The sequence below is a fragment of the Clarias gariepinus genome, chromosome 17 (genome assembly GCF_024256425.1).
Source record: "Clarias gariepinus isolate MV-2021 ecotype Netherlands chromosome 17, CGAR_prim_01v2, whole genome shotgun sequence".
Lineage (NCBI taxonomy): Eukaryota > Metazoa > Chordata > Actinopteri > Siluriformes > Clariidae > Clarias > Clarias gariepinus.
In genome coordinates, this window is record NC_071116.1 from 14,208,654 (window position 1) to 14,280,742 (window position 72,089).

Below are 72,089 nucleotides of genomic sequence, written 5' to 3' on the forward strand. Positions count from 1 at the left end.
AGGGAGCTGTTATATAAATCTAAGGTGTACAACAGCTTCCTTGTAACATTAGTTTTATAATTTTGAAACCAAGCTCAGCATTTAAACAATACAAAATAACTTAAAATACAAGAGTTTAACATTTAACATAAATTAAATGAAACAAAAAGCTACATTTTTACTGATCAGCACGTATCTCTCTTAGCCACCATAATTACTATTTCTGAACAAATTTAGGTAATAATTCATTCCTACCACATGGGATGGAGCGTGTGTGTGAATATAGCGTGCAATATGTAGGGTTATAAAGAAAAAGCAACATTTTACTGTCTTCGATGTCTCCAGAGTTTCCAGCATGCGCTTAATGAACACGGTGTTGTACGTGGTGTTTTGAGCATTTTGTTTGGCGTAAGCATGTTTAATAAGTGGGATTTAGGTCTATGTTGCTATTTCTATAGGACAAACCGAGACAACGAAGGTAAGGAAAAGAATAAAACTTTCTTGTAACGCTAGTGTGATGGAATTCTTAAAATATTCTGTTCATACTCCAGTTCATTTTTTCTTAACGTACAGGAGATTTCTAAATGCAGCCTGTGATAAAGTTGGACTTGATATATGGATAAGTTTGAGTTAGACTCGGTTAGAGTTAATTTGCAGTAAAGTTTTTTTTGATTGTTTGTTTTAAAGTTTGCGTTCAGTTATACCTAAGATCTATGTGGACAACTGTATATAAAAGTTTAAGGAGGATTGAACTCTAAAGATTGAATTGGTCTGTAATATAGTTTGAGCTGATGTGCAACGACAAAGTTTTGAGTGAGTCAGTCTGTGTTAAACTGTGAGTCGATTTTGGCTCACATTAGTTATTCTGTGTTAAAGTTTGAATTGATTTGTTCTGCAGTTTGATTCGATCTCTGGTAATAAATGGAGATTCGAGTTTATGTTATATTAGTCTGCTTTAAAGTTTAAGATGGTTTTGTTTCAAGTTTAAGTCAAACTTTGCAATTTATTTTGCTCTACTTTGGTTGGTTAGAGCTATACTACTTTGTAGTCCGTGTGTGTCAGTGTCTGAATGACAGTCAGGGGTGAGCGTTTTGTGCAACAGTGCAGCCTTTTCATCCATAAATAAATCCTCTTGGTCATCAAACTGTCTTTACTGGAGACTTTATTGTGCTCTAGTCACAGATCTGCTGTAAAATGTGATGACAAAACTTGGAGTAAGCCTGGTTAGTGCTTGATTTTGCTTTCTCTCACGTGGCATGACTGTGTGCATGCACTTGGGCTGCTGGGACCTCCCTTCTTTCTTTTCAAGTGTTTTCACTTGAAATAAGGGAGGGTTGTGGCTAACTTTTGGAAAGACTGAATAATTTGGTTCTTGAAATATCCAATGAATGTGTTTGGTGGAGTCAGATGAGCAGTAATCATGTTATTTATTGAATCTTGCCATGAGACTAAACTCTGTTATTGTGCTCAGAAAGTGTGCACTTGCAGGTGTGCAAAGCATTTGACAAAAGTATTCGTTGCATATGTAAATCTGTTAGCGTTTTACCCAAAGTGTATTCTTAGATGTCAACATAGTAATTATTTATTTATTTATAAAAAATTAAAAAAAATACTGAGTTGCTAATACATTTCAAATATAATAATTCTAATTTAGTTATCACAATAGATCAATTTAAACATAGTGTGATGTATACACATGCAGGGACGATATACATGTTAATTGTAATTAAAATGATCATACAATTAGTGAGTACTATACTACTGTTAGTACTAGTAATTTCGGTGCGGCTACACCTTTTTTCTCCAGGCTGTGGGAAAGTCTTGTGAATATCTGCCACTTTCCGAACACTAGGTTCAGTTTATCTGTGTCCAACAAACACAATGATGTCTTTTTTATTCTGAGTATGTAATGGCACAGCACATTATTACCTACCAGGTGACTCACATTTTCACTCTCTGATGTTTGGTAGGTCAATTCAAGGCACTGAGCCCTGGGGTTGGACCTGTGGTTTGAACACAGAAGCTTGTAGTTAAAGGCCTGTGCAAGTTCGTTTGGATTGCTGGCTTAAACATCACAACTGGAAAGAATATCATGATGAGGGAGGGGCACAAGTCATGTAAGATTTACATAAACCAGTTATGAGATAATTAACCTGTAATTTTATAGATGGATCACAGTTTAATTATAATAAAATCCTCAGCTGTACTATATTTTCTATTTGTTTTTCAAGATTTACATTTTTGGTGAGAGATATTTATACAAATAAATCTCACAATTTTTTTTATTAGTGATGATGACAGGGATCGTACATGACAGACCTCATTTCAAACCCAAATTTTTATTTTAACAATAAATATGCTACACTTTTCCCCTAATATTTAGATTTTAGATGTGTTGAACAACTTAGAACATGTTATATTTAGCTTGAACCCATCCATTTTAAGTGGTCAAAAGTACTGGAACACGCAACTGAAATGCTTATGATCTTTCATGTTAATTGTTTCAAATAATTAATAGCTCTGAATTTTTGCTTAGAATTTTGCTTTGAGTCCTAAATTTTGCCTGTAAATCCTGAATTTGTTGTTAAAAAGGTCCAGACAGCTTCCTATGGGAGAAATGCAAGCCATTTTAAAGTTGAAAAAAAAAGGAAAATTGATACTGCCAATACACTGACTTGAAATGTACCGAAATATAAAGAAGCCACTAATTGCCTACTGTATCAACCAGACATTAAACATGTCAGCCAAGGAAAACAACACCAGTTGATTACTTAAATGATGTGAGAACTGTGAAGTAAATGCCTTAAACAACTTTCAGTACCACCAAAGGGTCGGGGTGAAGGTTTCACAACCCAAAAGGCCAGAAATATAGGGTTTCTACCACAAGATGTAAACTACCATTTAGCAGTAATAATAAAAAGGCCAGACTGAAATTCACAAAGAAATTAATTATACAGCAAAATATTACAAAAACGAGTTCATCTGAAAAAAAGAAAGAAGGTGCAATATGAGGCTACAAAATCATCACAAAAGACCAATGCAACAATAGGTGACGTCAAGGGATAGGCAACCAAACATTATGTGTTACATTTGCTAACCCTAACCCTAACTTAACCTTATGACTCCCTGTTTCAATTCTATACTATGGCAGGTCACTCACTGACTCACTCACTTACTTACTCATTGTCTATACTGTACCACTTTATCCTGTATTCAGGATCCTATCCCAGGGCATGAGGCAGGGTACACCCTGGATGGGACAGAGTGCCAATCCATCGCAGGGCACATACACATACTGTACACGCACTCACACACTCATTCACACATTACAGGCAATTTGGGAACACCATTAACCTAACCTGCAAAAACCCACAAAGCACAGGAAGAACATGCAAACTCAATGCACACAGAGACGCGAATCGGGCCTGGCTGGGAACCGAACCTGGATCCTGGAGGTGCAAGCAACAGTGCTAGGGCAGGTCACATATGGGGGGAAAAAATCTTTTTTTTTTTTAGATTGTTGAATTTGAGATTAATTTGTAATCGGATAAACTCTGTTAGTATGTCCACATCTCTCCCTGGCAAAGATAAAAAAAAAATTGGTATTACAGCTGAACGATAAGTGTTATAAGGGGATCCATTACATGTTATGTGTTATGAGGGGATCCATTATGATGATACAGTGATATTTATATCAGTACAGCATTAGATGATATACCACAAGCTAACCACACATAAAAGTACAGCATTCAAGGCTGAGGAGTGCTTATATACTAAAATAGCTCTAGAGAGTGAAATGGAAACCATGAAGCTCCACACAACCATATGTACCTAATTTGCTAAGTGGGGTAATTCTTTAAGGACTATTAAAGCAGTCTGATAAGACCACACACTTGAGAATGCACACATGCACATGTGTACACACGAACACACACACACACACAGGCCATGTTAAAGCTAAATCTAGCTATAAATGAATAGAATGAATTTTAAACAAAGTGGGAAAAATGCAAGTGATTAGGTACCATATGGGAAATTCTTTCCATTGCATTAGTAATTTTACTAAACGTCTGCCATTTTATGGGCGTGTGGGTGGGTTGTTTAATAAAAATGTCCTTAAATTGGTACTAAATGGTACAAAATGAGTTTTGGTGCTCATTTGGCCTCAGGTTATTAAAATGCTGTGGAAGCATTTTTTATAACTAATGAAAGATTTTTCATTCACAAGATATGCAGAGATTTTTAAAACATCGACCTTTACACATGTTATCTGCTTCTAATGTCTCTTTGAAAAGAAACCTGTTCTGTAATATTATAAACAATAGTAGAATTAGGTTGTTGTATTCGCCCTCACACAGCGTTTAATAACACAATAACTATGCTAATGTTCTCACTATCAACAATAAAACTACATGCCATATAAGCAGCACGCATGCAAACATTTAGCCTCATTTAGCTTATTTTTGAATACCGTGATTTCACCATCCACATTACTTATCCAAATGCCCACACACATGCAAATACACACATTGTTCTCTAATGTCCTGATGAATAATGCCATGTTTATTAAGCTATTTACAGTACATTGGAGTAGAGAGTTTATTTTTGTCATTTTTGGAAATATGCTATATAGCACGTTACCGTTAATTTAACTACCAGTACAGTACTGACTTACACTTATATTACAACAGTTTCAGACACCTTACTTAGTATGTATGGCCATTCAACTCTAATCATAAAGAGTGTCATTAATAGATAGAAAACTTAAATCTTAGTGTTATGTCTGTATTTGAACACCTTCACAGCAAATTATGACAGATAATATTTGCAGTTTCTAAGAAAAAATTTCCCCCCAGTGAAAAAAAGTAAAAAATAAAAAATAAGAAGTGTTAAAAACATGTAATGGTAAAAATATCCAATTCGTTATCAATAGTACTGTATGTTGTTTAAGTCTTATTCAAATGTTTTGTTAGTGATTTTGTAAGGAGGTATTGACAGTAAATGTCGTTCAATTTAAAAAATGATGAATTTTGTTGTACATAATCCTTTAAATAAAAACAGTGTTGAAGATCATGAGAAACATTATCTTTATATATACAGTGGAACCTTGCATTACGAGCACAGTGGGCTTGTGTCTTAAAGCACTTGTAAACCAAATCGAATTTTCTCATAAGAAATAATGGAAACTTAAATTATTCGTTCCACTGCCCCAAAAAAATACATACAAATAATTAACACAAAATATAAAGTAAAAATAAAAAAAATTAACCTGCATTTTACCTTAAAAAAAAAAGGAAAAATTAACCCAACAAATAAGTGTTTGCTTTGCCTGTGCAGGCGCTCTGTATGTGTGTGTGTGTGGGTGTGTGTGTGTGTGTGTGCATGTGTGCTAAAGTAAGACAGCCCCTCTCCTCTCCCTCTTCTCATCTTATACAGTTACCCTTCCTCCACTCTTTTTACACACACAACAAAAACACTGTTTTATCTGAATAATAAACAAGAAATCTCTCTAATGACACTCGATTGAGTGACACACTAACAGAATCATTGCTGTAAAGTAAAAATAAAACAAATGAACCTGCACTTTACCTTTTTACCTCTGTGTAGAGCGGAGAGAAATGGTGTGTGTCTGTGAAGGTGTAAGTAGGAGGGATCTGTGTGTGTGGCACGGTGTCCAATGACGCACGCGCACAGACACAAAGAGCAGGCTGATACAGAGAGAGAGAAAATTTATCTTTAACCTCTCTAATAAGACCAGCTTTTGCTTTACACACGCGCTGTCCACACACACATACAGACACAAAATAAAGTTTTACTTGTGAACAGTACACACGTGCACGGATGTTGATTATACCAGTAAGGGACGCACACTAAGACCCAACAGGGGAGATTATCAACAATTCCACAGCGCAAGAGAGAAAAACTGTTGGCTCAGTTGTGATCACGTGACGCTCGGCGTCAAAACAAAGAAGCGCATGCGTGATACATGATACTCGGTACTTGTAAACCAAGACTTGTTCATTTTGTAAGGCAAAATTTTTTTAAAAACTTTGCTTGTTTTGCGGAACACTCGCAAGGTTCCATATCATATTGTGGGCATGTCACTGCTTTTCCTCACTGAACGTAACAGTAGGCAGCGCATACGACAGGCAGAATTACGGACTGACATTGGAGCAGCATGAGGAGCGGCTGCGAGTTGACCACACACTCCATTCGCTGGTAATGGAGTCAGGAACGCAGGCGTTAGGATCTTTATGCGGGGAGAACCGCTGGTAACCTATAGTAAACAAAACAAACACTTCAGTTCACAATGAATTTTTAGTTCCTCCTATAATATTTTCAGTTTCACTTCAGTAGTAAATGACAGCAATATTGATTTATAGTACTATAATACTGTTTTGTAACACTCAATTGAGGATGGGTCACTCAAATGTTCCCTGTTAAAGGAACGATGCAAATAAAATTTAATAATTGAGTCAAAGTTTACCCCGTGTGCACTGCTTGTGAATTTGTAAAGTGTTAAAAAAATAGCACAACTCTTAATATAGTACATTAGCATTAGCGTTTCCCCTTTGCACCAAATGAACCCTGCTGTAGGCCTTAGCTAACAGTGCCTGTGTACTGAGGTTAGCTTGTCAATCATGAAGAGGCGCTACAAAAATGAAGCTGCATGTTATTCCACAGTAGAGCTGGCAACCATCTGTTAGCTTCTGTGGATAAAAAAAGACAAGACAAAATTGCTTATGTGAACCCTGGTAGCTTGGAAATTATATGATTATCACATTTAACAACGAACAGCAGCTTCAGTATGTTTAGAAGCGACACCACGGTTTGCTAAGCATTTATAACCGGAAGGGGTAAAATTTTATACCTTTTAAAAAATGCCTCATCATTAATATTCCTATGCGAATGGAATCGAATATCAAGGTTTAGTAACGTCTCTGCCTGTGAATGTGTGCACTGCGTCCTCCAGTGGCTGTGTCCTGTGGTTGTTCTGGAACGCTCCTTAAGGTTTGTAAGCCTTCTGGAATTCTCTTTGTGTTATTTTTAATGCTCTGTGCGCTTTATTGTGATAACATCAACAGCGAGAAACAGGACAGATAGGAGACTTACGAGAACGAGACGGTAAAAAGAGACACTACAAAATGTCCACTGAGAAATAAATGCTGTCTGACATCATCTGGCTGATGGTACAGCCTTGCCTATTTTAATGTTTCTACCATTTAGTGGAGAGGAGATCAATGACAGAACAGTTTTACAAATGTCTCATGTCTCTGTCCCATCTTACTCTCCACCTCGCACATACCCAAACATACACACGGTAAGCCGCATTTCCATCATACGTCCTTGCCAGATGAAGATGCTGATGAAGCGTTCACTCTTCCCAACATACTGGCACTGCACCTAATATAAATAATAAACAAAAGTAAACACACTTTGGGCATCTGCGGGTAAAAATAAACACTGTTTGGGCTTTCAGATCCAGACGCTCTGCCACAGACAGTCTGATGTATATTGCGCGCTTAGCAGGCCACAACTTTTAAAATCTCTCCAACAGTCATTACATGCTCATTTGCTATCCACACATCAATGCGTATACAGTTCTGTGCATTTTATTTTATTTATTTTTTCTATAAACCTGATGAAGGAACAGACTTTTTAAACACTGCCTAACAATGAGCTTTTCAGATCTAACCAGCACAGTATTGTTCAGCTCAGCTGAACCGTAATGGATCGTGCTGTTTCTCCAGATTGCACACAGGTCTATGTTGTTTCTACAATCACATTCTTTTATATGTCTTACAAAAGCAACACACCATAATTGCTGTACACTGCTAATGAAGATCAGCACATCTTGGCCATGATGAGTGTTGAACCGACTATCTGCAGATAAATCTTATCTAACGTATAAGACTATACAAGTTACAAGGTCCTTACTTACTGGTGGTTACTGTATGTTGTAGTTTCTGACCTGCTGCATGGAATCATTAGCAGTCTCTGTGTCAACTACATGATTATTAAACATTCTGAACATTCTATATCTATGTGTTTGATCTCCCAGGTAGAGGTTGTGTGAGATCTTCAATGTCTTCCAGTGGAAATGGTTCAGACTGGAACAGAACCAGAGTCATATCCAGCCAGTCATAAGGTATCCTTACTCACAAACACACACACACACACACACACACACATATATATATATATATATATATATATATATATATATATATATATATATATATATATATATATATATAACCAACACAATACTGGACATACTGTTTTGCATGTATATATAACTTAAATACTCTAATCTTTGATTTGGTTGTTTTCTGTCGTTTTCTGAAAATGACACATGGTCAAAATTATAAAAAATATATATATATTTAAATATACATAAACACTATTAGAATACTAATTTGGGTTTGGGTAGGGGGCTAAAAGTTATAAGTCATGAAATGTCTTTTTATATAAAATGGATTAATTTGACAGTACTCACTGGGTTGACCAAAACACTGCACAATGGGAAAGTCCATGGAGCTCAGTGCATATCTGAGAATGATAGATTTATTTGTGTTTTGGAGCCATTTCTTAACAACTGCAGGTTCTATAATCAGTTATTGTGTGTAAGTATAAGTTACTTTTAGTCAGCTAAGAGGAAAGGGATTTGGATGGTTAACAACAACCCATGAATCACCAAGACACTGGCCTGCAATGACCTGGAAGCTGCTGGAGCACCAGTTTTCCTTTCTACAGTTAAGTAAGAGATCCATGCTCCAAAATAGAGGTCTTTACCTTCAGGTTTGCAGCTGGCCACATGACAAAGAAAAAGCCTTGTTTTTGGAGAAGTAAAGGTGAGGCGTTCCCCAAAACACTATACTGTACCAACTGTTAGGCATGGTAGTGGTAGTATTATTAGTAGCATCAGCTAGACAGTTGGACAAAACTTGGTGTTTCAACAATATCCACAAACACACATTAAAGCTGGTTGTGAAATAGATAAGGCAGAATAAATTTAAGCTATTAAAGACACATACTTTTTTTTATTTAACATTAGCGATGCTACCAAGCAAAGTCTTCAAATTTCAGAATTCTGCCAGAATCTTGTTGATGGCTTCATAATGGTTGATAGTTGATATACGTAGGCTATATATATATATATATATATATATATATATATATATATATATATATATATATATTTCAACCCTGTGTGAATTTTTGGGAAACCGTAAATATTTTAAAACCTGCATATGAAATTGCATTAAATATGTATGTTGGACAATTATTATATCCCACACAAAACAATCAGCTAAATTTACTACAAACCCAATATTACCATGACACTCATGTTAATGATGACTGCATGTAAACTGCTGACTGCAACTGTATATACATATGCAGAATCATCTGTTTTTAAAAAATGATGACAACTCCAGGCTTTGTCCTCTTGAACACACACATTATCTCACACTATGCAGTGTATGGCAGAGGAGTACAACAGATGTGCAAAAGAGTACAATTCACTGTGTGTGAGTGTGTGTGTGTGTGTGTGTACTGGGTCAGGTGTGACAGTGTGCTTGTATGCAACTGAATGTTATTTTACTTAACTTTCAGCCAAGCTGTTCTGCTTATGAAGTATACTTTCTTCACTGCAACAGAAGTCTGAGTTGAGTCTGGTCCACAGCTGAATAAGTGCTTTTGTAATTCCCAATCTGTCTCAAAACTCAGCTATATCTAGCTCATCTTCATTTCTAGGACCATGTGCATTTTCTCTATCACCAGCATGAAATCTCTTTTCCTGGTATACTTATGGTTAGGGTTCTGGGCTACAGTAAAGTCTGGCTTGCACTTGTGTTTGTCAGGTTTTGACAGAGATCACGATGTTGCCTTTTTTTTTTTTTTACTGACCTCTGATAAATGCAGCTGATACAGCATAGTTGTACCTCAGCACTCATTTACTGTAGCTTATAGTCTATACTGCTTTATCCTGTGTACAGGGTTGTGTGTGTGGGGGGGGGGGGGGGGCTTAGGGCAGAAGGCAGAGTACACAATGGATGGGGTGCCAATCCATTGCAGGACACACACTCACTCACAAGCTCATTGACACACAACAAGCAATTTAGAAATGCCAATTGACTTAATCTGCATGTCTTTGAACTGTGGGAGGAAATCGGACTACCCAAAGAAAACCCACCAAGCTCCAGGAATCTGGAGGTGCAAGGCAACAGTGTTAACCACTACGTCACCAGGTATCTCTGCAGTGCTTAAAAAATATAGTTCATGTAGCTAGTCTATGCCCATGGGCCACAGAAAACCAGGTATGGTTCCTTTTTCTAGCCACATGCTTCATGCTCTTGAAAGCTGGTGGTCTGATTAAATATAATATAAAGTACTATACAAAAGTCTTGAGCCAGTCTTATTTTAATTTTTTGCTTGAATGGTTCGTGGGTCATACGGCTGAAACATATAAAACTCCACACAGACAACAACCCGAGCACAGGATTGACCTGGAAAACACTGTAGCAACACTGTCCCCACTGTCCCCCCAATGAAATAGAATAGCTTTAGTTAACTAATATTTAACTATTTAGCGATTGTATAGCCACCTGTCAGTTATTCCTATCAAAGCAACTGAGTCAAAGCATCCCGCCAATTCCTACTACTTTTTATACGTCACCACTGGGCAGCTGCCGGGGAGATGGGTGACATGTTTGGTTTCTTTTTCATGCTGAAAAGAAACCAGCACTTATTTCATGCTTGGGCTGAAGTGGGGTGTTGCACGCGGGCCTCAGCCTCAAAGTTTAAAGAATGAAAATGTTAAAAAATATAAGAGAATTCACACGTATTCATACAAATACACATAAACACACCCAGCAGCTAAACTTTATCCCTGTCCACACTCCAACTAAAGAAGCATGCCAGAAGGTTGATGCGCCCGATCCAAGAAATCTGGCATTCAGGAATGTTATTTGCGCTGGGATCAGACCATGGCTTTCTTCTTTCTGGCCTTTTTCCTCTCTTTATTTGTGTGTGTGCTTGTGTGTCAAGGGGACAGACTTGTGGTCTGGTCACATTCACTGTGAACAGCATGTGCAGAAAACCTGCCGAACTCCCAGACATTTGTTATCCAGGAGTTCTCCAGTAGGGCCTCTGCCAAGCTGTGACAGAGACGCTGGCTCACACACGCACACACGTTTGCATGTGCAGAGTGGCGGCAAGCAGGCCAGCACAGATGAGCTCGCCGTGGCAAGAGGGTAGACGTTCTCTGAGGTAATGGCTGTCCTCTTGTCTTCATTTTTCTCCTCTCCACTCATCTTCATTCCTCTCCTCTCCTCTCCGATCCATTCCTTTCCTCTTCGTTCCTCCTCTTTCCATTCCTCGCATCTCCTACTCATTCCTCTTCTATTTATTCCTTTTCTTTTTGCTCCTCTCCTCTTCATTCCTACACTCTGCTTTTCTCTCATCTCCTCTTCATTCCTCTCTTCTTCTTCAGTTGTCTCCTCTTCATTCTTGCACTCTCCTCTACTCTCCTCTCCCATGTGATCTTGTTCTTATGGCATCAGTTTATGTTCTTGTGTGGACTTGTTTGGCTTTGTGAAGAGTTCTTTACTTTAACTTTACCAGGTAAAGCCTGTGTATGTATTTATCTGTATTCCATGAAGTATAACGCTCATACCATAGTGTGCACTCGAGAGTGACTGTTTGTTTCCACTGCGAGGATGAAGTAGGCTGTTGCATCCAACACACAGATACACATACTGTACAAGCACGCAGAGACAGTGTATGCAGTGTCTGAAAGCTTGTAGTAAGAATATTTTAAGTTTTTCGATCCTGGGCATCAGTAGTGTTGTGGATGTTTCTCGCTCCTAATGTGCCTGAATTAATGCAGCATAGAGCAGTGGGGAATCTAACGATATTAAGTGCATGAAAGGTTTTAAGTGTAATTGTGTCGAACTAGGAGAGAATCATTCTTACCCTGCTGAGCTCTTAAACAGCGAGAGGGCAGGACTTGCCCATGTTTGATGCAATCAGAATGGAACACCATTTTTTTTTTTTTTAAACCTGTATTTGCTGTTTCTAAATAAATTAAGGGATTGGTAAATAATTAAAATAATGGCCAACTAAGGTTTATTGCTTGTTTGATGCATTAAATCGTTCATTTTTCTGTGAACTAAGGATATAAACACATGTATGCTCAGCAGGATGCTAGCTAAGGACTGAGCTAATTATTTAGCTAGTAAGCACCTAGCCATTAAAACAATCACTGTACAAACCCAGTGTCAGTGAAAAAAAATAAAGTGTATCAGGGGTACCAACATTTCCCTCACTTATGTTGTCAGAGATCTCTGAGACTCTAGTTGCTACATTGCTTAAAATTGCACTGTATTTAAATTTAGCTACTGCTAATTGTGAGTTGCCTAAAAAATTTCTGCTTCCGAAAAATACCAGAGGAGTGAGTTGCTCTTATGAAATCTTCCCATAAACTAGCGTTTCAACTACACAGGGGTGGTTTTCTGTCTGCAGTCCTGCTGTACATCTCATATTAAACTTCCTCTCTCTCTCTCTCTCTCTCTCTCTCTCTCTCTCCTCCGTTTAACGTGAGAATACAGGAATTCTCTCCTCTCCTCAGGGCATCTGGCACAGCATACCTTCAGCCATGATTTCCTGTAGCAACAAAGAAGCATTTATATGAATGTCTATGTGTGTGTTTCAGTGATTGAGTGTGTGCTTTTGTGTGTTTTTGAGTAGCGTGGCCCAGTAACCTCACGTGCTGCTGATAGAAAGAGAGCAGTGGTGAGGGTGCCAGTGGGTTTCCCCAAGGTTTACCAGATTGAGTTTCAGAAAAGGAGCCAAGCACATTCACACTCGTGCAACTTACTGTAGTCAAGACCACTTCCTCCTTTACACACGAATCAAAAAATTCTTTTAGTCACTATTCATCAGTACTGTAGCTGTAGTGACAGAATGTGTGTGTGTGTGTGTGTGTGTGTGTGTGTGTGTGTGTGTGTGTTTAGTTACTCCATATTAATGTACTGTATGGAATCTTGGCTCAGGGAAAGGCAAGTAGGAGTTGCAGGACAGAGTAAAAACTACAGTTTATTTCAAATTAAAAAGTGATACTCACTCACTCACTCAATTACTCACTCATCATATATACCGCTTTATTCTGTATTCAGGGCTGCAGGAAAAAGTAATACCATTTGCCCATAATCACAGTAGGTTATTAAACATATTTTTCCAACCATTATCGCACACTGTTGTATCATGACAGGACAGTTGTGTGTAATTACCAGGGGCTGTTCAACCAGAGAACCAAGACATCCAAAAACTACATAGCTGTAAATGATAGTTTAATTTTATTTATATATTTAATAATCTGGCCTTAGTTTAGTGAAACTACAGTAGCTGACCCATTGGGCATAACTTTAGGAGACCAAAGGCCATGTGAGTCCGATTAACCATCAGTATAATTAGGAAATTACAGTGAAATCCCACTTTTAAAAGGCACGGATATGTCAGTGATCAGTGTCTGCATGCATTAATGTCACTTAACCAAGCTGGCATTCTGTTACATAGTAAAGGCAAGGCAGAGCATACAGTGGTAGCCAAAAGTATTAACACTGAGCTTAACAATAAAGTATCATTTGTGGATTTAGATCTAGACTTTGACTTAATCTAAACCATTCCATTGAAGTTCTGGCTGTATGTATAGAGTCATTGTCCTGCTGGAAGATGAACCTCCGCCCCAGTCTCAAGTCGTTGACTCTAACAGGTTTACTTCTAAGATTGTCCTATATTTGGCTCCATCCATCTTTCCATCAACTCTGACCAGCTTCACTATATGATGACTGATTGATGCTGCAACCACCATGCACATGTTTAAAATTTGATCAGAGTACTTTCTTCCATATGTGTGTTGTGTGCCCCACATGGCTTGTCACAAGCTGAAATGGGACTGCTTATGGCTTTCTTTCAACAATGGCTTTCTTCTTGCCACTCTTACAGAAAGGCCAGACTAATAGTTGTGCTGTGGACAGATTCTCCCACGTGAGCTATAGATCCCTGCAGTTCCTCCAGAATTACCATGAGTCTCTTGGTTGCTTCCCTGATTAATGCTGTCAGTTTAGGTGGACGGTCATGTCTTGGTAGCTTTGCAGTTGTGCTATACTCCATTTTCAGGTGATGGATTAAACAGTGTTCCGTGAGATGTTTAAAGCTTTGCAAAAGATTTCCAGCAGGTTTTAAAAAATAAGACTGATTTGTCTTCTATACTGAGGGTGTAAGCCCAATTACAAGGCACCACAGGCAGAGCGAATAAGTATCTTGCTCCGCCTATATAAAATCTTTTCGTGCCACCCCTCTCCCTTTTGTCAAGTTTGAGCAGCTTAATCAGGTGAATGTAGAAAAGCAGGTAGTGAGCCATGGAGAAGAGCATGGAAGTACTGTAGTCTATAAAGAGACCTTGAGTGACAGGCAGGAAGAGCGAGTAGCACCAGTAAGAAGAAGCTTCATGATAAGTCAAGGCATGCCGGCTGTGACAGAACAGGACTTGAGCACAGGGTCCGAATTGGGCTATGAGGTGAGAGTTGGTATCAGCTTGATGACCTCAAAGCCAGGACATGGAACCTGGTGGGGTGCCAGTGTGCAAGTATAGACTACAGAGGACACCAGCATGATGTTTTTGATGCTGGAGTGCAGAGCACACATAATATCACCAAAGCTGGGTGCACTGCAGGGACCATATTGTCTTAGCCTAGCAGTGGAAGAAACATGCATCCTGGAAGCTAAGTGGTGAAAGAAGCACACTGCTGTCAAATTTAGACATCCGACAACCTGGAGACACCAATATATTCTTAGCACGAGAGAATGCAGCTAGGTTAGGCTGACATGGTGCAGTCCCTAGCTTTGTTGTCACAAGGTCCTCATCACTCTTACATTAGATTACATTTAGGCATTTGGCTGACGCCCTTATCCAGAGCGACTTACAGTACATTTCTATCTCATTATACATCTGAGTAGTTGAAGGTTAAGGGCCTTGCTCAAGGGCCCAACAGTTGCAACTTGGTTGTTCGAACCTGGGACCTTCTGAACTATAGTCCAATGCCTTAACCATTGAGCTATCCTTGACCCCTGACACTCCGGATTCCTTTGAACCCTGTGCTATTTTCTACTTTTGACACAAATTTTTGCCTTGCACTGTCCTTCCTTTGATGATGCGCAGTATAAAAAGCATGTTCACCCTCAACACTGTAGCACTCTTTGCCACCACACTCTCTTTACTAGTGCACAGTATGAGGATACTTTTCATCATGTACACCTTTGTGCTTTCTGCTGTCGGGTCCCTGAATGATGAGCTTTCCTTTTACCTTTGCTCCTGAACTCTAATTGGAAAGGCTTATGATGAATTTCTGGCCCATCCAATTGGGCTTTCTAACTCGATGTGTGCTGCCAGCTTGTACTCATGTCACCATGTAGCATACACTCCATTTTCCCTGCGCTGCCCTTGCTGTCGGCCAGCTCTGTCAATATTAATAAGTTCAAGGGTGCAAAGTACCCTCCAGGGGACAACTCTTGCACTAGCCTGATTTTATGATTTTACACGTTTTTATTCACCGAGCTCCCACTGACATGGACATAGGCACACCGTTCTCATTATAAAAAACAAACAAACAAAAAAACTATATAAAATTAGCCTATGTAGTGTTACTATGGCACCGGGAGACAATTATCTTTATTTTTCTTTTGATTGAGAAAATACTGGAACTTGCTTTTGGGACCCATCAGGAAGTGGTACTCCATTTCTACATTAGTCTTAGTGGTAGGTCCTTAATCAACAAGCCTAATTTAATAATGATCTGGCTGTCTGTTGATGTTCAGACTGGCTGGGATTTACTAATGGTTACGTTCTATGTTGAAACCAGATTTATTTTATTTTATTTTATTTTATTTTATTTTATTTTAGGGTGGTTGTGTATTAAGACTACGTAATAGGTAATGTAGACACTGGGATCTAATCTATTTTAAATGGCACTCTTAACAGCGTAAAATTTACCAAGGCCCTTAAACTAAAAGTCAGGTTTGCCACTGGTATTTACCAAGTACATCTGGGCTTGTTAAATGAATGCAGCAACCTTATTTCCCTACACAGCTTCCAAATAAGTGAAGTATAGTGTAAACATTGGCTCAGATTTGATGCTAGTGTCATGAACCATGAATGTGCCTATATTAAGGCTAATGTCATTAAATGGGTATAAATGAGCTCTTAAATCTGCTTCACTAATGCAGTAAGTATCACTATAAAAGGCCTCAAACAGAGATGATAATAATCTGATACCCTCAGGGCCTCATGGACCACCGTCAGGGCGTAGAGATTCGCCCTTGCTTTTTCCATACCCAGTTGACCCTTTTGTAGTAACGGTGTGAGCCTGTAGGTGGTGCTGTGTGCAGAGAATTCATAATCACCAAATGCTTTCGATGCTCTTTGGCCTCTTTCCCTGACTCACCATCAGTACACTAAGGGACAAGAATTTACGTGCTTGGTCAAATACTTTCTGAGCCAAATGAACTAAAAAATGGTTGTATATGAAAAATGAAAGCTATGAAAATTTTAAGAAGTTAGGAAAAACTATTTGAAATGTGTTTTATAGTGGCGATAAAGGTGTGTGTATGTGCGTGCGTGCGTGTGTGCATGTGTGTGTGTGTGTGTGTGAGTGCGCTGTACAGGACATTCCTGTGGAAGGGCCCTGCCCTGTTTCCCAGCCCCCACCCCCCACCCCCCCATTGAAGAGCATTTCCACTGCAGCGCACACACACACACACACACACACACACACACAACTCAGCCTCTCGGCTCACTTAGAGAAAGAGCAAAGGTGATTTCCTACAGACATCCTGCAGGATGCCATAAAAATCAAACATCACTCGAGAAAGTGAGAGAGAGAAAAAGAGAAACAGACAAATGTAGACAAAAAGAGGAGGCGTATATACAGAGGGAATTATGTCCCTTTCATATTAAACAACATGTAATCTCTCACATACAACTAACAGACAGCCCAAAATTCTATATTGCAAAAATGCAGTTAATTCATTAGAAGATATTTCAAATATAATAACTATTAAAATGTTTTTTCTAAATCCATGTATGTAAAAGTCCAGATAAGCAACTGACATGACTAAACTGCGACGACATTTATCATTTAATGCTTTTCAAACCTAGTCCATGTCTATAAATAAGACAAAACATAAGTAATGGTTATGTTTTCTTATACATTGTTTTGACTAAAGCCATGGACTCTAAGCATATGTGACATCTGTTTTGAACTGGAAGCAAAGAATAAACACGTACTTCTCTTTCCAATGTCTCTAAAAATTCTCTTTTTAACATTGTGTGTTAGAACTGTCACCTTGTACATCCAGGGTTGGGTTTTTGAATCTTGCCTCTTGTCGGTGTGTGTGTGTGTGTGTGTGTGTAGTTTGCACATTCTCCCTGTGGCTTTCCTCTGGGCACGCTGGTCTCCCCCACAGTCCCAAAGCATGCATTGTAAGCTGATTGCTGTTTCCAAATTGCCCATAGTGTATGCTTGGGTGTGCCACTATGTGTGTACCCATGCTCTAATCTTTCTGGCATAGGCAGCAAACTCGCCTGTGATTCTACCATATTTCATATTATGTCTCTGTTTTCTTTGGAAGCTCTTTTCATTCTTTATAAGCTGCCCTTAGATAAAACAACTAAGCCAAAAGCAAGTAATATTTCATTTGACAGCTTTGATTAAGACATGCAATGTGGTGGCTAGTTGATTCTTGGAAATGATTCCTCATGCTCCCAGATCCAATTTTCACAATTTGAATATGACCATACCTTTACGAAGAAAAACTCCATTGATGAGATGGTGATTCAGTATTTTCAGGTCGTCAGCGGACTTTATTTGATTGATGCATAACTTAGCTGAGCCTAGACCTGACCAAATGCAGTAACTCCAGATCATAATGTAACACTGCCTTCAAATGCTTGTACAGTAGTGGACACTATGTATGATGGGTGTATCGCTTCATACATTTTTCTTCTTACCCTGACGCACCCGTTGCTCTGGAATAGGGAAAATCAGGACTCATCAGACCACAAGACATTTTTCCATTACATACAACATTTTTTTCAGATTATCCCACACGAACAAGTGGACGTCCATTCTTACTTTCACTAGTAAACAAAGGTGTTTTCTACTGTTATGTTTCTACGATGCACCAAGTGTTTAAGCATCTCTGATCACACTCACTCTGATTTGCTTGACGTAATCTTCTCTGATTTTTTTGGCCAGGCAGTTTATGTGCATTAGTTTTTTTTTTTCGTACTTCTCATCTGTTCTCGTTGTGTGTAGTGACTCATAGGGCTTCTTATAACCTTTATTCCCACTTTACCTAAAGCACTCATTAATATACACTGATCAGCCAAATCATTGGAATATAGTTTTCATAAAAGCTTTTACAAAAAATTAATAATAATGTTTGCGTCGGCCTGTGTTGAATGTTTAAACTGTGGAGACTCTGTATCCTTGTTTTTCATCCTATTGCCCTCACGCTGTTGCAGAATGAACATTCTTGCAATAAACTCCTGTTGCCTTGTTCCTAACTATCAAATATGTTGAAATCCTTTTTATGAAATCTCTTCAGAGCAATGGGGGTAAAAAAAGAAAAGAAAAAAAAAGTATTACCAAAATTCTAAGTAACTCTTAGGCCACATTTCATGCATTCATGATCATTACTAGGTAATTATTAATTACTGTTTCATTCGGCTTATATTTGTCCTTCTGAAGTTATGAAGGCAGTTTAAATCAAATAAAATGTTTTTGTCACTAACTGCTTACAAAACATTTTAAACTCCTCTTGTAACTCGTAACTTCCTCAAAGCAACCGCCATTACACAATACCATCTGCAGCCCAGTAACGCACCACTGCGTACACGAGCATCAACACACCGCTGAGCACATGCTCACACACACACACACACACACACACACACACACACACACACACACACACACACACACACACAATTGTAACATCAATGCAATACCCATACACCCATTGATTTTGGTTTCTGTGTGTGTTGCTGTCAAATTTCGCTATATTTCATTAGTAATTAAGTGTATTAAGCAGATTGGTGTTTGATGGAGTTGTTCAGGGTCGTTACGAATCTGAATGGTTTTTATTTGTAAGAATATTATCTGTGGATAAAATGTCCATCTCCCTCCCTGTATTACTATACAGTTTCCACACCTCTCTGTCCGCAATCCTGACAAATGCTCACTATGTAATCATCACATCTGCACCGTGCCTGTAACAGGTCTTTCTATCATTAAGGTTTATTTATTTGTTTTTTATTTTATGCATAAAAATTTTTGGTACATAGTACAAAATAGTAAAGTGTAATATACAGTAATATATATTGTTAAACAAGAATTTTCACTGTTATAACTAATTCAAGGTAACTATAGTGAAGTCTACATTCTTTTTATGGTACTTTATGAAATATTTGATATATATATATCAAATAAAATAATATATAAATTTATATATATATATTTCTTTACATCAAATATTTATTATTTCTTTTGCTATTATTATTTTACTGTTTTTTTTTACTTTTTCCTTTGCCCATTTAGCTTTCCCAATATCGTCTCCTTGCTCTACAGCATCTTCTTCTTCAGTTTTGTACAGATTTATAACCTTCCATTATCTTTAACCTTACAGGCATTTTAAAGTGCGATATGCCATCAGATCTCAGATCATATTTAGGTATTTTGACTTTTTGACGCCCATATACCTAACCAGGATCTTTTCCTTATATCCCAGTTTCCCAGTCCAACCTTTGTTGCTGCTGTATCATGTTTGACATATTTATACATTGTGAAAGTATTGCGCGTAACTACTGGAAAAAACTGCATCCGCGAGTGAAACTTAACACCTAATAGACACTCACACTATCAGGGACACGTCTTTTCGAGGACGCCCCAGTGAAGGTGAAGTGAATTTAGGTTTTGCTCTGTCTCTTCAAGTAACCACACGCATGGTATACAGGATACCAACATTGTTTCAGGCCGTCTTATCTCTCTTCTCCCAAATATCCTGTTTCTTCGAGCTGTGTCGGCCAGAACCAATAGAAAGCTCTTCCTGCTATTGGTTGACTTCACTTCCAGCGTTAGCACAATCTCATCCGCTCCAAACACTGCTCAGTGGAACCTCAACTTAACACACTCATCGCCAGAAAAAAAAAACCTCACACATACACATTGCAACTGAAATTCGTTAAAAAAAAAAAACAGGACTATATAGTCCTGTGCTACAATGGCGAGCACCATCAAGGTAAGTTTTAAGATTATGTGACTTTTAGAAAAGAGGCAATTTTAAAATCGCTTTTATTGTTCAACGAACAGATTTCAGCAGGAGGGGGTAACACCCTTCTTGTCATGGCACTGCAACAAGATTTCCTTTTTGCTGCTTTGTAAATTTCCTTTTTCCTATTCGGGCTGTCTGCGCAGTTTAGAACAACCATCAGCCTAGTGACAAAAGACCGACACCAACATTGTATACTGAAAACTCATTGCCAGATGGGTCAAACCTTGAAATGCAATTTTTCTGTTAATTTTTTAAAGTAAGGATTTTCCGCACTTAAGACTAAATATTGAGTATACAAACAAAGAAAGAACGAAATTGGTAAACAAAATTGAAAATCTTCTAATCATACTAAACGTGTTGTAAGATTTTACAGAGTATTAGCACTTACTTTAAGCACTTTGCTTAAAATTGAGATCGCTTGAATGATAGTGTTTATCTGTATGGTGTTGGCTGTCAAAGGAATGACAGACATTTTACTTACATTAAATCTTGATTAGTACCTTATTTTTAATTGCCATTTGGCCTAAAGTATTTTACAGTATAATATTACACTTAAGCATCATATACTGTATATCTTGCATTACAATGATTGTTTATGTCAATAGACAACATTCCTCTACATACAGAATGCACACGTTGTAAAATCTAGCTTATAGTTATGGATAAATGGCAATGCAATAAAACAATTCACTGTGCTGAATTCAACCTGAGATTGTAGAAATTCTAGATTATATTTAAATGAATTCATGTTAATAATTTAAATGATGACTGCCTTTAATTAAAATATGGCCCTTGTATAATGAATAATTATGAAAGCATTTTACTGATAAATATATATATATTTTTTTTTATATGATAAGTTATTATATACAAATTGTTACATGTTATTTATCTACATTACTGTATGTCTGTATTATTCGATTTAAGCAGTCAACATATGAATCCCAGTGATAAATTATCAACCTAACTTATACAGTAATGCTGAACTTGTGTTGTGTACCTAAAATTGAGTGGATAGAATTTGCCATTCACAAACTGTATTCACCTTATCATTTACGGTAGTAATGATAAGTGCCTGTGTGACATGAGGCAACTGTGAGCATAAAAATTTTAAAAAGTTATAAGATACTTAGTTATTTATAGAAGATGCAAAATACATACAAGTAAATACAGTACTACAAAGCGGGTTGTTAAATGTAAAATTTTTCCCTACATATAAATCAGACTGTCTTAAAAATCTTAAAAATCGAAATATTTATTACATTAAACATTACACGTCTAATGGTGTAGTCATGTGATGGGTGGACATATTCATGATTTAGAGCTGCAGAGTAGAAAGAAAAAATGTTTGTAATGTGGCCAGTGTTTAATGATTTTGGAAACTGTGCTGGACTAATTGTTTGGGCAGAAGTGAGTAAGTACAGTGTTTTCTATGCTGTCTTGCGCAAATGCCTCTCTGGTAAACTCATCAGGGGTCTTTGCTTACTGCCTTGCTGCATGACTCATACCAGTCTCTACACAAGACAGTCTAGATTTAGTTACAGATTATCGTACAAGAATGTCTTCAGTACAATCTATTTTTTAATACAGTAGATGGGATAATGGGATGTGTGAGCTCAAGACAAAAGGGTAACACTTTGATACGTTGACTTGTGTTTAGTTGTAAATATTATTACTGTTTGTCTGCAATTAATAAGAGTTAACCATAGTTACACAGTGATCCACCAGAACCTGTTTGGGATTTCATAATTACTTAGAAGTAAATGCACTAAATTTACTTTTAACTCAAGACTGTATATTCTGTACATTTTAGTCAAACCGGGACTTTGAGCACAGTACGGTAATGAGATTCTTCAGCAGCAGTAAACAATCCTGAGAACATTCAGCAAGTGGAACATCTGATTCTAGAAAATTGACAGATAACTTGCTGCAAATTTGTATAGGTGATGTATCTGACTGTGGGAAATGTAATCGCTATCATTTACCAAGATTACTAGAAAATTACATGGAACTCGGTGTAGGGTTATAGCCAAAAAAGTTCAATATGTTTTGGTCGTTATTGGAGTTCCTGGGAGGCCTGCATTTCTTACATGAAGCAGGAAATTTCATACATGAAGCAGGTAATTTCTTTCATTAAATAATGTGCGTCCATGTAGTTATTAATGCATGGTACAAACACCCAGTTTAAACATTTTTGTCACCTTTTAATCACCTCTAAACAACTAATACCTGATATTGACTTATTTTAATTCTGCGTTTTAGTTATGCCATAGTCCTTAATATTTAAAAGAAATTGACATCTGCATAAATTTGAAATGTGTTTATGTATAACTGTATTAGTCTTTCATGAAAATTGAACCCATATTATTCCTGGCAGAGCACTAAGAGATTTAAGACACATTTTTACACTGTTAACTGCAGTGGAAATCTTTGAAGTATGCAGTAATTCATGGTTCTCTCTAAAATATTCTGCTGACAAGAGTCGAGAGTTGTACTAACGTTTTCCCCCTTATGACTACTGCTGTCGATTTTTGCTGAGCCTTTAGTGATGGGTCTGTTTAAATATTTGTAGTATGAGAGGAGACAGCAAAAGCAAATGATTTTAATCTCTTTAATCAAAAATGTGTTTCCTTTTATTAATTCTTCATGATGTTTGGTAAATTCGGGTGATAATGGTTATGCTGCATGTGGTGAAATATTTATGCAGCGGATAAGGAATGTGACATACTGTACCAACCTGAGCTTTCGGACAAAAAAAAACAACAGCATAATTTTAGCTATTAAACACATTAGTACTTTTCCTTCTTCACTCTATGTCTGTTGATGAAGTGAGAGTCAAGGAGTCAGTGTGAAAAAGAAAGGAAGGAATATGATGAGAGAGAGTATGATGGGAGTGAGAGGATAGGGAAATTAAGTGTGAGGGAAAGTAGTTAAACGAGTGAGCTAATGAGGAAAAGAGAAGTAAGACTGTCAGTAATTAAGGAGAAGAGGAGGTGTTTCAGTGAGAGAAAGTGTGTAAGAGTTGGAGTAAGTAAGTGAATGAGTGAAGGAGTGAGTGATGAAGGGAGTGACGGAGGGAGGTAGGGAGTATGACTGGGAGGGAGTAAAGAAGTGAATGAGGGAGGGAGAAAGTGAAAAAGAAATGAAAATGACTTGAGTGAATAAGAGAGTGTTAAAGAATAAGTGAGTGAGTGAATGAGTGAGTGGGAAAAATAAAAAGTGGATTAATGTAAAAGAGGGGTTGTTCGAGAAAGAATCATAAATGAGAAAGCAGGAAAGTATAAAGGGTGAATACTGGAGTAAGTGAGTGAGTGATTGTGAAAGAATGAAGAGTGAGTGGTTTAGTGATTATTTGATTGATTGATTGATTGATTGATTGATTGATTGATTGATTGATTGATTGATTGATTGATTGATTGATTGATTGATTGGAAGTATGACACAATGAAGAATGAGTGGTTGAGTGGGTGAGCAGTATTTAAATGAGTGATTGCGCTGAGTGAGAAAGAATGAAGAGTGACTGAGTTAGTGGAGTGAGTGAGTGATTGAATGGGTGGGTGTGTTGGAAAGAATAATAATTGAGTAATTGAGTTAGTAAAGAGCGAATAAATGACTAAGTGAATGAGAAAGAATGAAGTGTAAGTGGGTGAGTGCTAGACTGAGGGAGTGGCTGTAAAAACAACAATGTCTAAGAGTTGCTGATTTTGGGAAATGTAAGGGCACAGGTGCTTTGCTGACCTTTTTCAGAGGTTAATGGTCTCCTAAGCCTACAGTGTTAATGGCAATGCATCATCAACCTCCACCTCTCTCTCTCTCCCTCTCTCTCTCTCTCTCTCCATGTCCATATCACAGCTAGAATGTGGATGGATCGGCTTTTCCTCCTTTCCATTATCCTCACTATCTGGAGCTCTGATGCAGGAAAGGCCAGCAGAATACTTCCTGACTGCTGCTGCTTTCAGCATGAATGAGCTTCCAGGCTCACTGCGATTAGAACGCAAACCTGCTAGCCCAAATCACCACATTGTGATAAACACAATTTTATGAGCACATATGAGCTTAGGGTCAGAGTTGGCATGTGTGGATCAAATGTACAGGATTGAATGCTGGAACTAAATGCCTTAGCTTCATTCGTGTGTTAGTCATTCCTTAGTCATGCCATTAAAGTCGCTCAGAAGACATAAGTGTCTACGTTGTTCAGCATTGCCTATCTTTTATTTACTTTTTGAGCTATGTTATATTTGTTCATGTGTTATGTTAAAGGAGTGGTGATGTTTCTATCAAAGGAAATTGCCTGATGTTGATTTAGGCAAAACCGTGTAATGTGTAAATGTGGAGAGTTGGATGTGAAAAAGAAAATAAGAAAACATGCTTTGCTTTTTAAGTTATTTAACTGATGTTAAATTATAAAAAAAACTGTGCCATGCTAAAACATTGGTTAAATGGCTGGTAGTACGAAAAAAAAACTCAACTTTCTAGTGTTTTATAGTTGCCATTTCTTTGGAATCAGGAAAGGTGATAACATGGAAAATGGCTGTTTTCATTTTCAATTCAGACAAAATCTGTGTTTTTTCCATGGACGTTCTGAGTTATTTATTGCACTTTATTCAGCAATTTTGTGTATTTATAACCAGCCTACTACATTCAGGACTGGCTTTATGGTTGTTTCCAGTAGTGGCTGCCCTGATAAGTTGTTCCATTAAAGTAAAAAAAAAAATTGTAAGGCTAGATGTAGGGCATTGAGTTAGTGAGTGTGCGTACAGTATGTGTGTGGTGTTTGTTGAGTAGCTAGTAACAGGGCCTTTAAGGTGCACTTGAAAGAGGTGCTAAGTGTTATTAAATAGTAATAACACACATATATGAGTGGACAAAAAAGAAAAGGGAGTCACAATTGAAGACAAAATTGAAGACAAAATATCTCCCCGAGGCCCTTTAGTGGTATTCTGCATGAAAATTCGCACTCACTCACTCACTCACTCACTCAATTACTCACTCACTCACTCATCTTCTATACTGCTTTATCCTGTATTGATTGTCGCGGAACCCTGGAGCCTATCCCAGGAGGCTTAGGGCACGAGGCGGGGTTCACCTGGTGCCAATCCATTGCAGGGCACACACACATACACACACTCACACCCTCATTCCCTCACACTAGGGGCAATTTGGGAAATGTCTTTGGACTGTGGGAGGAAACCCGGAGTACCCGGAGGAAACCCACCAAGCACGGGGAGAGCATGTAAACTCCATGCACACAGAGACGGGAATCGAGCCAGGCCGGGAATGGAATCCCGGACCCTGGAGGGGCAAGGCGACAGTGCTAACCACTTCACCATTGTGCATGAAAATTCTATTATTTTAAATTACACAGTCTACGCGAATTATTTTCAAAAATAGTAGGCCTTTTCACAGAATCAGCTGATCCTGAACTTGCTCTTTCCATGTTTTTACTTACAATCAGGTGATTAAAGGTCTGGGACATCACAGTCAAGCTTCATGATCTCTTTTGCTTCTGAAGCTCTTGACAGCTGTATAGAAAAGTCACATCCTGGTTTGCTTCACGCAGTGGCGTAGTAGAGTTTAGCATGTGATTTAAGAACAAAAAGCCATCAACTAACTAGCTAAATTTTATAATAATAATTTATTGACTGCATGGCCTCACTAAATACTGGAAATATCTTCATAAGATTAGCCAGAAACATCTTTTAAAACAATTTCCATTGACAACACATGCAAAACACACTTTTTGCTGGGTAACTTACTGCAGATGTCATTACTAGATGAAAACAATCATGGGTAGCTTGCATTTTTCTTTAAATTTTTTAAAGTTGTTGAGTATAAATGTTGACTGTAGTTTGTATATTCAGTTAGGACATTTCATTACCTGCTTATGTTTAAATTACCTTGTTTAAAATCATGGATAATGTCAATTAGCTAGCAAACGACAGCTCAGGGAGTCTTTCAGGAGGTAACCGCTAAGCCATCATGCCACATGTGCTGTAGGGTTACATTTTCGAATATTTATGTGGATGTTCTACTCACTAAAGAGGCTTTTGTTTATTTGGCACACAATTCCCTGGAACATCTTCACAAAAGACCAAACATTTCACTAATCTATCACAACTTTAACATGATCACAATATTTATGTCCAGTTTCTGCGAACCTCAGTTTCTTGTCCTTGGCTGATACAGTAGGAGTGTGAATATTTCTCGAAGTCCTTCTGCCCCAAGGTTTGACACGTTGTGCATGTTGACGTGCTTTTCTGCTCAACACAGTTGTAAAGACATGTTAGGAGAGGTAATGTAAGCTTATTGTCTACAGTTGTTTCTATTAAAGTTTAAATCAGTCTGGCCATTTTCCTCTGATTTCATCAACACGCTGCCTTAAATTCTAGAGTCTACTGTATGTGAAAATACCAGATCAGCAGTTTCTAAAATACTTAAACCACCCCATCTGGCAACTTCCCATGCTGGTTAAATATTGTTGTGTCTATTAATGTGGCTGGTGGTAAATGTATATTCTTTATGCAAACAGTAACATTTGACACTTTAAGGAAAAAAAAAAGAATTCCTAAAGGTTCTTAGTATCAATAACAGATCTTGGTCTTAAAGGGGTTTTATTTGCAGCTTGTTCGTAAATCCAGTAGTTTTCCTACTTAGCCTTTAGTATCAATAACCTTTAAGAAGCCAAACTGAGACCCTTTTAGATGCTACAGTAGATTAGACCTTTTGAAGTGTTCTTTAGAAGTGTAGTCTGTTTGCAAAATTCTTCTTAACTTAATTGATTCCTGGAATAATTGTGTAACTTATAGCACTTCTGGTTAAATTTGATTTCTGTCCGCTCTACACATCTCTCGATTATAGCAATATAAATGGTTATATATCCTACAGTCATTTTTATTTATACTAGATCTCTCTACACACTCTTTTATCTGTAGGAGGCGCTGTCTGTGGTAAGTGAGGATCAATCCCTGTTTGAGTGTGTCTACAGCGTGGCCCAGCAGGCCAAGCCGGACATGACAGCATCAGCAGTAAGTGAGTATGGCCAGAGTAAGCTGAGTCCCCGAGCAGCACAACAGGACTGGCTTGCGTCTCCGCCTGGCCGTGTCACCATCAAGATGGAGTGCAACAACGGAGGAGGAGCAGGAACCACGGGAGGAGGCGGAGGTGGAAGAGTGGGTCAGGTGAATGGCTCTAGGTGAGCATAGTGGCTTACATAGTGTTTAACTGATATAAACCATTCTTGTTCAAGAGTTTTTGACATAAAGTTAACTAAACGGTTACTTTGGCACAAGTGTAGAATGTAAAATTTTCCACTCTTTTGGTTGCTGGATACATTTCTGCTCATTGGGCAAAGAGTTTGGGCGTCTTTAGCCTTAGCTTGGAGAAGTCTGAGTACGTTTGTATGCTTGGTTAATAGCAATAAAAGTAAGTCTGCCAGTCTTGCCTAAAACTGATACTTGAGAAGTCTTCCACTGGTGCAGAAATGGAGGGCGGTGTGTGGCAAAGAAACGGTTGTTTGGGTTTTGTGGCTTGAAATTCATCCATCAGTAGCTGTTAGAGGCACACGAGCCAAATTCACACAAGGCACTAAATCCACCAGGGTACACATATACAGACAGATAGACACACACACACACACACACACACACACACAGTGACACGTCATGCTGCAGACGGATTTCAAACTGAAAACAGCTGTTTTTATTAAGCCCTAACTTAACCTTATGGGCTGCCACATTAAAAATATTTATAACTCATTATGTCCACACTATAGAGATACAGACGGAAAAGATTTGGACGTGAAGACATATTGAACAACAGGCAGATGGATCCACACTTTCATCCAGTACAGAAATAGATAGAAAGAGAAAGAGAGAGAGAGAGAACATCCTATCCTATAAGCACTAAAACTTCTATCCATCACAAGTCATCAAATCACAAAGACCAGAGGAAATGGAGCAGTTCTATATTGCCTGGATATGTTACATTTTGTAAATGCTATAGAAAATATGTGAAGACCCTCAAAGATATGCCAGGCTACACCGTCTTGCTCATAAAGTTAAAAAGCCTTGATCAGGGTGGGGGTCCGTTCGATTCTTCTTCCTTGTGGTTAAGCTATACTATTATACATTTATGACATTATAAACGATCTATAATAGATGTACTTATGACGTTTAGTGTTTCTTTGCAGAAGGTTTAATAGGGAGATGCCCCTTATGCTAGAGAATCAAGCATGATAATAGAGAATAGAGAATATGTGATTCTGGAAAGCAATAAAAAGAGCTATGAGAAAGGGATGTACTGATTCCTGTAAATATTCTATATGCTCTATTTAAATAATATCCTGTTTACCCTTTTATGAGAAGACTGCTTGAAAATCCCACTCTTTTGGTAGTCACTACATTAGGAGTAAAACAAATATTTTTTTGTTTTTCTGGAATTTTTTTGTTAGGTTTTTAGGTTAAAAAGAGGTTAATTACTCACCTCTTTGGTTTGTTTACGGCTAATGCGGGCTAAGCTAACTAACTTCTGACACAAGGCTGAATCCCAAATCCCTCTGTAACCCCTGAACAAGGGCACTACATCTACGTATATAGCACATTAGCTTTGCATTTTACAATAATTTGAATTCAACCCTAGAAAAGGTGTTAACTAAGGCTATTCTAAAGAGGAATATAAAGAGAAACTTATGAGATATACAGGACTGTCCACCACCTGCATGGTTTATTTATCTTTTGGCTGTATAGTACCAGAAAGAATTTATAACTATTTTTACCCATGGTCTTTAGGTAGTTAATGCTGTAACTGTTAAAGATTAGTTAAAGAAAGGGTACTGTTCATATGACTATGAGCATGTGAACATTCCCTTCAGAGCTAAAGTAAACTTGGGGAACAAGCAGGTTTCATGAAAGTAAACAGAAGGTAACCTTAGCTTCAAACATTTTACCCCAAATGTGTTTGTTTTTTTTGCTTGAGGACCCACTAAAGAGTAACCAGAGTGTGAAAAAACTAGATATCAGAAAGACTTGCGTTTGTGTTTTTATTTTTCTCCTTTTATTTCTGTGCATTTCACTGCTGTTCTTCAGCCCTTTATCGAAAAAAGAACAAAGCCACCACATGGTGTTATGGCCACTCTTCACAGTCTAAGAGAAATTCTTGGATGGGTGACACCATGTGATCTTCTGCCCAACCTGCTCAACTCTAAAAAGTTGGGAACTGATCCTAGGACATAAAATACAATATGGTTACCATCCTCTTGTCCAACTGGGAGGCATTTCTGAGCTTTTTCTATGACACAGATTTGAGATTTTCTCTAAGTATAAAGAGCCTGCCATGCTCAATTAGTCAAACTTTATAGATAAATGAGAACAAAATGGTGAGTGTTTTCTGTAAAAAAAAAAAAAAAAAAAAAGATGGAGTGGCTCTTGATGGAGTCTGCAGTCACATGTTTACGAGCGTGCACGTGAAAATGAGGACCGCTTCGGAATTGGCTTCGGTCGAGGACTAAAAAGAGAAAGTTTTAGGTGATGAGATAAGCTGCAGGATTTAAGTCACTGGAGAGTGTGTGAGAGAGTGTTTGTCTGCTTCTGAAAACTTATGGATACACACGAAATTTATGCATGTATGAACAGATCTGGAGTTTCTACAATCTGTATAACGTGATTGAAAGCTCACTGTGAGCCTAGCTGTTTCTAGGCAAGCCAATAGGTGGCTAACACATGAACGGGATAGTAAGAAGGGCTGCAGGCTGTTCGTGTCCTTGGCAATCTGTTCTGAGCCTGATGGGAAATTCCAGAAGTGATCCTGCACATCTGCTGCCTTAGGCTTGGGCCAGACTGCACCTCAAAGATACGCCAATGAATACAAATGTCCTCTCGGAGACAGTGAGACTGCTAAGTGCCAGTCTTATCCTTTATCGGATGAACCCATTAACTGTATTTTGAATAATTTAGGCACATTAGGTATCTAGCTTAAGTCACCAATGCCAAATAGTCTCACTCTTGCAAATATGTCCAAATTTAAACATTTTATTTTATATTAAATAGTTCCAACTGATAAGAGAATCTCATTAAAGAGCCATATTAAGTTGTTTTTCTAACTTTGTCATAATATCAGGTTTATAAAATTGTACTGCCCTCCAGCTGGAAGTCAGGGAAGTCTCTCCACTTTCAAAATGTGTAAAGCCTCTGTGGTTGTAAAATTTTCTAAAACTGTTTGGGATATCTCCATCCATTCCCAGAATATGACACGTCCCTGCATAGGAATCACTGACTGCATGTTTGTAAGAAAAATGTTTGTAAGTCATTTGCAAACCCAAACCCATGTTTATTCATCAAACGCTCTAAGCAGCCACATCTGATGCCAACATCGTAAAAATGAAGCAAATGTGGCCACATTTCGGTTGCAAATGCCACAAGTTCGCTGACCAAACAGGAAGTGGTGGTCATGCAGGCGCAAACATTCACTCACAAGATGTTTAGCTCATAATGAAAAGCAGCAGTGGATCCTGGAACCAGAAAGCCTATAAATTTATTATGTGTAGCTCCTTCAGTCTTCATTTTCTGGCCTTCAGAACTGTAACCCGCAGCAGAGATCACAAATGATTTACTTCGCTTTTATAGATTTCTGTCTGTCTGCCTGCAATTCTTTCAGTCTATCTGTAATACAGAAGAGAATTATTTGATCAAATGCTGAGATTATGTCTGTATCTCATAATATTTTCTTTTTGTGTGTGTGTGTGTGTGTGTGTGTGTGTGTGTGTGTGTGTACAGGAGCTCTCCAGATGACTGCGGTGTGGGGAAAGGAAAGATGGCAAGTGGAGGCGATGGTGCTCCTATGACCTACAGCAGCTACATGGAGGACAAACATGCTGCCCCTCCCAATATGACGACCAACGAGCGTAGAGTCATTGTACCTGCAGGTCTTTCTCTCTGCCTCTTTCTCTCTTTCAGGGTGTTTTTAAATTAGGGCCCTAGTATCGGATCATTTCTGTAACACGCAAAGTCGACACACAAGAACACAAAGTCTAGTTTATTTTGATCAGTGAGAACACTATCGTTCCAGGCTCAGCAACCATGCCCCACGGCCGCTTAAAGAGGTAGCCTCAGGCACAGTGCAGCGTACTTGGGCACGGATCGCATCAGATATGGAAGCCAATCATATCTGAGCACGGAAGTAGATCGATGTTAAGACATGATGTCATCATCTGAAATTTTCATGCGCTCATAGCACGCCCTAGTCTCATTCTCCGACACAGCCTTAGCTGATAAAAAAGAGCATTGATCTTGACAATTTTTCCATTATAAGGCATAGCATGAACGTTAACTTCCTCATTCTCTTTTTCCATTGTGTTTAATGGCGACTCACGAACTGGGGTGGTGCATACTGCCACCTGCTGTCTTGGAGAATGTAAATACACAAGCGTCCCCAAAAGAATAGAAGAAAAACAATGTGGGGGAGGGAGGAAACAATCATTCCTGAGAAATCAAACATGGTCAATGTGAAAACACCCTCACACACACACACACACACACACACACACACACATTTGCGTCCATTAACCTTTACAACTCTATTCCTCTACATATTTCTATTATTGGTTTTATTTACTTTTGCTGACGCCGTGTGTGTGTGTGTGTGTGTGTGTGTGTGTGTGTGTTAAGCTTGCCTAGACTTCTTTCTTGGGTCAGAGGGTGGGGACCACTGAACTTTGCCAATAGAGGCTTTTATGTGTGTGGGTGTTCACATGCGGGCATATGCCAGACTTTCTCAGGTTGAGCAACACACTCTGTCCCCAAAAGCCCAAATGTAACTTCCTCCTCAGCTAAAGCTGACAGGCACAGTGAGGCAGCATGTTTAGTGCATCCTGTTTTCACTCTGTGGAGGGACAATGGACACAGGGGACGCAAGGGACGCAGGAATGCAGCGGCAGGAAGCACATCCCTAAGTGCACAGAGCTGAACAGATTTGTGCGCTCCCAGTCGTAAAAGGAGGGTCAGCACAGCTCAAGTGGGACTTAGAAAGGTTAAGAAGGTTTAATAAATTTTAAAACATCCTGGACACGAGCAGTGTGAACGCCCTCCCTGTGCTTTGTAAGAGATTCAACAGGTTTACCATGTAACAAGTGCTGCATCAGAATAGAATACAGATTAGAAACTTAAGGAACAATATGTTCAATGTTCTACAAATATTAAATTTTTTCCTAGAAATGCATTTATGTTTATTACCAAAAATGTATTTTTTTATATTGGGCGACACCAGTGTTTTGCAGTCGTAAAAACATAACTTCATGTTAGAGTTAAGGATTATTAAGTTAGTATCCTTAGACTTAGAGGCTTAGGATACTAATCAAAGGCTCTTTTTTACTATATTCCGAACTTCTAAATAATAATAACGAGATGAAATAATTTACGGAACATGTTGTGGAGTGTAGTGCAGTATAGTGGAGTGGAGCGGATTGGTGTGGAGTAAAGTGCAGTATAGTGAAGTGGAGTGGAGTGGAATGTACAGTCATGTTCAAAAGTTAGTACACCATTTTTGATGTGTTTTTGTGTAAAAGCATAATAAAAATCATCTTAATGTAGCCGGTTTTAGTGTTAGGCAACTGCAACCTCAGACGAACAACAAATTAACTTTTTTTTTCTACAGTGCCATACTTATATTTATTTAACAAAAATGAAACAAAACAAAAAAAACTGCTTCCATCAATTGCATGATTTTAATTATGTTTGAATACCAAGAAATAATAATAATATTAATAATTAAAAGAGAGGGTACTTACTTTTGCACATGAAGTGTTGTGGAGTGGAGTAGAGTCTAGTGGGAATAGGTTTTCTCTGAAAGCTTGTGACGGAAATTCCTCCAAATAGTTTTGTACCTGAGCCTCCAACAACGAGAAAAGACTTCATACTAACTATAATACCTGTTATAGCCTGGAAGAACACATTATGACCACAAATCAATCCCTGATATATCCTTCCTATAGCTTACATAGCTATGTCATAGTGTGACCACAAATCTACCCCTGCTATAACAAAAAGATGTAGCAAGGATTATATTGTATGGCTGAAACAGAAAAGGTGTTTAAGTTACGGATGATTATAATTTATAAATACTTCAAAATCACATTTTTGTTTTTTATTCTGTACAGCTGTGTCACAACAATGACTATAGTGCTATATATATATATATATATATATATATACTGTATAAGGTAGTCGAGTGGAATGGAGGGTAGGGTAGTGGAGTAGAGTGAAGTGTGGTTATAGTGCTGGGTAGCGTAGTGTCATGGAGTGTAGGCTAGGTTTGTGTAGTGGAGTGTAGGTTTCTTTCAGTGTTCATTTCCTTTGGGTTCTTTGATTTAGATTATGTTAGATGAATCGGCAATGCTAAATTTCCCCTAAATGTGAATGAGAGTGTGAGGGTGCCGTGTGATGGACAGGCATCCCATCTGGGGTGTCTTCCCGCCTCATGCAGAGTGTTCCTGGGATTGTTTCCGAATCCGTCATGACCATGTCCATTAATAAAAGTGCTCACTGAATTACATAAATGAAAACTATTTCAGTGTTTGTAACTAATATGTACATCACTAATTAAAACCAGTAAACAAAGAAAGTGAATTATAGCCAAATGATTTTGTGTGTGTGATTGTAGACCCAACTCTATGGACGCCGGATCATGTGCGTCAGTGGTTGGAGTGGGCTGTAAGAGAGTACGGCTTGCTGGAGGTGGACGTCTCGCTTTTCCACAGCATCGATGGCAAGGAGCTCTGCAAGATGAGCAAAGATGACTTTCAGCGACTCACACCCAGCTACAACGCTGACATCCTACTGTCTCATCTCCACTACCTACGGGAGAGTGAGTGACTCACACACATGCACAAACGCACACACACTCAAACACACTCACTCAGACAGACATGCTTACACATGTAAGACCACACACAGATCTTATTTATATCAGTCATTTTAAATCTGATGATCAGTGTGTGTATTATTAATTTGCCCTCGTTGTAGCGTGTGCTTTCTAACAGATCATCCACATTTTGCACACCTCAAGAAGGTCTTTTATTTAAAAAAAAAGAAAGAAAGAAAGAAAGAAAGAAAAGCTCTTCAGTTGTCAGCATTTGCAATGTGAGTTTAATGCAGTATTCTGTATTAAGGTGGAATGCACAAAGACTGACAGCAATTCAGTCAGAAATATGTTGAAAGAGTTGCACAGAAACAGAGTGAAAGGGGAAGAGAGAGAGAGAGAGAGAGAGAGAGAGAGATAGTACGACCCTGACATTCACTGTCTCTATATTTAAAGAGAAATGAAGAGAGTGATGGGAAAGGGAGAAATGCCTTTTTCACTCCCAGCATTCTCCGTTTTGCTTCTGGCTACAAAACACATTCTCACCAACAACAACAACAACAAACATAAATAAGTACAGACACTAAATATATTTAAGTAAAGTGAACGCTGCATGTTATTAACGTTACTGATTAATCGAATGTTTGATTTGGCATTTTGCAGCTCTCTCACAATGATGCATGCGCCGTACTTACACCAGGAGCTCTTGATTCAACTTCCCATTTCCTGCTCCTCTGCCCCTCTCCCTACTTTCTTCCTGCCAATCTATCATTCTACCTTTTCCTCTACCTGGTTCCCTTACTCTCATTAGCACACCACAATCTTTTTTGAGTTTTTTTTTATATAAATTTTGTATTTTGCCATTCCCTTCTTTCAAAAGAATGTATTTCTTCCTCAGCTCCACTTCCCCATTTGACTTCAGACGATGTTGACAAAGCCTTGCAAAACTCGCCACGGTTAATGCATGCACGTAACACAGGTAAGAAGGTTCATGCATCACTTGGCAACTGGACAGATGCTCTGTATGTGCATAACAGCATATATACTTATTGGCCTCACTGAAGATCAGGAGACAATATTTTGAGGTTTTGGCCAGCAGGTGGCACCATTCAGCTTCAGAAGGGCAGAGTTTTACACTTTTTTTTTTTTTTTTTACTATGTGGAATGAGTGTCCAGGGAATTATAGTTTTTCTTTACAACTTGGTCTTCTCTGGTGGCCAAAATCTTCACTGGCCAGATGAAACGTTCTAGTGGGTTTATTAAACACTTTGCTTACAGCCTCTGCCTGTTTTGGGGCTTTCGGGTGCATGTTGTGCTGTAATTACCTCTATGTATTTATTTCCCTTGCACTTGAAATGCTTTGCCAGTTTAGAGTGATAACACTAATATCAAGTTAGCTATAGAAAAAGAAAAAAACAGCTGAGTGCAAAAGTTTACATACCCTTTGCAAAAAATTGATGTAATAAAGCCAAGATGTTTTGTGTTTTACAGATGTTCCTTCACAATACTAAACCTGATGAAGTAGTATTTTGGGATGTTAATAGAGAAATAAATTCACTGTTTGAATTGAATGTTCAGTAGTGAAGTTACTTCAATGCAATTCTAAAGCATCTTCAGTTCTTAATTAGAATAATCTGTAGTTTTGATGTTTATAGTTTGGATGCCATAGAGGTTTCAGGATTGTGCAGTATAGAGTGACATATCCTTTTTTGTTCAACCTGACATGTTCGAAAACGTAAATGCACAGTTTGATGTCTGAAGCCTCCACGTTATATTTTTTTATCGTCAGTGAGCTGTGCTGGACGGCACGGTGGTGTAGTGGTTAGTACTGTCGCCTTGCACCTCCAGGGTCCGAGTTCAATTACCAGCCAAGTTTAAGTCCTGTCTCTGTGTGCATGGAGTTTGCATGTTCTCCCCGTGCTTGGTGGGTTTCCTCCGGGTACTCCAGTTTCCTCCCACAGTCCACTGCAGAAGACTTGCAGATTAGGATAATTGGTGTTCCCAACTTGGCCGTAGTGTGTGAATGAGTGTGTGAGTGGGTGTGTGTGTGCCCTGCGATGGATAGGCACCCTGTCCAGGGTGTACCCTGCCTCGTGCCCTAAGCCTCCTGGGATAGGCTCCAGGCCTCCCGCGACCCTGAATACAGGATAAAGCGGTATAGACGGTGGGTGAGTGAGTGTGTGAGTGACCTACTGTATGCTGAGTTACTGGCACAGATTTTTGCAGCTTAAGTTTAAGTAAGGGATGGATCATGGTTTAATCAGGGTTAATGGGAGTTGATAACTTTTCAATAATTCAAAGCAGACAGTTACACTTTTGAAATTCTTTAACTTCTTTAAACCAAATTATGGAGGATATAACACAGACCAAATGGATATACTGTAACAGACAAAATGGGATAGATGCCTTATGTGATATGTGTCACAGTAATATTTTCTTAATTTGTTTTATTGGTAAATATAAAATCTGAGATGTTAAAACATGCTTTTTAAAATTAGCTAGTTCTGTCACGTCTGCTATCCAGGCACACAATCGACAGATTGTCACATGACTGCACCAGGATGTTCATGTTGCTTATAGACTAAAAGCCAGGATAAATCGAGGATAAAGCTGAATAAGTAACTTTCCAGAACATTTAAATGGTTTGTGACACCTGTGTGACTGTGGGATCTTATGGGCTATGAAGAAAAGCCCACAGTAGCATAGAGACTAGCACCGTCACCTTGTACCTTCAGTGTTGGGAATTCTCAACTCCTTTCCATCTCATTTCCAGTCTGTGTATGTAGAGTTCCCATATTCTCCCTGTGCTTGGTGGGCTTTCTCCAGACATGCAGCGTAGGTGTAGGTTTCTGAATTGCCCATAGTGTATGATTGAATGTGTGTTTGTGCTTTGTGATGAGTTGGCACCCCATCCAGAGAGTCTAGCCTAGTTCCCTGAGATAGGCTCCAGGCCCCCTGGAAATTTAGGCAAACTAATAGCGGTGGAACGTCTGCAGAATTTTTTTTTTTCACTTATACTGTAGGTAACATTTACCTATTGCTTACCGACTGCTTGCTTTAAGTAAATATTAAGACAGGAAATGCAGCATGCCATTTTATTGGAATTCTTAAAGGTGCAAACTGCTTTTTCCTAAAGACTTTCCTTCTCTGAAAAACCTCAAGAAACCGCTCTACACATGACTGTTATAAAGCAGTTACTTCAGCTGTTACATAAACATCTCCTTACCGAAAGTTTACCGTATTTTTCTTTATAGAATTCCAACATTCACAATAGCAAACATATTTTTTTATGAAGATTTAATTAGTGTGTACATTACGCAACTCCTTGTACTTTATACAGTATGTGCACTTGGTATAATAGAAACACTAATACATTAAAATGAGTACCATTTAAAGCTGTAATTTGCTTTGCAGCTGATAGAACTGTCCGAGTCATGCTCTTGTGGAAATCTGTTATATTGTGAATTTTGGACCCCATGAAATTTATTTTGCTGTTTTTTTTTTTTTTTTACTCAAAAACCTTTTCTAAAATGTAAACCTTTATACTCAGCTGTATATAGTGAAGATGTGTTACGCATGATGTATAACATGATGTAATTAGAACGGTCTTGTGCAGGAGGTGCAAGCTTCATCTTCCCCAACACGCCTGTCTACCCGCCTGACACTCCCAGAGTCCCTGCAAGACCAGGTCAGTTCTGCTTCCTTATTCATACCTGATTATTATAAGAACATCATGCATGCTCTAATCAGGAGGAGAAAATATTAGCAGCTCTGAGTGCATCATGTTTTAATCATGCAGCTGTACTGTATGTTCCCTTGATGTAAAGTGTGGCACTTCTCTGCTCCTTACTTTACTCCGTGAGATCAACCACAGGAACCCACACTCATACACACACTGATTGCTACAGGCAGATTCTGATATAGTGCACACTATACACACACACCCTCCTGTGGGGTTAACTGTCACTGCACAATGCAATTTTCATCAATTCAGTCATTTTTATTTTCTTCTAGATTTGGCTTATGAAGCTGCGAGACGATCGGCATGGCCACCCCAGTCAGCGTCAACCAATAAAGGTAAAAAAAAAGTGGCGAATACCATTATTATAAAGATATTACTGTCAGTCTCTGTAACTAGTTACACAGTGTTGGAAGCATTGTGACCTTTCTCTGCATATGTATGTGTTAGTTTCACAGTCCTCACCAGCCATTGTAACCAAAACAGAGGAACAAAGACCACAGCTTGGTGAGAATTATTTATTATTATTAATTATTATTACTTGCTTATTTTTCACTTCAGTGTATGCAGACCTAAAACAGGTTATAAGCAATGTACTGTGGCATTTCTCAATATATTGCTGTAGTACAAATAAATATTTAATTGTATCTATTATGCCACTATTAAATATTGTAATGAGTCATTTGTAATCATCGCACTAACTGAACTTCGCATATGACAGATCCATATCAGGTTTTGGGACCAACAAGCATCAGGCTGGCAAACCCAGGTAACATTTGAATTGTACTGTCAATAAAGTTTGTATCCTTACTATAGATGTCATCTTAAAGGTACAACTTGTTCTTTCAAAGTAGCACAAAGGAAAAGATCTGTTGTAAAGACATTGCCAGTTTGAAATGTAAAAGTGGCACAGGTATCTGCAGGCAAAGCTACCGCTCTGTCCCGATTCATGTTTTTTCTTCAAAATCTGTTAACGCTCCTCGCTCACTCCATAGGCTCACTAGGTAAGTGGACTCCCCTTCTGCATGTGTGAGAGGGGGCAGGGCCACAGGAATGGGCACCGGCTGGTAAATAATCCCCGCTAATGGATCTCGGGCTTCTCCCAGCGCTATAAAAGAAAGGTGTTTGTTTATGTCTGCCTGGACCTGGAAAAACTATAAAGCTGAGTCACGTGGGGGATGCAAAAAAGTGTGAAAAGTGTCATGCAAGAGGCACATGAAGAGCCGTATGAGGATGCTCGCAGGAGCTGCTGTCCACGCGGTCCCACTCTTCACGCCGCCGAAGAGGGAAAAAAGGCCGCTGCACATCCACGTTAAGGCCCCATTCCCAGCCGAGAAACAAGCTGAACCTCAGGAGGGACTCTGGCCTGAGGCTGTGCCCAATGGAGAGCTGGAAGTGTCTGGTTGGCCAGGTCAGCGGGAGGAGTGATCATGGAGATGCGGGAGTTGCTGTCCACTTTGCCACTCTGCTTGCCACCATTGCTCGCCTGCCTGTGCCCGCATGCCAGTTGGCATTGCCACATCTTTAATAAAACCCCCCTTTTTCCCTTGTGTTTGTGGTGTCGCCCATGTGTCAAACTTAATACAAGAGCCAGACCTTTTTCTATTTTTAATGTAGTCTCAAGGGGTAATTCTCCAAGCATCATAAGTGACTCTCATTTTTGGGAAATTTTTGTTTTTAATTTTCAGTCCAGTTCCTGTGCCTGACCAGTTTCACAGAAATGCTTTTTTTTGACATATGAATCATTCAAGGATTGAAGAAACATCTAACTGGACCTGTGAATAACAGATCATGACAGATAATCAGACCGGTGATTAGTACACTGGTAATGCTGAACATTAAGTGGTTGAGAGTGGAAATGAGGTTACTGCTGAGGTTGTTACATACAACCATTTTTAAAATTGCATCTTTAGGCACTTTGCATGGTGTCACTGTAAAACATTCCTCCCCATTCCTCTCATTTAATCTGAATATTTTAATTAATGTAATTTATTATAAGGATATAAGTGGTGTCTCCTGACTTTTGCACAGTACTGTCTATCTGTCGTACTATCTATTAGTCTTTCTATCTTTTTACATGTCTATACATCTAGACATACAATTTTTTCGTTCTAGTGGATTGCAGTGGATCTTGTTAAACCTAATATTTTGGGATTCTGTTAACATATTTTCTGGCCCAGAACTAGCTCCACCCCCAGCTGGAAAAAAGATGTCTATGTAGTTTTAATACAGCCTCTGGGTTCTGTTCAGGATGCAGAAGCTCTGTTGATGTATTTAAACAATTGTTTTACAGGAACCACTGGGCATTAACATTTATAAAGGGCCTCTTTATGTCTGATTGCTGTGCAGTATGGTGATGGTGTGGGAATATTGTGGTACATACAAGTTTGCCTGAGTGCCACATAAGGAAATGTTTTTATTTAATTAGTTTAGAAATATTTTTGACTCATTACAACTCGCATATGTTATTATGGTAATATTAATCTAACATTTAACCTGACACATACCTGATTTACTTGAGCTAATGTTCTCTAGCTGCCACATTTTCTCTGTTTTGAAAGTCAGTTTTAATGTGGAGGATCTTTTAACATTCTGTTTTATTCTAAGTGGTGTGTGATCCTTTCCACAGGTTCGGGCCAGATCCAGCTGTGGCAGTTCCTGCTGGAGCTGCTCTCGGACAGCGCAAACTCAAGCTGCATCACATGGGAGGGCACGAATGGGGAGTTCAAGATGACCGACCCTGATGAGGTGGCTCGGCGCTGGGGAGAGCGTAAGAGCAAACCCAACATGAACTACGACAAGCTGAGCCGTGCTCTGCGCTACTACTACGACAAAAACATCATGACCAAAGTGCACGGCAAGCGCTATGCCTACAAGTTTGACTTCCACGGCATTAACCAGGCCACACAGCCTCATCCTCCTGAGTCAGCCATGTACAAATACCCTTCTGATCTGCCCTATGTGAGCTATACGCAGAAAATGAACTTTGTGTCACCTCACCCCCAGGCGCTGCCTGTCACGTCCTCCGGCTTCTTCGGTGCACCAAACCCTTACTGGAACTCACCCGGAGCCGGCATCTACCCCAGCCCACGACATCCAGCCACCCACATGCCTCCTCACCTTGGCACCTATTACTAGGTGTCTCAGTGTAGACAGGAAAATAACAGCATCTCCCCAAAGTTTAACTGGAGCTCCCCCAAGAGGCTGAAAATAACAGCTTCGTGTTGAGCCAGGGAACTTGATATGGTGGTGTAATTATCTACACAGGAGGAGTACATGGGAAAATAACCGTGGGATGTTGTAACCAATACCAGTTCTTAATTAAATTTAGACCAGTGAGTCTAAATTACAGCAGATTATCCAAGAAATGCAAAATAACAATGCAAACAAAAGGTCCTGCACAATTTGGCTACAATGCAAGTAAAAAAAATTCAAGGTCAAGTATCTTGTACATGCTGCCTGGAAGCATGCAACAATTCTTATGGGCATAAGATTGCCTCTGGACATGTTCAAGACTGGGAGGGCAGAAATAGGTCATTTAGAGAATGTGAAAGAGGACAATTGAGCAAGTTGCATTTATGTAAAAAAAGGGCTTTTAATTCACCAAAGATAAAAAGTGTAGGTGCATGAACAGTTATGATATATTCTATATGTTTTAAGTGTTAAACTACCTTAATTTGAACAAACATATCAGAGAGAGTTAGTAGGATGTAAATGAAATAAAAGGTGGTTAAGGTGTGAAAGTAAGAAATTGACTCATAGTGAGAAAAAATAGAAAATGTTGACTATTAGTCAGGGAACAAGATGAAGGAAAGATAAAGAAAGTATTAAGTATTACTGCTTTGGATATAAACTGCCATATTTATCAGTATTATACTACATAGTAGTTCATATGGCATTATAGAGAGTAAAGAAGGGACATTCACTTGATTGTTTACTCCATAAAGGAAAGAACCTTGAAAATGATTTTGTAAAAAAAAAAAGAAAAACTGGAAAGGGAAAGTTTCTTTAAGTGTTTTTAATGACCTCAAACATTTTTAGACAGAGGTGGATTTTTTAAATCAGCGCCTTTTTGAAGTTCTTCACACATTTGGTGGAGGTTTTACCAAATACCAGTTTATGTGTTATTATTATTTTCTGAGTCGCGAACGCTGTGCGTTTGTCAGATCGAAGTATACAATTCAGTGTTATATTTCATTTTATATGATAGATATATAACTTATGCATTTAAACACTACGAGTTGATCTCAGCCAGCTGAATACAGACATTTATATGATCGTTTTTAGGGGGGGGGAATACACGGACCAAAATTTGCAAAAATAAGTGAACAGCTGTGGCCTTTGAACTTTAAGCTCTATATATGATTGTTTACAAATGTAAGCCATGTGTGCTGATGTAAATTGAATTGTTTGTGAAAGCTGGTCTGGTTTGGCATTCAGACCCGTCTCAGTTTTAATAGCATTTACAGACATTTAAAGGAAAAAGAAAATCTGTAATTGTCTAATGACTGTACAACTGGACTGATGCGCTGAGATTGCTGACAAATGGAGGAAAACATACTTTCATAAATTATATGATTTTCTACTGAGTAAATTTAATAAACTATTTTAAAACCAAACTTCTTTTTTAATGTATAAAACATTGTGGTATTATAATAAATTGCACTGGTGGGAAAAGTACACAAATCATTTACTTAAGTAAAAGTAGAAATACCCCTAAGTTATATATTTCTCACAAAAAATCCTCTTTAGCAATTCTACTTGAGTAAAAGTACAAAAGTACTCACCTTAAAATACTTAACTATTAGTTAAGTCATAGTACAGTAAAAGAGTCTCTCTCTCTGTGCTGTTTCATTGCTGGCTGTACCACCTCCACTTTCAATGTCAAACACTTGCTACATGGATGGGCATTTCACAGAGAGAAGGCAAATCATGTAATTATGCATAATGGATACAACATCATTTAGAAATGTAGTTAATTAGGAAGTATAAATATTTGTTGCACTTAGTTTTGTACTGGAGTAAAAGTAAAAACTATTAAATTTACTCAATTCAAGTACAGATATGCGAAATATGTACGAAAGTACAGTATGAAAGTAAATGCACTTAATTAGTTTTCATCTCTAGTAAATTATAAATAACATTTAAAAATTTTAAATTTTTGTTAAATGAATTTTATTTGCATCACATACTGATTTATTATAAACATGCTAAGGTTTTCATTGTAATTAAATGATTACTTACAGATGTTTGTCTCATACATTTTGCAAATGTACTAAGGATGCATTACCTGTTTTACATAATAAACAAAAAGATTTTATTAAATAATGTATATAGATAGATGGTAACTGATACCAATGGGAACTGTCTGTGTGTGTGCGTTTGCGTTTGCGTGTGTGTTCGAAAAAAATGATTATAGTCGCACCGATACTGTCTAAAATGTTAGTAAAAGTGCTTCAGCCATAATTTGTACAATATACAGATAACCCACCACCTAGTTTACCACTCAGATGTGACATTATTTTGAGTAAGTGTATATAGACCTACAGTATATACCTCTAGCTATCTGAGTATATACCTGTATACTCCTGTATATACTCCTATAATGGTCAGCTTCTTTTATTTTGTGTTTTTATGCTTTTTGTTAGATATGCTTATGCCTATATGATTAAGATATAGGCCTACTTAATTCAATTTGAAAGCCCCTTTATTAATATTCTATGTTTTGTAGTTTAACCTGAAAATCTATCATTTTGGCTGCAACCATACTCTATGCACTTTTCTGTCAGGAAATGTAATATGACGAATAGTGTACTTTGAATTCCCTTTGATCTGTATGATGAAGAGGGCTTGGCCGTCTCATAGGCTTTAAAGATGAGTTTTATGTTAAAGCAAATGATTATACTGTCTTACACTGAATGCCTCCTTGGCCATGTGGAACTTGTGTATATAATTTATGTGCTTTAACTTCATATGCTGTCTTGGTACATGACAGTGTGAGTTTCCCAAAAGTATCTGAGATACGACTGTCTTAACTGGGAAAGAGAGTGTTCATCATAATCTATCATTTACTGTAACAGTGAGGAAACTCAGCTCTATGTTCTTTTATTATTATCAGCGCTCTCTTCTTCTGATTCTTTACGATACTCATTCTCTAACATGAGCTTCTCATTCCTTGACTCCTGAAGAAGCAAGGTGTCATTACTGATCTGAATCTCATCGAAATAGTTAAAGTCTGTGACGAACTTGCCTCCATGAGTACCAAAGAGTACAGGCTTAAACTCATAACCCCAGCGGAACTCTTGAGGAACATAGGAAGTACGGCTTTGGCAGGTGGAAGCTGTGGACTCCATAATGGCATTTAGGGTCACCACAAGTTCAAAATTTCTCACCTTCAAGGTCTCAGCAGTGAGGCTGGCCAGAGGACTACTTTCATTCAGCACATGATAGAAGATAAGAGGCATAACAAGGAAGGGGCACTGCTCGTTGGAATCGAACTGGAAGTCCACAGACTCCTGGTGGAGCTGGATCTTCTCACCCTCTTCAGTGACATAGGGATAAAGCAGCTTGCCTGAGAGCTGACACTGAACCAGTGGACTCCTACGCATATTGGCCACACGAACCATCACACATAACTGGCCCTTATGCTTGGAGACCAGTGCTAACTTGCTAAATTTTACTGTCTCAGAGCGCTTCTTGGGCCGTGCAAGCTTGGCCAGGAAGGCGCCAGTTACAAAGATCTCAGCCAGGCCTGTGAGCACCAGCTGTAACACCAGTGTTAAGATGGCAAGTGGGCACTCCTCTGAGATGTGGCGGAAACCATAGCCGATGGTAGTCTGTGACTCTAGGGAGAATAAGTATGCTCCAGTTAATGTGGCCACATTCATCACGCATGGTGTGTGGTTTGATGCCTGATTGGTGTTAAGGTCATTATGTGCCATTGCAATCAGGTAGAAAAGCATGCCAAAGAAAAACCAGGTTGTGAAAAAGGTGGACACAAAAAGACTAAGTTTGTAACGCCACTTCATGTCCACCACTGTGGTCCAGAGGTCGTGCAGGTAGAGCTTCACCATGCCATCAACGTTATCGATACGGATGTTGTTGTGGCCATCTTTAGACACAACACGCCGCTCAACCTCTCCATTCATCCTGTATATTCAGATAATATTCAGATAAAAGTCAGGTAAAGCCTTTCCAATGCAGAAGAAGTTCAGAAATGATTTATATTTTAACACTGATACAGTTATTGCTTTGCATTTAAAAAAAATTAATTCATGCAATAACTGCAACTGATTGTTTCAATAATCAAAGAGAATATGTAGACAACTTGATGCTTTGGCTACACACAGATAAACTTAATATAATAATTAATAATAATAATTAGAAGTATACAGTATAATAATGATACAATAATGATAGCACTCACTGCACATTTAAAATAGTTTAAACATCTGTAATAAAACAGAATATTTTTTCTCCTGCTATTAATAATACATTTGGCTTTGTCGTAAAATAATTCAATAAATAATAAATAAAGACTCACATTTGACTGCAAATTTTAGACATAATACAAATGAATTTGTACTCACTTTCAAGGTCTTTCGGTTGTGTCTTTGCTGTGGGTATGATTTTGGCTAGACTGCTACTGCCAGTAATGTGAAACCAGGAGGCGTTTACCTCCCTGGACGAATTTCACAATGTCCTTGGTTCTCTATTGTCCTTTCTTAGTGCTAAAGCCAAATGGGGTAACCTGTGAGGCAGGTTTTCTCAATAATTCTTGTCTTTCTCCAATACTCAACATATCAGCAGGAGAGGTTGGAATTTTTTTTACTTCAAACTAACTTATAAAACACAAACATACACAGTAACACATTTGTCTTATTGTCCTTTTTATCTTCCACTGGCATGCATACTGCATTAATGCAGGTTATTAATAAATACAGATTTTGTTTCCCTTGTGGACATCATTTAAAGGAATTCCTCCGAAATCAAAAGATATACATATCCTTAAGGGGACTGTTTTTTCTCTCCCTGCCACCTCACCTCAGGACAACAAGAACACACGTACTGTAAAGGGGTTAAATTGTAAACTAGGTTGGACTTGGCACCTTAGCATTTGGTACCAGTCTGTGAAAACGGCTAAAGCTCCTGCATCCGTTTTCTAATTAAACAGCTCCGTCAGAGATCACACCTCTGTCCTCATCTCATAAACAGCTTTTTTTCGGTGACATGCTATAAGCATTTCATCTATTACCTCAAGTCCAACATAGTATAGGTTAAAATCACAGACACACAATGGCAGGTTCGAACATGCCCCTTAAAAGCACGATCTGTAGTATAACTGAATAAATCAGTTTTCCCTCATCATTTCTTCTGCAGAAGACAAATCTCTTATTGTTTACCCAACTACAGAAAATATGACCCCTATTTTAAACCAGTTCCTCATGTAGCACTATGACCTTCTGCCATATGCAGAGGTCAAAAGATTAGACTTTGTAATTGGTCTCATGCCACCACGGTGCTGCCCTCACATCATAACGTTAGTTTGTTATTAAACTAAGAACCATTCCATACAGGTAGTCGTGTGGAACAATGCTACAGACCGGCTCTTATTTCTCTAATCAGGAAAAAAAAATTTAAACAACATGTTTTCTTTCTTTTACTGAACACATTCATGTGCATTTGTTTATTCTCCTGTAACACACAATTCCAATAAAGTATTGTAAAATTTACAACAAACTACATTATGTTTACAGTAAATAACTTTTATACTACATTGTATAAAAGACACATAACGCATTAGGTTTGTTTAACGCAGGGTATGACTGAGCTGAAGAGTCTGGCTTAAGGAAGCAATCAAGGTAGTTTGGTGGTAGTGGGATTTAAACACTTAATCTTGTTCTCTGTGATGTGAAACCTTAACCACTGATCCACCACAACTAGGTCAGCTTACATGCATTCACTGTGATCTTTTAGTGGTGTTATTTCAGTGGTGGAAGTGGTGGTTAAATTAATGCAAGCAAGTTGCCTCGTTCTTGCAGGGGTAATAGTGGTGGCTCAGTGATAAAGATTTTAAATGAGCGAGTGTACTATTATGTGTTATTTCATACAATATTAAGATATTATAGGACTTAACTGTATATATGTTTTCTTTAATGTACATTTGACAATACTTCCTTTTTTAGCAATGCATCTACTATAAGAACTGAAGTTCAGAAACATGGGGAAGAAAGTTAAAGATTTGCGTAAGTGTAGGTAATAAACAATTGGAAATCAACGTGTACACCTTGTGATTATTTCATGCAGACTTACGCAAATATTTATAATTTGATACAGACAAGAAGATTACAAGGATCTCTTATATTATTATTTCTTTTGGTCCATCCACGTGGGAATGCCAATCTTTGGACTGTGGGAGGAAACCAAAGTACCCGGAGGAAACCCTCCAAGCATGGGGAGAACATGCAATCTCCATGCACACTTGAGGCAAGAATCAAACACCTCCAAGGTTGGGGTTTGATTCTCACCTCAGTGCTAACCACAATGCCACCGTGCCACAATTCTTCCTTCTATAATATCTGTAAGTCATAATAAAAACAATTGTAATTTCATGGTAATTGCTATTCACAAATTTATTTGCCATAAAATAGATCTCTTAACATAGTTTTAACATTAGTGATCTCTTAGTTTTGTGTGTGCATATGTGTGTGTGAGCAGGTGCATGTGTGTGTGTGTGTGTGTGTGCACGTTTTATTTTTTAAATCATCCCTACCAAAAGTCTGTCTAATAGCCAAATCCCCACGTAAAATCTAAATACCTCTACTCAACCCATGTTATAGTTTTTTGTTCGAAGAAAATTCAAATACAATGTACAATTCCAAATACAGTACTGTATGTAGATGAACAGTTGAAGTTGGGTCATTTGCTTTCAGTGTCAGATCAATGCAAAAATCAGCATTTAACTCCATTTCAAACATTCATACACTACATCTCACTTACATACAGTATACTATCTGCCGGATGCCCATACCCAAAGCATCATTTATCTTATTATACATCTGAACAAGGTTAAGGGTCTTACTCAAGGGCCCAGCTGTGGTAGCTTTATGGTGCTTGGTTTTGAACCTGTGACCTTTTAATCAGTAGTTCAACCTCCTTAATTACTTCATCTTGGACTACAAACATGAACTTTTTGGACTAAAATATCCAGAATCTGGTTATATCTGGACTCAGTGTTGTCTCTAGACCTTATATAAATTTATTCATCACAATGATTGAGTGCAAGGTTTTTGTTCAGCTTTGTACATGCAACTGATCAAATTTTAGCTTATAATTGCTCTTAGATTTTGAATGGTTTCTTGGGTGTTTGATTCTGCCTTGTTCTCTCTGTAATCTCTAAAGTGCCTGTTCCTTGATCTTGTGTATTGTCTGCAGTTTTGGATCTGTTTGCAATTTGGCAGTTCTTTTAGTAAAAGCATTTCACACAGCTGGTGTCGTCTCTGCTGACTGACACTCAGTTGCTTGGCAAAGCAGCACAGCTTTAAAAATGACAAATTGCTCCTTTTAATGATGAGTTGATATGTCCTTCGGAGGGGTTTGTTAAAATGTTTCTAATCCTAGCAATTCCTTCCCTTTTAATTCAGGGCATATTTTGCCCTTATGCCTGCTTGTAATTATTCTTTTCTGTCTTTGAAACTTGACAGTTGCTATACTTGCACATAATCATTACTAGCAACTCAAGTTACAAGCATGGCATTGGCAATGATAGGTAAAAATAATTCTTTGATATCACATTCTTTAAGATTAGATTATAATATTTGCCTGAAAACAATCAATAAGTGTTTTATTTAGGTGTCAGGAAAAGAAAAGAACACAAGCAGAGAAGAGCAAAAATTGTGGATTAAAGATTTATGCTAGTTACAAACATACCTAGTAATTCAGAGGTTTATCTTAGAAAGCTAGACATAGAATGTTTTAAGAACAATTACACATATTTAAACATTCATTGTGTGTGTATATATATATATATATATATATATATATATATATATATATATATATATATATATATATATATATATATATATAAACACACTATATTTTTTCTCAACTGACTGGTTTGGGTGAATCTATGTCCATGATAAGCTCATATTATTCCTGTTCATGGCAGACAGGAGTGGAACCTGCAATGATATTTAATAGTACTGTAGTTGTCACTGTTGCAGCCCATCCAATGTCTGATGTTTTGTGCATGTTGAGATGCTTGTCTATTCACCATGGTTGCAAAGAATGATTATTTAAGTTACTATATGCTTCCTGGCAGCTCAAACATATTGTAAAGTTTTTCTAAAGTTACGTAGTAGGAGAGTATTACGCTGAAAAAAAATGGCCATTTTGGGGCACATATAAAATTATCTCTGCAAACCGGTTAAAGTTAGAAACTTAAAATTGTTAGGAAGGCAAGAATGGTCAATTCCATTTTGCATACACTTCAGAAGCTTCTTTGGCACACGCATTTTTTTATGATAAGAGGAGTCAAAATGATTTGACTGTCTCGTTTAAAACAATAATAATTAAAAATTCTAATAACACATATTTTTTTATGCGTTTTGATACTAAAATTGATGTACGCTTTTAGAAGCATATGACCTGTAAACATAGTTGGTTAAATTAAAGCATTCCGTGCAAAATTAAATATTTTTTTCCCCACAAAATCTGTAGTGTCCATAACCATGTCAAATTCATGTTGCATTGTGTGCAATGAAATGTGTTCATGTGAAATCTAAATTGGCCAAGTTTCATTTGAATGACAATTATAATCATTGAAAGATTTGAATTACAAAAAGTTATAGGCACTACATAAAAGGGCAGGTGTTTCTTTTTATTTGATAAAAATCTAAATTTAAATAAAAATTTACAAAAAACGAAGCATGGATTGGGAGATAAGAAGCATTAAGTTTTATGAAAAAGGGTGTTCTTCAATGGTGTAATTAACTTTTTCACCTAGATGAGACTCTTTTTAGCATGTGACATACCTATAGGTTTTTTGAAGTTCAGCTGTGGGAGTTCTGGTCATCGCCTTCTTCCCTAAATTTCATTTAAGTCACTTTTATTTGTATAGTGCTTTTAACAATTTTTTTTTTGTCGCAAAGCAGCTTTATATATTCAAAAGAAAATTATGGAAATTTGTAATGGAATTGTGAAAAATGTGTATAAATTAAAATGATTAAATAAACCACAGTTAATCAATAAAAACAAAGTCTGGCTGTTGGTTGGAACATTAGTAGTTACCTCAGTTAGCACAAGCTAGCTAGCTTAGTTTTAGATTAGCTAAAATGCTGAAATGGCTTTTGATTGAACTCAGTCATCCATACCCTACATGAAATGGGGGGGTTCGTTGGATATTAACTTTAAGTGTGAAACACAGTAGGCAGTCGGTTAGAACTGTGTGAGATGGTTTCTTAATTGAAGAGAAGCACTCAAGGGGTTGAAAGAGATCTTATTTACTGAAGACTTTGCAGGGATACATGCATGTGTGGTTTTTTCCCATGTACGCACACTGTAACCCAGTACTCGATATCAACTTCTTACATTAACACAGAACTAACTAGAAGGAGGCTGCTGAACTTTCTGTCGTCTCCTGTGCACTGCGTCTCTCTTCCTGCCTGCCGTATAGCTCCGCCTCCTCATGACATGGCAGCCATGCTGCAACTTTGATTGGGCAGAATCTTCTGTGGTCTTAAAGGGAACCGGGCCTTTTGTACAGCCGCCCCCGAGTTCAGGAACTGGAATCGCTCATCAACAAAAGGAATATTGCTGGTCTCAGTCATCCTCGGGTATGGTTGGAAGTTGGATGAGACGGGCCACGACTCGTGTGTAGGTCTTCCCTTTGACTTCTACACTGGCAGTCCGAACGCGACCATCAGCGCCTGGAAAAACCTTAGTGACCCTGCCTACTGGCCAGAGGGCCCGAGGAAGTTGGGGGTCGATGATTAAAACTACATCTCCGATTTCTATGTCCTTCTTCTCCTTTGTCCATTTCTGCCGTGCTTGAAGACCTGGTAAGTAATACTTTAGGAAATGCCTCCAAAAGTGTTCCGCGAGCAGTTGGCTGTGGCGCCAGCGTCGCCGACTTAGAATCTCTGATTCCTGGTAGATGACTTGGGGTAGTGATGCGTCTCGACGGCCAATCAGGAAGCAGTATAGGGTGATCGGGTCAAGGTCAGCTACGTCGGAGGAGGTATACCCAAGAGGCTTGGAATTAAGGATGCCCTCCACTTCAATCAGAACTGTCTTTAACACTTCCTCCGTAACAGTCTGGGCTCCAATGGTTACTCTGAGAGCTGCCTTAATAGAGCGGATCTCTCTCTCCCAGCATCCACCGAAGTGAGGAGCACTTGGCGGATTGTAAATGAACTTGATCTGCTGCTCGGCAAGATGGCTTTGTAATTCGTCTTGAAGGGTGGCAAAGGCCTCGTTCAGCTCACGTTCCCCTCCCTTAAAATTGGTGCCTCGGTCACACAACAACTCATACGGTTTGCCTCGTCTGGCTATAAACCGTCGCAGAGCCATCAGAAACGAGTCAGAATCGATACTAGTGAGAAGATCAAGATGGGTTGCCCTTGTGGTCATACACTTAAAGATTATGCCCCACCTCTTTTCATTACGTCGGCCAATCTTAATGAGGAAGGGACCGAAACAGTCCATGCCAGTCGAGTAGAAAGCCGGTCGGAAGTACCTCTGTCTAGTGAGGGGTAAATCAGCCATGAGGGGAATTTCAGGGCGGCCCTTCCACTTCCTACACTCTGTGCACTGGCGCTGGTGACGACGGACAGCCTCCCGCCCTCTAAGTATCCAGTACATCCTTCGGATTTCAGCAAATAATCGCTCGGTACCTGGATGATGCAGCTTCTCATCATAGTCCTTTATAATTAGTACTGTGATTGGATGTCGGGGGTCGAGGATGACTGGGTGTACAGCATCCTTTTCCAATACCTCACAGTGGCGTAGACGTCCCCCTACCCGGATAAGTCCGGTATTAGCATCAAGCTCTGGGGAAAGTGTTATCAGTCTACTCATGGATGATATAGGTTTCCTACCTGCCAGACGCCTCATATCATCAGGAAAGGATTCGGTTTGAGCTTGGAGGAGGACTGCATTTCGAACGTCCCTCTGGATATCCGCACTGGAGGCGTAGGCCGCCCCATGAAGCTCTTGTCCATAGGCATCCAAACACTCTGCCAGCGTGTCATAGTGCTGCAACTCAGTCGAGGGTGTGGTCGTGGTCACTACCCCAGAGAAGGATGAGAGTCTTAATTCGCAGCTTGGCTCTCCAGATGATAAAGTAGGCTGCTCAGGCCAGCTATCGGGGGGTAATACAAGGAATGTCGGCCCTTGGCACCACCGGCTACCGGTGGAAAGTTCCCGCAGAGGCTTGCCGCGAGTGATGTCGTCTGCTGGGTTGTCTGCAGATCTGACATAGCACCAGACAGCCGATGCGGTCATCTCCTGGATGTTTGCCACTCTTGTTCCCACGAACACCTTGTAACGACATGACATGGACGTCAGCCACGTGAGCACTGTGGTAGAGTCAGACCAGAGTACAGTGGAGCGAATGGGAATGGTGAGCTCTGTGGTCAGAAGCTGGGATAGTTGCGCTCCGCTAAGGGCGGCACATAACTCTAGGCGTGGTATGGATTGTTGCTTGCGGGGGGCAACGCGTGACCTGGCGGCAATAAAGGCCACTTTAACCTGGCCCTCATGGTACTCTGTTCGCAGGTAGGCCACGGAGCCATACGCCTGCTCCGAGGCATCGCAGAAGACGTGGAGATCATAGTTGCAGGGTTGGTGGACGTCCTGTGAATAAGAGTAGCATCTGGGTAGAGATACCTTCTCTAGTCCACTTAGCTCCTGTTCCCATTTCTGCCAGGATACAAGAAGATCCGTTGGCAACTGTGGGTCATCCCAGTCGCGCCTTTTGTCCCACAGGCGCTGTACCAGAATCTTAGCCCGAGTGGTGTATGGGATAAGATAGCCAAGAGGATCATATTGGCTTGCTAGCACTCGGTAGATCTGACGCATAGTTACTGGGGAGGAACGTGTGGCTCGATGCTTATAACGGAGCGTGTCGGACTGACAGTGCCACTGCAGTCCGAGTGTGGACTCATGGACTTCTTGGTGCCCTTGACTGAGCCAGAGGTCACAGGTATTAGATCTGGATTCGGTGGGGAGGTGAGCAATCACCGACGGACAATTACTGGCCCATTGTCGAAGCTCAAAGCCTCCAGTGACTAGAAGTGCTCGCAGATGATCAACTAGGTCTTTAGCCTCTTGGGGGGAGGGGAGACTGTGCAGGCAATTGTCAACATAAAATGATCTTTCAATTACCTCCCTGCATTGGTCTCCTAGCTGACTGTGATCCATCACGTGTCTCTGCAGAGCATATATGGCACAGCAGGGACTGCACGTGGTGCCAAAGGGGAGCACCTGCCACTGGTACACCTCAGGGGGTCTTTCAGTCATCAGATCTCGCCACAGAAAACGGAGCAGGGGCATGTCACCAGGGATCAGCCTCACCTGGTGAAACATACCACGGATATCACTGCTTATGGCGACAGAGTGCTCTCGGAAGCGTAGCAGGACTGCTAGCAGTGATGGGCCTAATGCAGGTCCTGGAAGGAGGAACTCATTAAGGCTGTGGCCTTCAAACCGAAAGGAACAGTTATAGACAACCCGGTTCTTGTTATTGTGCTGCACCATATGGTGGGGAATATACCATGACTCTGTAGAGCTATTCACCTCGCTTGATCTCAACTTGACCACATAACCTGCCTTTTCTAATCTGACAATCTCGGCTTGGTAGGCAGACGCCTGCTCTGGGTTCTTAAGGAGCCTCTTCTCGACACCCCTGAGGTGCGGTAAAACGGCTTCCTTGGGCATAGACAGGAGTGGCATACCCTGCATACGAAGAAGCGGTGTGGCGTACCGCATCGCACCTTCTACTTCCACTTGCACAGTCTTCTCCTGCAGAAGCCTAACGGCTTCCTGATCCAATTTGGATCGTGTCACTACCTTCTCACTGCGGTAGCGAATCACGTCCATCTCCCATAATCTCTCGACATGAGCGAACAAGTCCGCGTTGTGGATGGCAGCCGCGAAGAAGCACTGGTGTGTGCTAATCTCACGACGAACCTCATGCGAAGGACCTTGCAGGGTCCATCCAAGGCGGGTTTTAACCGCTGCCGGACCTCCTGGTGGGCCTAACCGAACCGGTTCCACAGGCGTGATAAGATGTGGACAATCTGATCCGATCAGTAACAAGGGCCGCACGCTATCCATCATCTGCAATGGGAGACCAGCTAGATGTTTATATCTCTGCTGTAGGGAAGCTACTGGATAGGTATGCTCGGCAAGGCCTAGTCTCTCAGCTGTAAACGCATGCTGAATTAGGTATTTCTTGTGAGGATGAGACACAGGTGATACTGTGAAGGAGACAGCCGCCCCATGAAGCACCTGCTGTTCTTGCCTCACTGTGCGCAAGATGAGGTCTTCTGGCTGGCCCCTGAGATTTAGCTGCTGAGCCGCAGCATGGAGGAGGATCGTTCTCTCAGATCCATCATCCAAAACTGCGTACGTTTCCATGGATGCAGTTTCATTTGCAATGATCACCTTACTAACTTTCAAAAGGACTCTGCGGCTACCAACAGCACGGTCCGCATACAAAATGTCTTTCGTCGTACTCACGAGACATGAATTCTCTTTAGGTTCCGTCTCTGCACTGGTAATCCCCACCCGCTCATTCAGGTCATGTAATATAAACAGGTGTTTCCTGTTACAGGTCTTGCAGAGAGCCTTCAGTGTGCATCTGGCTGCATGATGATTGCGGCCACACCGCCAACACCTATTATTCTTGCGGATCCATACCTCTTTCTGTTCTTTGGTCAGTTCCTTAAAGTTGGGGCATCCATTAAGGAAGTGAGTAGCATTGTCACAATAAGGACAGTAGGCTCGTGACTTCTCTCGGTTCCTGAACAAGTTAGACTTAGACTCTGGCGCAAGTGTTCTACATTCGCTGACAGCAGTGGGTTCCTCAGCCCCCAACAGGATACTCGTAGATCTGCCTGTGGGCTTGGTATCGTGACGGTCTTCCCTTCTCCTGATAGGTAAGGGTGGGGCATACATGACCAATTTCGCAGTGTCATCTTGGACCTGAAGCTCGTACTCTAACCAGTTTGCAAAGTCGAGAAGGGTAGGGACTGTGATTCTAGACGGGTGAATGTACCTCTTAAAGCTGATCTGGAGTTCGTGGGGAAGCTTGCTTTGGAGTCTAGACACATGGGAACCGCATTCTAATTCCGCTGTTCCTTCTGAACCCAACTGCTCCAACATACTAACTAATGAGCGCACTCGAAGGGCGAAGAGCTTAAACGCTTTCACATCACCTGGCTTTAGATTGGGACCTTCCAGAACTTCAGTGATGCTTCGCAGGACCAGCTTGTGTGGCTGACCATACATCTTCGTGAGAGCGTGCATCGTTTCTGTATAGGGTCTCCCTGAGTTACAGTAGGAGTCCGCCACTAACAAGGCCTCTTCTAGCTTAAGATGGTCGGTCAAAATCTGATACTTAAAATGCTCACTCGCATCTGCTGGCAAAAGATTGTCTAGTGCCATCCGTAATCTGGAAAACTGCCTGGGGTCAGCTGCTGTCAGGCTAGGAATAGACGGCTTAGGTCCTTGATACAGCTGCTCTGGGGCATGCGACACCTCCCTTCTAGATGTCATCTGAGAATGTGAGGGTAAGCCAACGTCTCTCTCTCTCTGAGGCTGACAGTGTCTAATACCAGTCATCACATTGTCGTACTGTCCTGCTCTTTCTGACTGAACTGGGTAGGTGTACGGCCTCTGAAGGAGTCGATAATGACTCTCATCGGTATGCGTCCTGGGCGAAGGCGTAAGGCCCTCCATCTGTATTAGCTGCCGCTCACATCGAACAAATGGTGGTGAGGGAACTTCATCGGCATACGCTACAGGATCTCCCCGACTCCTGACGGATGGTGGTGCATGAGTGCGCGGGGCGGGTACAGGTGTCGCTGTGCGACGAGGGGTCTCCCCCCTGGTGCTGAATTGCTGGATCTCCCGCTTCAGCCAGGCATTCTCTGCCTTAATCCCTTGCAGCGTAGACAGGATCTCGGGTAAAATGTGGCTGCGAAGCTCATCGTTGTCCCTCTTCATCTCGAACCACATAGACTTTATATCAGACAACTGTTGAGTTCGACGTAAGTATTCTCTGGGCTCTGGTGACACATCTCCGAATGGCTCTGGCCATACGTCTCGGACGACTAGCTCGTCCGTGTACGAGAGCTGACTCAGAGGAGATGACGATCTTGAGACGTGTTCTGACATGGGTGCAGCTGCTTCCATTCCAGCTTCATTCGGATGTAGACCTGACGGCGCTTCCCTCTCCGAGTCAGTTCCTCTGACGTGATAATCCGTAAGATATGTAGGCGGCCTTATTTGTCGTCTAGGTCGGACAACAGGAGGATCTGACTTATGATGGGACGTCATCTCTCCACTGTGATTCACAATCCGGCTCGAAGGACCAGTTGAAATGGGGGGGTTCGTTGGATATTAACTTTAAGTGTGAAACACAGTAGGCAGTCGGTTAGAACTGTGTGAGATGGTTTCTTAATTGAAGAGAAGCACTCAAGGGGTTGAAAGAGATCTTATTTACTGAAGACTTTGCAGGGATACATGCATGTGTGGTTTTTTCCCATGTACGCACACTGTAACCCAGTACTCGATATCAACTTCTTACATTAACACAGAACTAACTAGAAGGAGGCTGCTGAACTTTCTGTCGTCTCCTGTGCACTGCGTCTCTCTTCCTGCCTGCCGTATAGCTCCGCCTCCTCATGACATGGCAGCCATGCTGCAACTTTGATTGGGCAGAATCTTCTGTGGTCTTAAAGGGAACCGGGCCTTTTGTACACTACACATCGTCCGTGTCAACTCCTATATGTCTTCAAGAGATGCATATTATATATATAAAAATTTTATTCAGGCGTTACATAAAAATCGCCCCATACCGTTGTCATGGAGACCAAAACATGTTATTTAAACAGACCGCATAGGTTTATTTCTGTCGGAAATTTGGACATTTTTGACCCACTTCCGGACTGACCTAGTGGTCATTCAAGGAACTGCAAGTTTTGGCACATTTCCACATTTAACTCTGGAGATCAGCAGTTCCACTAAGATCACACTTTTCCCCATTCCGATGTCTGAAATGAGCATTAAGTGCAGTGCTCTGCATGATTTTATGCTTTGTGTATCTGTCACTTTATAACTGCTTGTAAACAATGACCAAATTATCAGTTGCCATAGATCCACGAATGTGAAACATCATACTGTAACTGTGACATGATACAATCACCATATTAACTGTTCGGCTTCATCATTTATTGTTTTTCATAGTCATAAAAAATCATATATACACTCACAAATGCTCGTTCTCATGCTCTGCAAGACACAGTAGGTTTTTTGTTCTTGCCTAGGATTAGTGTCTTTTTTACTTCTATAAATATATTAAGCTGTCAAAAAGATTTTAAAATTGAAACTAAAGAAGTGCACACTGTTCCGCCAGTTCTATTAAAGAAAATGACACCCCTTTTAGCACTGTTAGGAGACAAAAGCATCAATCAAGTTCACCTAGCACCATTGAATGGCCTTAATGCAGGCTGTACCACAGCTTAAGTGTGAGCAGTAAATGGATTTTGTCGTTATTAAAAACCTTAAGCTTTGGTTAATTAAATCACTGTGAAGTCGACCAAGCCAGCAGTGATAAAACCATCTGGCTGACTGACGGGCTTTGTGTGGTAATAAAGCCAAAGCCGTGTCAGAATTTATGAAGTAAAAGTAAATGTGGTTATTATTTATTAGTTCAGCTCAGCTGTTTCATCAGGATAGAGTTGCCCTCTGTGTGTGTGTATCCTTGGTCTCATTTGTAATGTAAAACAACTCTGGTTTTCTGAAACACACGCGCACGCATGCACACACACACACACACACACACACACAGACAAACCTTTTCCTGTAACAGAAACTCAATCCGTGTGGGTGTATACATGTGCACATGTATACATGTATGTAAGATATCAGGACAGACTTTAGCTGCAGACATTGCCATTGAAGTCTACATCAATACCTGGGTGTATTTATTCAATCAAGGGCAGTTGTGCTCCTGTGTGGCGTCAGCTGCCTGAAGGTGATTTGATTATCCGATACAGGGACATGTTGCACTGCTGAGATGCCTTTGAATTTGCCCTTAATGCAGTGTCTGTGCTTTGACTGTCTCTCTCCACTGAGGAGGCCAGGAATTTGAGGTAACAAAGAATACACAAACGTCATCTAAATCCCAGCCCTGGTTTTTACACAGTAATCAGTAACTGGCTTAAAATGACATTTTGCTATTTTACCAATCTTTCCTTGTCAACCCTGATTGTGTTAAAAGTCACTGATGCTCTGGTGAGTAGTAAGTATGATATTAATGCAATGGCACTGTAATGCAATGCCATCTGAATGTGTTTCCATTTGGTAATCCAAAATGGGTGTATTTGAATTTAAGCGCAATTTAAGCACCTGGCAATTACAAAGGTTGATGTAAAATCATTAAACAGAGCAGTTCATTAACATGTATGTAATCTTCATTTGTCTTGTGAGGTTGATAAACATAAAAAAATTATACATAAGCATTAAAAAACTGTGTCCCATTTTGTCTTGTGGATCTAGAGACTAGATCTCCTGTTGCAAGCTTTAAAAAAATAAATGAATAGTGCGCCATGTATTCATACTTGCATTTGCATTTATATAGAATATATTATCTATTCATTCTGAATGTCGTTGCTCTTTCGCTGCTCCTGTTAAGGGTTCGCCACAGTGGACCAATCCACACATTTCAACTTGGCACAGGTTTTACACCAGATGCCCTACCTGAAACAACCCTCCAATGTCCAGGATTCGGGCCTGAATCTGGGACACTGGGAATAGTTTGACATTTTATGCACTATATTTATTTAGACACTTTTATGAAGTGAGCATTCGTTTCACCTCCTGAAAGGAAGTCTAAAGAGAGAACCCCTCAAAACAACCAATAAATAAAAGAAGCTGTGTATAAACATGGAAAAGCTTCATAAAAGCATAGTGTAACAGTTTGGTGATGTCAGTGGGTTGCCAGCTTGGTGCAGTTATTGTTCCATTCACAACTTGAGACTTTAAACACTAATACAGTGCTAGTTATTATAGAATCTAGTGGTCACAAATGGTAACTACAACAAACAGTAGTAGAGGTCCATTGGGGCGCAGACACTCCTTGCCCTATGCTTGCTTTTCAGTGGAGGGTGAGCAGCAAACTGGATGGTTCATGCACGGGTTGCCAGATTGAGCTAGTTTAAAACACTGAGCAATGTGAGTACAAGTGGCTCAATGACACAGTCTAATTTTTATTGTAATAGAAGTTGTAAATACTAAAGGAGGGAAGGGTTTGTGAAATGCACAAGGTATGTATGTATATATGTATATCATAATTTAAATGGGAAACAAGTATTTCACATGATGAAAAGGGCAAAGAAAACATTTTAAGCACCTTTTTCAATGCCCCTTATTTTTAAGAAGACTTAGGTCTTTTTCATGGTGTTTAAGACGTTATTTGGTTAGAAATCTGGCTCTAAACCTCCCTTTACAGTAGCAATTTGTGTAACTTGTGTGATAGAATCTCAGCTTAATTTAGTTTGAGGCTATGTTGTTATTAATGTCATGCCGCTCCACCACAATCTATGGTCCCAAGCTTCTGCTGATTTAAAATCCCTTAACACACTGCGGCTTGTGTTGCGCCCTGCACCCAGAGAAAATCCCTTTTGATTTGCCAAGTAACCCATTTTTGTTGCAGTTCTGCATCTCAGCTCAGCAAATTAAGCATGATCCTGCTTGCTGTTATTGTTTTCATTGGCCTGTAGCTGCCATACCAAAATAAAATAAAAACTCATGTTAAATTAGTTTTACGCTTCTTGACCACTGAGAATTAAGAACATGCCCAAAAAACCTGGAAATGCCACAATTCCTTGTTGTGGTCTTAATAAAATCCACCTATGCTGAAACACAAATGAGTTTGTAATAACTTGTATTAAGTGTATACAGAGGGTATACAGTATAGGCCTGTATTGACTGTGCATATTCACTGATACAAGATCATCCACTCTAAATGTGTCTTCTTCTTTATTAACCATCATCACATCCAATAATGTCATGCCAACAATCACTGCTATAAGGGGAAGTTTTATTGCTGAGGTCCCCATCCTTCTGCAACCTCAAGCACACACATACTTACACATCCAACGATACACAGCAAGCAATTTGTGAACCCAGTGGAAACCAACCAAGTATGGCAAACTCCATGCACACAAACCAGAGTCATGATTCAAAAACCCAAACCTAGAGGTGCGAGGAAACAGTGCAAACACACTGGGTGACTACATTGCCATTAAAACAAACATGCTCTTTCTCTCTGGTGCAGTTGTCCACTCCGTGGGGAAGACATGTACTGTAGCAATACAACTGATTTCAATTCTGTATGATGATCCAGCAGAGGGCACCAAATCATTAGTACATAGATTATGTATAAAGCAGCATTTTTTTTTTACAAGGTGCATAAGTGTGTGCCTGTGTGTGAGGAGTGTGTCAAATAATTAGAAAGTGAATGTGTAAAATGTGTGGAGTTGTATTCGCAGGTACATACGAGTAGTGTGCGTACGAGGATTATTTAGATTGTACGGTGTGCCTGAAGGTGGTAAGCGAGGTGTCTGATTGGCAGATGGTAGTCTCTCTGTACTCCGCTTCTCTTGAGCTCTTCTACTAAGTGGCATTTTCCATTACACTCTCCTGCTGCCCAGCCATGTGCAGACATGTGTGTATGTTTGTGTGTGTATGTGTGTGTAAATGTGAGAATGAGCATTTCTCTCTGAGGAAGAACTATGTGTTGATATTTGTCTCTTTTTTCCCAGCGTACTTTAAGGGCAGGCAAATGCCTGAGCTCTTGTGTAGTTAAATATAAAATCTTAGAATAATAAAGCTGAATAAAAAAAAAACAGCTATGTGTATATAGGCCATCAATCACCTCTGATGATATGCACGCATATTTCAAAAGCTTGTACTTCAGCACTTTTGTTCAAAACCAAAAGCATGCACAGAAACTTTTAAGGTAATTTACAAATACATCCTCTGGTTGGTTACATCACTGTAACAGCTGAATGCAATTACGTTTAATGCTTGATCTGTCAAACATGTGTTTCATTTTATTTGGAGTGACATGATACAGTCAGTAATCTATGTGCAATGTTTTATGCAATCTGAGTTACTAATATATATATACACTACCGTTCAAAAGTTTTAGAACACTTGGAAATTTCTTTTTTTTTGTTTAGTGATTTATTTTCTACATTCTATAACAATACTTGGGATTTTAAAACTATAAAATAACACATATGGAGTTAGGTAATTACATAACAACAAGAAAAACAACAGTTAGTTGTTATTTTAAGACACAGAGGTCAGCCTTTCTGTAGTAATTCTTGCAAGAACAGTATTGTCAAGTGCATTTGCAAAATCCGTCAAGCACCATAATGAAACTGGCTCTCATGAAGGCCATCCCAGGAAGGCGAGACCAAAACCTACCTTTGCCTCAGACCAGAAGTTCATTTAGAGTTATCAGCCTAAAAAATGGCCAATTAACAGCACCTCTGATTAGAGGCGTTATGAAGTCTTTACAGAGCATAAGTAGCAGACACATCTCACCATTAACTGTTCAAAGGAGATTAATGCATTCTTTGGACGCCTTCAGCATTCCTTTACAATGTAGAAAGAATAAAAAATCAGGAACGATCATGGAGTTAGGAAGTGATCATCTTTTCACATTTCATTTCATATATATATAATTACTGATAGTATATATAGGGCACTGGTGGCTCACTGGTATTTGCCTGAAATGCATTCGATTCCCAGCCACTGGATGCAGTGCCGGTCGCAAGCCCGGAAAAAATGGGAAGGTTGCATCAGGAAGGGCATCCGGCTTAAACCTGTGCCATGTTGTAGTGCGGACTGAGTATTCCGCTGTGGCAACCCCATGCCGGGAGCAGCCGAAAGACCAACAGCAACAACTGATAGTATATATACTTATATATATATATATATATATATATATATATATATATATATATATATATATATATATATATATATTGAAACAAAAAACGTATTAATTCTTAGAAATAGGAAGAATGGTCCATATATGTACACCGACCCCCATCCTGTAGTGCAAACAAAGTAAAAGATACTTAGTATGAGAATTCTCAATTGAAAGCCTGCCTATTTTGTCTTGTTAAATTACAAAAGACACAACTAAGCCTTAAGAACAAATTGAGACCCAGCTTCCAAAAGTCTCTCACAGTGAAGTGAATGTCAGTAATTTTTGCTTCATAGTTTCTTTGTTCTTGTTCTTGTTCTTGTTCAGTGTGTGCTTATCCATACTGGTTACTGTCGTCATGATCAAAAAAATCTATTTGGAAATGAATTGATTTAATTCCATATTACACACGATTTATTATTTTCATTCTGTCCCTGTTTCTTTTTATCTCAGCCTGTCCCTCTGTTCACCTGTTATTAATGGAGGAAATGTGCACCAGACTCCATTTGTGTATGAGAACATGTGGTGACTGAACACAACTCATCTGTGTTTGAACCTATTCATAAATCAAATTACATCAACAATTATGTAACAGCGGTTAGCCATGCTTGTTTTAAAGACACATCACATCTTTACTATTATTATTATTATTATTATTATTAGAATGGTTTGTAATCTGATTAGTCATTTAGTGAAGTGAAATAGTTGATTGACAGCTATTAATCACCACTTGTGATGCTTGATTTCATCCAAATATATTAAGACTCCTCAGATATCCTCCGTGGAAATAAAAAACTCTTTTGTGCACAATTAATTGAATAATACTAATAATTAATAAATAATGTTATATTCAAGTATAAATATATAATGGTGTTTTGCTTTTTAAATGTATTTACATGACTATCGTAATCACCCTTTTGCAGACAGCAGTGTCTACCTCCAGACTGCTAAAAAAGGCTAGATAGGAAAGGAGTTGGTCCATGGTGAGAAACAGTCTGAACAAGATTGACCAAAGTTATTTTTCTGAAGGTTTACCAAAACTCAACCTCCAGCATTTAAACCTACAAGACACAGATGTGGCACATCGGGAAAAAATCCTTTAAGAAAATTTAAGGTTTGGTTTTACCAATATACATTTTACATACAGTATATACCCAGATTGGTTACATATACTAGTTCCATATTCCTGAATTTGTAAATGGCTTGGAATCCACCAGTTTGTGCTATAAACAGAAGATCAGGCTGAGAGAATTACCTGATCAGGACATTTGCAGTAGTCTTAAGTGGAATGCAATGCAGACTGTAGACCAGGCTACCAATCAACTGAAACACCAGGAGATTGTGGGATTTGAGCAGCCATGCATAGCTGGCCTTGAATGGAGAAGTGACAAATGACACACATGCACCGAACCATCCACATAATATAAAAGAAAACATGATTCATTAGACTGAGCTTGCTTCTTCTATGGTTTTAGAATTGTGGACTGATCTTTGTGTCCTCTCAGTGTGTTGGCCAGGGGTCTGACACTTTTCTTTAGCTAGTAGTTACTTTTCCAGCAATTTGTTCTGTTGTAGGTCATTTGTGGAATCACTCCAAACAGACTAGACTTTACTCACTACACTGAGCCAATAAGTCTTGGGCACCCAGCTGTGGTTCCTAGGACCACTTTGGGTAGGTACTAATTAACTTATACTGGAAATATCCCACAAGACCTGCCGTTTGAGAGTTTCTCTTTCCTAGTCATCTTGCCAGATGAAATTTTCCTTTGTTAAAGTCACCCAGATCTATTTCGCTTGTTTCCAGAACATCAGCTTTAAGAACTGACCATCCGTTGCTGCCTAACTATCCCACCACTTCACACGTGCCAATGTGATAATGCCGTTATGGGGCAAGTTCCCTAAAGATGTGGTTGTCCAAGGTCAGAGTGAAAAAACTCAGGCAGCCTGCACAGAGCCACTTCTTACAAGGAATCAATGGCTCACCTCAAGAATGTACATATTCTTTAAAATAAAATGCAGCTACATCTGGCTATGCTCCACAGCTTTGGAAACTACTGCTCTAAACAGCCTGATACTTCTCATTTTATCATTTTATCCATTTATCCACAATCCTTGTTTACATTTTGATTATGCTGTGCATATCTCCAGTGCTATTGAATGACCAAGTTCTGCCAGTGAGAGGATACACAGTGACACATTTCAGTCTGTTATTATTCTAGCCTTTATTTCTGTAGCTGCTTCTGTATTGAGATTGTGATAAAGTACACATCCCAGTGATCTGTGCTCGGAGAGGGTTGCGGTTATCTACTGTTATAAAAACCTTGTTTTGGACTCTATGTTTTATTAAAGTAAAACAAATGCTGCACCTTTCATCCCTGTTTGTGCAGCGATGTGTATTCTTGCCTTGTTTGCATTACTAGTATGTAGCTACTGTACGTACTAAGTGTGTGTGTATGTGTGTGTGTGTGGGGGGGTGTTTATTTACTGTATTATAGGAGGCAGGTGAGGGTAAGGTTGGCTTGGTGGCATGGTTAAAAAAATGGTGCATGAGGCCACCTGGAGTTCATGCTCTGTTCCTCAGAGACAGACCCATACAGTACACTCACCATGGCAACCCACAGGACAATGGCCCTATTGTGGGCTTTCCATCTACCTGCTTTTATGCAAATTCTGAATGTGGGCATCATAAAGCATGAATGGAGAATAAAGAAATTCAAACAATGCCCCATATGGCCAGTCTTTATATTTGGATGAGGTGGAAAACTTACCACATACACTATAACAAAATAATAGGTCATACTTTTGGCTGATGCTCTTTAAATTGTCATATTGTTATTTTTTATACTTTTGGTTTATACACAGTAGTTTAAAATTTGTAAAACATTTGATGGAAAGTCCCAGTTGACCTGTCATGACAACCGTGCTTTGTGGCCATGTCTACTGTTAAAAGTGCTACATGAATACAGTTAAACTGAAAATCTGAGTAAATGAGAAACCTGCCAGCTGTCACTATAGTTTAAATAAATGTTTATGAATGGTTATATAGATGTCACTTGTCATGAAGTGCATATGAAAGTGTCATATACAGTGGGGCAAAAAAGTATTTAGTCAGCCACCAAGTGTGCAAGTTCTAACACTTAAAAAGATGAGAGAGGCCTGTAATTTTTATCATAGGTATACCTCGACTTTGAGAGACAAAATAAGAAAATCACATCATAGGATTTTTATTAAAATTAATTGATACAGTAAAGTCCTTGATAAAATAAATATTTGTTCACCTACAAATCAAGGAAAGATCATGGAGGATGTATTTCTGGCTCTCACAGACCTGTAACCCCTTCTTTAAGGGGCTCCCCTGTCTTTCACTCGTTACCTGTATTAATGGCATCTGTTATCAGTATAAAAGTCACCTGTCCACAACTTCAAACAGTCCCACTCTAAACTACACTATGGCCAAGACCAAAGAGCTGTCAAAGGACACCAGAAACAAAACTGTAGACCTGCACCAGGCTGGGAAGACTGAATCTGCAATAGGTAAGCAGCTTGGTGTGAAGAAATCAACTGTGGGAGCAATTATTAGAAAATGGAAGACATACAAGACCACTGATAATCTCCCTCGATCTGGGGCTCCACGCAAGATCTCACCCTGTGAGTTCAAAATGATCACAAGAACTGTGACCTAGTGAATGACCTGCAAAGAGCTGGGACCAAAGTAACAAAGACTACCATTAGTGACACACTGCGCCGCCAGGGACTCAAATCCTGCAGTGCCGGACATGTCCCCCTGCTTAAGCCAGTACATGTCCAGATCCGTCTAAAGTAACTAGAGAGCATTTGGATGATCCAGAAAAGTATTGGGAGAATGTCATATGGTCAGATAAAACCAAAATAAAACTTTTTGGTAAAAACTCAACTTGTCTTGTTTGGAGGAGAAAGAATGCTGAGTTGTATCCAAAGAACACCATACTGTACCTATAGCACTGTGAAGCATGGGGGTGGAAACATCATGCTTTAGGGCTGTTTTTTTGCAAAGGGACCAGGATGATCCGTGTAAAGGAAAGAATGAATGAAAAAAGAATGAATGGGTTTTGAGTAAAAACCTCCTTCCATCAGCAAAGGCATTGGAGATGAAATGTGGCTGGGTCTTTCAGCATGATCCCAAACACCAACCCCCCAGGGCAACGAAGGAGTGGCTTTGTAAAAAGCATTCGAAGGTTCTGAAGTGGCCTAGCCAGTCTCCTGATCTCAACCCCATAGAAAATCTTTGGAGGAAGTTGAAAGTCCATGTTGCCCAGCGACAGCCACAAATTATCACTGCTCTAGAGGAGATCTGCATGGAGGAATGGACCAAAATACCAGCAACAGTGTGTGAAAACCTGTTGAAGACTTACAGAAAACATTTGACCTCTGTAATTGCCAACAAAGGGTATATAACAAAGTATTGAGATGAAATTTTTTCTTATTGACCAAATACTTATTTTCCACCATAATTTGCAAATGAATTCATTAAAAATCCTACAATGTAATTTTCTGGATTTATTTTCTTATTTTGTCTCTCATAGTTGAGGTATACCTACTTCCACTGTCTTTATGCAATTATCCAATCAGACATTCAGGTGGCAGCAGCTAAATCTATAAAATTATGCAGATACAGGTTTAAGAACAAGTCATGTGATGCAAGAGTATTTATAATAATACAGCTTTTAGAAACTGTTGATATCCTTTTTAGTCTCTAGAGTTTAAACAGAACAGTGCAAGAGCGAAAGAAAAACATCCAGTGAGCAGCAGTTCTGTGGGTGGAGGTCAGAGGAGAGGGGTCAGAATGGGTTAAGCTGACAGGAAGGTTGCAGTAACTAAAGTAACCATTACTTAGAACCATGGTGAGAATCAAAATGTTTAAGAAGGCATTTTGAACCTTGAAAAAGACGGGCTACAACAGCAGAAGCTCTCATTGGGATGCACTCCTGTTAGTCAAAAACAAGTACCTGAGGTTACTGTGGGCACCAAAAATGGGCAGAAGTTTAGAAAACCAACAGAAGGTTTTGTTTTGTTTTTTTTCTATTTTTTCACCTATTGAATAACAGTTGATGAGATTATCCACTGTCGTACTGCCACATGATTGCATGTTCGGGTAAAACCGTGGATGACCCGGGGTACAGACGATCAAGGCATGCAACATGATTGAAATCAACCTGGATATTCCAACCTTCAGGGCTACTCAAACAACCAGAATCGATTACGCTCCTACTCATTTAATTTACAAAGATATGAGTATTACTGCACGATACTTCACTCAAATACAATATGTCTGCCAATGTTAATGTATTTGAACCACTCCAACAATACAGCAGAGTGCTGATACATCTTGCATGCTATTCCAGTCATACCTATCATATTGATTGGAGTGACATCAATATCATGTCTGTGCTGCTTACTGGGAGTACTAGAAGTCGTTTTCAATATGCCAGGGTTTTGCAGGAATCAGACAGAACATGAAGTATACAGAGCGACTGAGACTGAGAGAGAGAGAGAGAGAGAGAGAGAGAGAGAGCTACAGATTTTTCACAGCATGTAGCATGTTGCTCTTCGTCCTGTAGAGCTGGCTTTGATAGGCCTCTGTGTGTGTGTGTGTGTGTTTATGTGTGTGTGGTTTGCTGATGCTATGTCACAGCAGAAAGCAACCCCGCACAGCTTAGGTGAGTTTGACTGGTCACTGGGGCTTTGTTTATTGTGTTATACACCCTACTGCTCAAGGTGCTTCATCTGTGCCCTGTGCCTAGCCGTCTGAAGGGACATGACAGCACTTCAGTTTGGTTAACATCAACATGAACCCCACTCCCACACGCGCACTTCTACATTACTCAATTTTTTCAACCCTTTAACCCAAAGTGTCTCTGGTAAAATCTACCTCGACTGAGAAAATGAGTGGTCCATATCACCCTGGAATAATAGTGAAGAACACAGATACAAAAGCACATTGATGATCATCCAACCCAGGCGTGATATGTATCCCTCGATATGTATGGCCTGAAACTGAGATGCTTGATATAGTGGCTATGTTGCTCCAGATTCTAAATACTGTAAAAAGCTTAATTACTACAGCTTACTCTTTGGGCACATTATTCCTCTCATAAGTGGTTAAAATTAATCATTTTTGCCCCTTAAATTGTCTCCTATTGGGCAATATAAGCACAGAACTTGAACAAGGTTTGAAGCTCTATGGCAGTTCTACTATTTGAACTCATAACCTTTTAGTAGATCAAGTGGAACGCTAACCGAGGAGAAACACGCACACACACACACACACACACACACACACACACTGTTGTCTCTTTGACTATATATCTTCCTTTTTCCCCAGAACCTTTGCATAGAAATTAGAGATGCTCTCTATCTGACTGCAGCCGAGTTACTTCATTAGATGTACTGTAATGGATCAGCTTCCACAACGCTGAACTGAAGACTTTTATCACTATTTTGACCCAGACCTTTAGGATAAACTGATAATCTGCAATGATTTGCCATCTTGTTCGTTCTCTTGAGGCTGTATACACTTATGTATATGAGTGTATTGAGCCAACAGCAGGAATCTGAGGCTCTGTCAAAAAAACATTTGACATTTGACGATGTTCCATGTCCAGTTTCTGTAAGCCTGAGCACACTGTAGTGTTATAGTAAAACTTGATGTAGTCTTTTCTAACACATCTAGCTCAAGGATTCTCTGTGTTGTGTATTCTGACATGCTGTTCACTGACAGCTAATCAAGTTATTCTCCTCTGACTTCGCTCGTAAACAAGAACTGCCACTCACTGGATTTTCTTTGTTTTCTGTACTATTCTGTACCACTCTAGAGACTATTATGAATTAATATCAAAGGAGATCAGCAGTTTCTGGAATACCTAAACTGGCACATTTTATATTTTTATCAATTGGTGTTCATTGCAAACTGTAACTGTGACCTGTACCTTCAGGATTATGTCCATTGTGCTGTTGCCTTACAGTATGTTTAGATGAAATGAAATCGTCATTTAACTTTTTTTTTTTGTATTTACTCTGGTTATCTTTGTGCAATTGACAGCAAAAAATAAAATAAAAATCAGGAAGGGGCAAATACGGCATCATCAAAAAACATCATCAATCTGTATTTTCAAGTATAAATATGGATCATAAAAGGAACACTTGTATTATATAAGATACAATCGTAATTGTGCTCTTAACATAATGGAATAGATATTAAATAACGCACCTTAGACTTTTTTGTGCATAAGATATGAAAATATCCATGCTTCTGTGGCATCATGTAATGCACCTTATAATGTATTAACATATGAGCATCACTGTATAATATGCCAGTGAACTCTCACGTGTATACAACGATGGGGATAGCAAATTTATACATGAATTTATACATAAAAACTCCTCCAGCTAGCTAGTGGATCTAGGTTGCCAGTCATGTACATGCCTACAGGGCAAGAAAGCTCCTAGAAATGTGGAAAGGGCAGTGTGGGGGACCATGAGGCCCATGCATTGCTAATTATCCCCCAGCATATCCGGCATTGGTAGAGTAAAATGCACAATTAATTTTTTTCACAGAAACATGTGGGGAGATTTATTATTTTTATTAGACTTTTTGATTTATTTTTGTATGGTTAAATATGATATTTGGTTGGATACTTGATTATGGTATAGTGCGGTTGATAGTTATTTTTAAAAAGGCAATAATTTTAACTCGTAATAATTTAATGAAAAAAAAGATTGACATAATAGATCAATCATACATTTAGTGTTAAATGTATATTCTTTTAATAATTAGAAATCATTATATATTAGGTCTATCTGCTATCAAATTTTGTGTGTTTATGATTTAATGTATTTATAAAAATAGCTAATACTAGAATTTATAGAAATAATTACTTTTCTTTCACTTACTATTTAGGGATGTGGTACATCCAAGACTGAGCAAATCCATATTACTCACATTTTAGTGTTTTCTTAGCAACTTTTTTTTTTTTTTTAATCTACAACTGATCAACATGTGTTTATTCCAAATGGCATCATATGCTGAGTCCATCTATCTAGCTACAGAAGAACCCTCTGTAATCTAACTATGGACCATGGAGGCTATTGTATTTATTCCTATTTGTACAGTCATGGTAGGACCTCCAGTCAACATTCACACACGCTTTTACTCTTCAGAAAATTTGGGAAGAAACCCACCACGCACAAGGAGAACATGCAAACCTTATGCACAAAGTCCCCGAGGCGGAAATTGAACCCGGACCCTTGAGGCATGGAGACTAAGCCAAGTGTTGCCATACTCTGAGTAAGATTTTTTTTTTTCCAAAATCTCTCTTTCGCAAATTCTTATATAGGCAAATTCTTATATTGGCAAATTCTTACATTTTTAATTGTTAAACAGCAGAAAAATTCTTATATTTCTATTCCATGCAGATGTTTATATTATAACAAATTATTTTATAATACCTTCATGATAAATTTTTAAGACTTGAATTCAGAAAGGGAACAGTGAAAATTTTCAGTAAAATTGAAAAAATAAAAAACCTTCAATGTTAAAGGACAAACATGTAACATACAGTATATAAGTGGAATGTTTAAGAGGTAAAAGACACTGTTGTAATAGACTTCTGACATTTTAACCACCCTTGTAGGCATTCATGCTGAGGATCTTTTATTTTTGTCACAGCGTGATGTGTGTGTTATTGTTCAACCATTCACAAGCTGGTGTATACTGCGACTTTCATACTTGCTGACAGACAGAAATAGAAGAGTCTGAAGCATCTGCTTTGTGGTTACAGTTAAACAGCAGTGACACCGTGTGTCTCTGACCTCAGAGGAGTTGTCTCAAGGTTTTACACAGACTAGAGTTACGTACACAGACACAACGTCTCCTCTGGGTTCGTAGCACTGAGACTTCATGGCTTGTGTCAAGTTGTGTCACATTTGTGTGACTCATTAAATGCTGTTATACAGTGCATAAAACAAAAGAATTGACACATTTTAAAATCCATTTTGCTTAACATCACTCTTTACCCCCCTAGATCACTTTAGGAACATATTTCCTGACACTAAGCTGTATTACTTACAATTGATTCTTAGCTAGAAAAGAATCTTTTTAGTTTTTTCTGGTTCTGCATGATCCTTCTGAATCTTTCTGGTTCTGCATGATTCCTGCAGAACCAGCATGAGTGTAAGGTATTCCATATATTAGACCCTGTACATAGTATATACTGTAACTTCCAAACTCCCAGAACCCCTGTACTGTATCCATTCACATTACATACAGTATGGAGCTTCTATTATACATTTTCCAATCATGCAACTGTGTTTCACATTCTACTTTTTCAATGTTATATATCTGACTGTACTATATACTGTATATAGTAGAGCGCAGACTCTTTACCGTAGTAAAAATCAAATAAAGAACCAACATAAAATCCAAAAAGAAACACAAGCATTAAAACAGTGGCTATGCAACAAACTAAATACTAATGCAACTGCAAAAAGTAATACTGAAATACCAAGGCAAAAAATTTCCTAGATCAGGAAACATAACAGTTTAAACAGGAGGAAAAAACAGACCAGAACCATTTTGCGGAACAAACTAAACTGTGGACTTTAAACAGACAACATACAGTAATTAGATTAATCAAGGTGCAGGTGAACACAATGAACATCATGTGTCTGACGTGTAACTGCAGTAAAGTGAATACTGGAAAGTTTGGAACACAAAGATGAGAACACTGGGAAAGGCTGACTCCTGTTTTTTCTTACTTTATAGCAGATATTTGTATAGCAGGATTTCCTCTCTGATGAATCTAATAAGACAAAAAAAAATATTACTAATAAAATATTACTAAGAAACTCTAAAATTTA

General features: G+C 39.1%; 2 protein-coding genes across 5 annotated transcripts; one reads left to right on the forward strand and one right to left on the reverse strand.

Moving 5' to 3' along the window:
- Positions 1-20,142: 20,142 nt before the first annotated feature.
- erg (ETS transcription factor ERG) lies at positions 20,143-42,582 on the forward strand. 3 transcript variants are annotated; one of them, XM_053516159.1, is made up of 10 exons: positions 20,144-20,343; positions 27,309-27,568; positions 31,146-31,294; positions 34,027-34,230; positions 35,123-35,203; positions 37,841-37,912; positions 38,239-38,301; positions 38,414-38,470; positions 38,685-38,732; positions 40,593-42,582. In XM_053516159.1, exons 1-10 carry the CDS (start codon positions 20,326-20,328, stop codon positions 41,099-41,101), a joined length of 1,461 nt encoding a protein of 486 aa, XP_053372134.1. In that variant the 5' UTR covers positions 20,144-20,325; the 3' UTR covers positions 41,102-42,582. The 3 variants fall into 3 exon arrangements, with proteins under 3 accessions (XP_053372135.1, XP_053372136.1, XP_053372134.1); XM_053516160.1 differs by lacking the exon at positions 38,685-38,732 and having other exon boundaries at positions 20,143-20,343; XM_053516161.1 differs by lacking the exon at positions 35,123-35,203 and having other exon boundaries at positions 20,143-20,343.
- A 101-nt stretch (positions 42,583-42,683) lies between these two features.
- Positions 42,684-45,637, reverse strand: kcnj15 (potassium inwardly rectifying channel subfamily J member 15). 2 transcript variants are annotated; one of them, XM_053516164.1, is made up of 3 exons: positions 45,553-45,637; positions 44,356-45,112; positions 42,684-42,858 (listed from the first exon to the last, which is right to left on the reverse strand). In XM_053516164.1, the coding sequence occupies exons 2-3, from the start codon at positions 45,109-45,111 to the stop codon at positions 42,772-42,774; spliced, it is 843 nt and encodes a 280-aa protein (XP_053372139.1). In that variant the 5' UTR covers position 45,112; positions 45,553-45,637; the 3' UTR covers positions 42,684-42,771. The 2 variants fall into 2 exon arrangements, with proteins under 2 accessions (XP_053372139.1, XP_053372138.1); XM_053516163.1 differs by lacking the exon at positions 42,684-42,858 and having other exon boundaries at positions 43,151-45,112.
- Positions 45,638-72,089: the final 26,452 nt, after the last annotated feature.

What these genes read in the sequence shown, in the direction of transcription:
- erg (XM_053516159.1), top strand. An exon ending in AATGCATGCACGTAACACAG is followed by an intron (nt 35,204 to 37,840) that starts GTAAGAAGGTTC and finishes GGTCTTGTGCAG; the next exon opens with GAGGTGCAAGCTTCATCTTC. An exon ending in GTCAGCGTCAACCAATAAAG is followed by an intron (nt 38,302 to 38,413) that starts GTAAAAAAAAAG and finishes TGTATGTGTTAG; the next exon opens with TTTCACAGTCCTCACCAGCC.
- kcnj15 (XM_053516163.1), bottom strand. Translation starts at nt 45,111, where the DNA reads ATGAATGGAGAGGTTGAGCGGCGTGTTGTGTCTAAAGATGGCCACAAC.